The 72,089-nt window shown below is 40.1% G+C and overlaps 2 protein-coding genes and 1 long non-coding RNA gene across 5 annotated transcripts in view; all 3 read left to right on the top strand.

Annotated features, from left to right (window-relative positions):
- Window positions 1–21,484: 21,484 nt before the first annotated feature.
- Window positions 21,485–36,944, top strand: LOC146689323 (uncharacterized). Of its 3 annotated transcripts, XR_014916018.1 has the most exons (9): window positions 21,485–21,628; window positions 22,362–22,418; window positions 26,211–26,333; window positions 26,471–26,545; window positions 26,980–27,084; window positions 30,231–30,296; window positions 36,033–36,146; window positions 36,249–36,380; window positions 36,538–36,944. XR_014916018.1 is itself a non-coding variant. In XM_085436954.1 (7 exons), the coding sequence occupies exons 1-7, from the start codon at window positions 21,569–21,571 to the stop codon at window positions 31,145–31,147; spliced, it is 552 nt and encodes a 183-aa protein (XP_085293080.1). In that variant the 5' UTR covers window positions 21,485–21,568; the 3' UTR covers window positions 31,148–32,182. The 3 variants fall into 3 exon arrangements, 1 of the variants encoding a protein (XP_085293080.1); XR_014916017.1 differs by having other exon boundaries at window positions 36,033–36,380; XM_085436954.1 differs by lacking the exons at window positions 36,033–36,146; window positions 36,249–36,380; window positions 36,538–36,944 and adding an exon at window positions 31,082–32,182.
- A 17,657-nt stretch (window positions 36,945–54,601) lies between these two features.
- On the top strand, window positions 54,602–55,376 carry LOC146689322 (uncharacterized). The gene has a single exon (XM_085437434.1). The coding sequence runs from the start codon at window positions 54,623–54,625 to the stop codon at window positions 55,316–55,318; it is 696 nt and encodes a 231-aa protein (XP_085293560.1). The 5' UTR covers window positions 54,602–54,622; the 3' UTR covers window positions 55,319–55,376.
- Window positions 55,377–70,548: 15,172 nt separating this feature from the next.
- The window catches only part of LOC146689321 (uncharacterized), a 3,951-nt gene continuing 2,410 nt past the window's right edge, over window positions 70,549–72,089 (top strand). Inside the window, exons 1-3 of the long non-coding RNA XR_014916095.1 lie at window positions 70,549–70,919; window positions 71,659–71,734; window positions 71,836–71,991. This is a non-coding gene — a long non-coding RNA (uncharacterized LOC146689321). The remainder of the gene's footprint in view (window positions 70,920–71,658; window positions 71,735–71,835; window positions 71,992–72,089) is intronic.

The raw sequence follows: 72,089 nt of genomic DNA, 5'->3' as shown, positions 1-72,089 counted from the left end.
ATTTCCAACCCATTGAATAGCCTCCACAAACTTTTGGATATACTTATAATAATAATAATAATAATAATACATTTTATTTATAGACATCTTTAAGACCCTCAAGGTCACCTTAATGCATACTTGAGGAATTTGGGACAATTTCTGGATATAAAGAGAATTTTGGGGAGAGCCAGGCAATGCCTATCGGTATGACAACTGGGGAATTTATTGTCTATTTTAGCCCCATTTAAACCCAGCTATAACAACTTTAAGTACATCTGGGTGACACAAAAAGACTTGTATAAAACTATCTGCCTTTATAGTCGAAGCTTAAAGAGGATTTTGGAAAACTGGAGTTTTGCTTCTTTCGCTGGGTGGTAGAATAAATATCATCAAGATGAGCATATTTCCTAAATTTTAGTATTTTTTTTCAATGTTTTTAACAAAGTCTTTTTTTAACAATCTGAACAGTCACATTTCTTCCTTTATTTGGACCAAAAAGCCACCTAAGCTGAAACAGAGTTTATTAAAAAGACCGTGGAGGGCAGGAGGCAAGTTTTTTGTTGTATTACTCACTTATACTGGGTAAAAGATCATGATAATCTTTTTTCATGGGTAAAACTGGAACAGTGAATCGATGCTCCCTGTTTTGGTTACTGGCTGGGCCATGGTTGCATTGTTTTGGATGGGTTGGGGGGGCTGTTTACTAATACTGCTGTAATTGGTGTCAAATATAATTTTTTGTTCGACAAAAAAAAAGTAAAACCCTCATATTATCTTATAGGTGATGTGTCTAAACAGTTTGATAGGATCCAGAGGTGACTGCCATTGGAAAGAGTTATTTTTTAAACACAGGCTTGAAAAAGTCTTCAAATATTTTGTTTTCAGTTATTTAAAAGTTATTAAAAGTAAATTGAAATTGTTATAATTGCTATAAATTCAACAAAAAGTGATGTGTTACCCCAGAATGGTTCAGACAGCAACATTGTTTTCTTAGCCTTATAATCACACTGACAGTTTTTTTATTACTACAATTCAGGATTACTAGTAACAAAAAAGTATATCATTATCTTTATCTACATGTAAATTAAAAAAAATAAAAGTCTGTGTCCTGGTGGTGTCCAGTCAAACACGTCTCTGTGAAAGCTTCAATCCAACAGGCTCCAAAATCCTTCTGCTCATTTCCTCGCCGGGTTCTTGATGCTCTTGTACCATCTCTCCGTCATCCTCCTCGCTCCGTCTTTGCACTCACAGGCTTTTGTGCAACATTAACACTCACATGTGGAAAACCAAAGTTTTACTGAGCAGAAGATGATCATCAGTGACGCTGTCTTTAAAATACTCTTGTTAGAAATGTTCGACTTTAATGTGAAACATTGAGAGTTTTTTCTCTTGTTGTGTTTGTTTGAAGCTACTTGCTGTTGGCTTCAGCTGTTTGGAGTTTCCATTTTCCAAACTTCTACATTCTGAACCTTCTTCAGCTCGGAACAGATTATGAAACACTGAATGATTTCAAGCTCACACTTTGTCTAATAAACTTACATCTTTCCTTCTTTATACAGATTGAGTGTCTGTGGTTTGTCAAAGATCAGCTGTGATTATCTGGCAGAGGGGCTGAAGTCCAACCTCTCCCATCTGAGAGAGCTGGACCTGTATAACAACAACCTCCTGGATTCAGGAGTGAAGCATCTGTGTGGTTTTCTGGAGAGTCCAGGATGTAGACTTGAAACTGTGAGGTCAGTCAGCATGTTTTAGTTGTGCTGAGATGAATATATTATGTGAAAGTTGTGCTGACACTAAACCGCAGACATCAGGCTGATATTATACTGATCCACACTGAGGACCTTCATGGTAAAGTCTGTTTTCTTCTTCTCTGGTTTAGTCCATTGACTGTAGCAGAACAATGTTCACATTTTAAACAGTGATACTCAATGTATGGCCTGCGGCCCACACGTGGCCTGCCCACCTTTCCCAATTCAGAGAGAGGGGAACCTGATTAACTGTGTATCGTTCTTCCTCACAGTTCTAAGTATCAGACACAACAATGAATAATCCATAGCTGACTCTCTTTAGCAGGTCAAAGGTCACGGCACACAGCAGACAGTCAGAAATATTCTAATTCTGATCATTTATCAGTTCTGACACTGTGAGACTTGATCAGAGATGTGATCATCACAGCAGAGGCCTTTGTGTCAAAGTAACTGAGTATCAAACAGAAACAGATTTTCATGTTCTGGCTTTTTATAGTAGATAACCTTCAAAATATTCTGCAGTCAATCAAAAACTGAAGAAAACCACGAATCAACATGTGAACATGACCTGATGCTGCTGAAGTGAAGCAAAGTTACAGAGGGTTTGATTACAGACACAGCTGAGAGTTTGTAATCTGTGATCATTTTAAAAAGTTTACATTGAACAGCAGAAATGAGGCTTTACTGTCAGAGGCCGACAGCACTGAACACAACAGCAGACTGGTGGGTAATAAACAGTGAATGATGCAGAAACAGATTTTTGAAGGTAAACTGTTCTGGAGTACACTGAGAGAGAGAGAGATGTGCAGGCAGTAACAGCCAAAGTCAGAGAGAATGTCACGGTTCTGGGTCAGTGTTGACCCAGCATTTTCAGTTTTATGTTTTGGTTTATTTTTGCATCATGGATTATTTTCTGGAGCTTTGTTTATTATTTTTATAGATCTGTTTCAGTTATTCTTGGTGAGGAATTAGTTCTTAGGTTGGGTCTCGTGTTTAGTTTAGGTTTATTCTGCCCGTGTAAAGTCCGTGTTTCTTAGTCAAGTTTCTCATTGCAGGTTTTTGTTGTTATTTTGTAGTTATTCCTAGCTTAGGTTTTTGTTAGCATAGCTCCCTGCAGTGCTCCGCTTTGGTTTTTCTTTTGCCTTTCATTGTTAATAAATTTTCTCACAGCTACGCTATTGTCCGTGCTTGCGTTTGGGTCCAAATCCTCCTCCTCCAGACGCAGATCGTTACAGAGAATTAGTGAACATATTTATCAAACGTGAAGAAGAGTTTTGATCTTTTGCTGCTGGTTCAGTCAGTTTTGGTTGGAGAGAGATGAAACCTGCAGCTTCAGGATCTGTGAGCTGTTGACTTTCAGCCTCGACGGCGTGTCCGTGTATGTGGCGTCGAGTGAAAGTTCCACGCTCTGTGTTTCCATCTTTGTGTGTTTAGCTGCTCTCATTTACTGTTTTAGCTGTTTGCTGGTTGTTGAAATAGTTTGAACTTTAACCTGAGATTCTGGCAAAATACATCTATATTAAAAATCGATTAATTCAAATTAAAACAATTTAAATGGGAAAATTAATTTTTTACACCTGCCTCTGCTGCTGGGTAATGTCAGCTGGTCTATGTGCAGCTGGCTGTGAGGCTCAGGGAGCGTCTACAAAGTGTAACCCTGAAAGACCATCATCCATAAATATTAATAACTGGACTCTCATACAGCGAGACTAAAATGCCTTTAAATATCAGGTTATCCTGCTGATCCAAGTCCAACACTGAGTTTGTAAAAACATGTTTGTCAATCATTTTATTTGGTTTATGAGGAAAATGATTCAATAACTTTTGAATCATAATTCGCTGTGGAACTCTCAAACTCTTCATTCCACCTTAAAGTCTTTCTGACACTGAAATCCATACCAAAATGGCCGTTTGCTTTACAGACAGCAGTCCAACACAAACATACACACATCATCCAAAACACAGTCCAACATCCAAATCTCCTCCACTACCAGCATGAATGATGGGAAAGAGAAGGAGGAACACTCTGACATTCAGGGTTAGAATGAGTTTCATAAAGCAGACTGTGAAGATCAAAGCTGCATTAGAAAGCTTACATGAATGAATGAGTGGACAGAAGTGGACAGAGATCATCTGAAACACTTCAAAGGCTTTAAATCATCACATTTCTCTTTATTCTTTATCAACTCTGTTAGTTTCTATCATTTTCTGTGGAATGAACCTAAGCAGCATTTCATTGGACTGTGGGAAAACATCCAACCTCCACAGAAAGGCCCAGCTGACCAACAAGCTTCAACCTACAACCTTCTTGCTTTAAGGCACTAGTGCTAACCACTTTTCCCCATTTCAGCCCAAATCCTGCATTTTCCTGTTTCTGACTCCAGGCCAGCTCCACTAACACTTTCTCATCAGATACTGCCACCTAGTGGAAGATGTCTTAGTTCCATTTGAAGCTTCAGATTACAGTTAGTTCCTTTACAAAGCGGTGGAAGTGGTGGGCCCACAGCACCATCATCACTGAGTGCCATAGGACACTTAACCTTTGTTTCCATATGCTGGGAACTTCCTGTTGTTCCAAGGAGGACTGGAAAATGTGTGAAAATCTCCCAGTCAGTTCCTCACAGCACACTTCAATCATTTCCCTCCCAAAGCATCAGGACCAGGGCCTTTTCTCTCTTTGATCCCACTAAGAGATTTCCACACAAACACCTTATCAGTGGGACTCTCAGAGCTACCAGCCCTTTGCTAAAATCACAAAGCTCTTCATTGAAATCAATGATATCAAAGCTGGAATCAAATGAGTCCAAGTCTTCTGCTGATTTAGCATCACATTCATCTTTGGTCCTTGTTCTGCATCCCCACCATGGACTTCATTCCTTTCCAAGCCAGCCTTGAGTGTCCTTTATTCAGCTCATCCTCTGCTTTACTTTTAGACCTGATTTTAGCTGCTTTATCTCCCTTTCAACAAGTTTATGTGCCTCAGTCTTTTTCTTCTCTCCCTCATAACAAGACAGCTTCTTCTGCCTGAGAACATGTTTGAGTGATTTACTAATCCAAGGCTGCTTATTGGGGAAAATACTTCCTCTTTTCAAAGTAATCCCCATTTTTCCCAGGACTTCTACATTCTGAACCTTCTTCAGCTCGGAACAGATAATGAAACACTGAATGATTTCAAGCTCACACTTTGTCTAATAAACTTACATCTTTCATTCTTTATACAGATTGAGTGTCTGTGGTTTGTCAAAGATCAGCTGTGATTATCTGGCAGAGGGGCTGAAGTCCAACCCCTCCCATCTGAGAGCACTGTTCATTTATAATAACAACCTGAAGTATCCAGATATGAAGCAGCTGTCTGGTCTTAAGGAGAGTCCAGACTACAGACTGGAGTAGCTGGGGTCAGTAGAGTGATGGAGTGAGTGGGTGGTGCTGTCAGCAGTGTTGTACTAAACACAGTCAGTATGAAACAAAGATCCAGTGTTTCCTGTAAAGCTGCAGCTTCTCAGTGAAACTGTGAGAGGAGAATGGTGACAGGCTTCAGGATTGGACACAAACACTTCCTGTTTCTGCCTTTTTGTCACCTTTATGGTCACCATAGTAACGGCTGACATGCTCTGATCAAACGCTGTCAACAGCCAATCAGCTCTCTGAACAAAGCAGCATGCAGACCAATGACTACATTCATTTCCAAGTTTAAAGCAGTGAAGAACACAGTCTGTAGGTGAGGAAGAATTTAGTGAGAGTAGATGTTTGGATGGAATTGCTCCAGTTAACAGCTGGAACCGTCCATCATGATTGTTGTGGTTGTTGTTGGGGTTCCTACAGAGCTGAGAGTGGACAGACCAAGGTTATGTTAATGAATAAAAGTCCAAACTTAAACTAGGAGTGAAAAACATTTTCATCAAAAGTGAAGCAACAATGAGTCCTAGTACAGTCCCAGCACTGAAGTCCCTGCTGCTCTTTATACTGGATGTGCTGCATCACTGACTGACAGCTGATGAAGAGTCTCTGGAAACACTCTTTTATCTCCTCTGCTCTTCCTTCTTCTCTCTGCAGGTGGACGTTGACACATATAGGAGGGTGTATGTGATGAGAGAGGAGGAGCTGTGTCCTGATGATACAGAGAGGTTGAAGCAGCAGCAGCTTGTGTGTAGAGCCACTCTGACTGGGCCATGTTACTGGGAGGTGGAGTGGAGAGTCCAGCATCATCCAGCAGTGACTGACAGAGGAATGAGAAGAAGTGCAGATGACTGTCAGTGCTGCAGAGTGAACTGCTCTGAGAACAGCTCCACTGTCAGACACAATGTAAAGTCCAGCATCATCCCTGTGTGTCCCTCTGGATCTGACAGAGGATCATCAGTGTATCTGGACTGCTCTGCTGCTGCTCTGTCCTTCTACAGTCTCTGCACAGTCTGTCTGACTCTGTAAATATTTTACAACTTGTTGTAATTACAGAACATTAATATTATATTCAAACATGTGATCTTATCTTCTGAATCTTTACCAAATAAAGAAAAACCAAACTAACAAACAGAAACTGTCGTGTCCTTTTTCACCACATCTATGAATCTTTTCTGTGTTTTCCTCTTTTCCTCCTTCCTGGCAGCTCCATCTTCATCATTCTGTGTCCAGTATATGTGAACATGTCCAAAGCATATGAGCCTCATGTTACCCGTTTGTGTGAGTTACGCCTGTCAGTGCGTTGTGTTCTTGTGTATAAATAAGGGGCAGGAGACAGTGCTGGATCTCTGAGTTCTTTACTGTCAATTTATGACAGCACTGCTGAATCTACTGAACCAGGATCGGAGACATGGTTGGGGTGCCCCAATCGAGGCCCTTGTGTTCCTCTTCTGGCTGGCGAGTGGAGCAGCCTACAGGGTTGTGTCCAGGGTGTTCGCAATACCCCATTCCACTGTCCACCGCATCGTGCACAGGGTCACAGAGGAGGTGGTGGCCACGCGCCATCAGGTCATCCACCTCCCACGGACCCCAAAAGACCAAGATGCCATGTCCAATGGGTTTGCACAGCTGGCAGGCCACAGGGCCTTTGTGAAGGCTGCTGGTGCAATTGACTGCTGCCATGTCCGCATCAATCCCACCAGCGGTCCTGACGCTCAGTGCTACAGGAACAGGAAGTTGTTCCCGTCCATAATCCTGCAGGCGGTTTGTGACCATCAGGGCTATTTCATTGGTACATATGTGGGCTGGCCGGGGTCAGTGCATGACTCCAGGGTGCTCCGCAACAGCCCATTTACCCTCCTCCAGGGCACTTCATCCTTGCAGATGGAGGGCACCCATGTCTCCAGCATCCACTCCACCTCATCACTCCCTACAAGAGGCCAGTCGAAGGTGTTGGAGCCCTGCGCTTTAACTCCCATCATTCCAAAGGCACGCTCTATTATAGATCGTGCCTTTGGAATGATCAAGACAAGGTTCTTCTTCTTCCTCCAAGCGCAGGAGGTGCACCACACCTTTGTCCCACATGTAAGTCAGTAGGATACATAAGCAGTGTTTCAATAATAATCATCATGATATAATGGGGACTACAGTGTATGTTTGTGTATTAATACGTTATGTACAACTCAAAACATCTGTTTCAGGTCATAACAGCATGTGCCATCCTGCACAACATCTGCCTTGGTGTCGGGAATCTTGTGGCCCTGGAGGATGAGCCCGAGGATGACGCGCAAGAGGGGGAGGCTGGTTTGGAGGCAGGCAGTGGTGCTCTCTGGTGGGATTCGGCTATCTGCAGAGGTGTCTGCCCTGGAGGGGGTACCCCTGGACCACTATTATTGTTAGAAGGCAGGTATGCTGTTTATAGTGCATTGTTAGAGTGCTAGAATATTACATGTGACATCCATATTAACAGGATTGTGTGCACTTTGTCCTTGCATCTTTCTCCATACATTTCAGGAACATGGCAGCTGTCAGTTACACCAGCCCTGCAAACCCAAGTGATGAGATGATGTGGTGGACAGTGGAAACGAGCACACCTAAATGACTCCCGGCCACCAAGCTGGAGATGCTCCACTCAGTAGCTGAAAATGCAAACCAAGGGTCTCACTTGAGGCACCTCATTCCTTTCTGTGGTCCTGGTCCAGCAGATTGAGCAGTACTGCCTGAGACTCCCTGCTCAGCCACATAACAGGCCTAGTTAACAGTGCCTATGCATAATGGGACACTCAGGTTGATCCTGGACTGGAGTGATGAGTCCTAGTGAATGATTGTCATTTTGTGTTTGGGTGTCTTGTGTCATTTGTGTTGCACTGATGGTATTCCCTCAGTTCACACACTGACTATCCTTATTCAGTTACACATATATTGTGACGTTGTATGCAGTATGACTGACTGCTCCAAATACAGTTGGAGTGTAACAATTTTTTTTTATTCACAGGACTTTGTACATTCTGTTCATTTTTCACATTTGTTCAACAATTCAAATCAAAAGTGCAACTTGTATTAACAGAACTTAAATTATTTCGTCCACATTTCACATATCCTGCACAAACAAATATGAGAACTGTAAGTGTTTGTACAATGGGTCCTATTCACACTACCTTACTCATTTTGTTTTTCCACAACCTTCCAGTAGACGTATGATCCCGTCCATTTGCTCGGCACATCTTTCTTCAATCTCCTTCTGTAGCCTTATTTCCTCTTTGATCAATTCCAGGACTTCATCCTCCCTGTTCCTCTTCCTCTTTTCTGGTTTTGCCTCCAGCTGGGTCTCATTCTCCCGCCGTTCCACATCCTGCCCTTGGGTGCCCACTGCTTTGCTGGGCCTTGGAGTGTCCTCCTGGATGGAGGCAATTAGAACTGGACACCTGGTAGAAGGCCTCTGTCCTAGGACCTCATCCATTGGGACAAACCAGGGCCAAGTGGCAGCAATGATCTTCCCACTCACCCCCTCACCTGATGTGGGATACTTGCAATCCAACAGGCAGAGGGAATCAAACTGGCAGTTCACCGCAACAGCAACAGTACAGGTTTACATGACTAGGTTCATATGATTTATATTCCAATGGTACTGCACATACTTTGTATTTTTTCTTTAGGTTGTCCCATTTTTTCCCCCGCCTGCAACGGGGGGATTTGGCCCGCCAGGCCCATCTGCTCCAGGATTTCCCTGGTAGACGGAATATGATAGGACATGTCAATGATGTTAATCCTTGCACAGGATCCTCAGCAATATGTGCCAACTTCAAACTACAGAGCAGGACAGATTTATGCATGCATACTGTTGCTATACCTCCAACCCGCAGCGGCTGAGTTCCTGGCACCAGTGAACAGGTGTTCGTTTTCACTCCGGAGTTTGATGAGCTCAGCCGTCTCCTTCTTACTCCCTGGAATATGACAGGACATTGGAATACTTTTTCTACCATCTTACACTTCTGTGTCATCATTTTTCTGTTTGACGTGTCGTATAATACATTTGTCTTGATGCATTCTCAATCATCCAGGAAAGTAAATCTCCAAAAGTTGATTCTGTTCATCTGGACATAGCGTTTTGTGGGAGAAACATTTTGTAACTCATCCAAGTGACTTCTTCAGTCTCAGCTGACTGCAGGTTTCTCCAATCTTATAAACAGTACATTTGCATAATGACTGAAACCAGCCCACTGAAGGAGCAATGGGCTGGGAGGTCAGTTCCTTAATCATAACTATGCAAATTCTCATGACCATTGATCAACAACCACTGACCAAAACCCACTGATCAAAGACCACTGATCTATGGCCATGAGTACCATTCACAGAGAGTTGGGGAATGGCTGCAATCACAACATTGTAAGATGGCAAAAGATGTACCCTATAATACATTTGCACATTCAGCTGTGTGCAGACTCCCAACTTCACTCTCAGCTAAGCCGATTTTTGTCAGGAACAAATACAACACTGTCATAGGCCAAGCAATAACATTTGTAAGTTTCTTGGGTGACTTCTGTGACATGTTCAACCTGAGTGGTGACAGAGCGCGGGTGGAGGCGTTGGAATGGAGTATGCTGTTCTCGCCGGCTGGATAAGTTATCGGTAACAGATGTCTCCGTCAACGTAGGCACACTTGTGCAGATATGTGATGTGTTTCCACATTGCACAGATATTTGGAATTTACACGGCTACATTTTTGTATTTTGTTATCTTCAGGTTTTTGTTGGTGACCCTCACAGGGTAATATAAAAACGGACCAGTTACAAATCAGCGGGACTGTGTATTTACAGTTACCTACGTGTGATGGCAGTGGATAAATTCACCGTGACATGTACAATTACACTGCCATTATCTTTTGCGTTTTTGACAATTGTGTCGGTACTATTAAAATCGTCGACGACTAATTTAATAGCCGACGCGTCGTTTGAAGCTTTGTAAAATCACAAAAGACGCAGGAATAAGTAGTAGGATTTAAGAGTATAATAATGGACTGAAACAGAAGATGGCAGCACTGCATGTACAAGGATGCCAGCTGCCGTTAAACCCCGAAGAAGAAGAAGCTGTGTCCCAGAATTCATAGCGCGGCCCTGCTCAGTTTCCAACAATGGCGGTAACTAATTAGTTTTAATATTACTCTTATTATTCTTTCTGGGTCACAAAATAAATGTTTAACATATTTTCAGGCAAGAATGTAGCTGTGTAAACCTCAAATATCTGCTCAGTTTATCAAGACTCAACATATTTTCAAAAGCGCTCCGACGTTTTCGGAGAAGTCTGTTACCCACCAGCTCGATAGCTAGCTGGGGTTCAAGGCTCACTAGAGCCCGTGAGAACAGCGGACTCCCGGCAAATTGTTTTCAACCTCACCGCCGTCTTTCGCTACTCAGGTTAAACATATATAAGTCACTTAGATTACTTAAATATGTTATTGTTTGGCCTTTTTACAGTGTTTTATTTGATCCTGAATAAATCGGTTTGGCTGAGATTAAAGTTATAGTTTTTACACAGCTGAATAAACGTCAAGCAGACAACTGATTATCAGACGTGTGAGATGCTCGAGAATATACTCCGGTATCCCGGTATATTTTAGATAGCAAGGAGCAGACGGCTGAGTTTATTAAACTCCAACGAAACAATCTGCAAATTTCATAAAATATCATCTTGTCTTTATTTTTAGTTAGCACATACCTTAAACACTTAAAGCTGTAAGCTAATGATAATTATATAAGAGCAGATGCATGCTGGTGCAATAAGCTGTACGTTGTACGTCCAATGGATGCATGATCTGATTAGTCAACTAATCGGAAAAATAATCGGTGACTAGTTGACTATCAAAATAATCATTTGTGGCAGCCCTAGTCCACACACATATATATTAGGGGTGCAACGATATTCGTATCGATATTGAACCGTTCGATACAGTGCTTTCGGTTCGGTACGCATATGTATCGAACAATACAATTTTTTTCAATTTTTTTTTTTCAATTTTTTTCAAATTTTTTTTTTTTTTTTTGTGTCCCGTTTGGATCTATAGCCATCAGAATTGTTGTCTTGAGGCCAAGAAAGATGCCAAGAGGATTTATTTTAAGTGGATCATCATATTGGTCCATTTGATTGACCTTTATTATAATTATGAATTTATTTTATTTTCAGTTGCAAACGGGACAGACATGACTGTGGGATAGGACAGGGGGAAAGAATGAAAGAAAGAGGGGGAGAGAAAGAAAGAAAACCAAAGGGGAGAAAAAAAAAAGAACAATACAAAATTTGTAATTTATTTTATCAACTTTCCTTCTGACGATGCTGTCTGTGTTGAGCGCTCAGTGAATCTGCATTTGACTACTCCGCCTAGGCTCGAGAGTGCAGCCTAGGCAGAGTAGTCGAACGCAGATTCACTGAGCACTCAACACAGACAGGATGGTCAGAAGGAAGAGCGCAGGGCAAGCTAGCGAGACAGAAGTGGACCTCCCCACCCTCATTCAGATCTGGCGTTTGGAATTATTTTGGTTTTCATGTGACGTATGACCCTGAAGGTAAGCGAGTCATGGACTAAAGTAAAACAGTATGTTGGATGTGCCATGCAATGCTCAATTACATGGGTGGGAGCTAGTGTGTTAGCGCAGTTAGCTCGTTAACGTGTTGGCCGTCTAGCCCCTCTGTATAGGGTAGCTCGTTAACGGAGATTTGCCGTGTTGTGGCGTTAAGGTTATTTCAACGAGATTAACCTGAAAGCACTAGTGGGAACACAACGAATATGACTGCACATTTACACCGACATCATCCTAGTGCAAAGACAAAAACAACAAGCATGCATGCTACAAACTTTAGCCGAGTCATTTAGACAGCTGTTAGCACAGGATTCTCCTTATGGAGACCTGATATGTTTAATATGCTGCTGAGAATATAGCCCAGAAGAAGCGGATAGTATAGCTTTTATTTTGGAAAGAGACATTTCTCTGTAATAAACTCTCTTTTCCAAAGATGAGTGATTCCTCAATCAGATACAGGGCTCGCAATATCGCTAGCCCGACGTCCCGGGGCTATCTCTCCCCTGCCTGTCGGGCTATTGTAGGAAGGAAAAATATATGTCAATGCTTTTGCATTCTTTCAGAAATGTAGCTGGGTAATTATGTCATTGGGTGAGCCACTGTCAATATGTGACATATTGAAATCGTGTTTGAATTTGCGCTTGTTTTTTTGCTTTCACTTTGCAATCGCGCGAACTGTGTATAGAGAGCGACAGCACTGATCTGTGAGTGATGATAATTTGTGCACCAATTCCTCTGACATCGTCTTATTAATCGTTAGCTTACTATGCAAACATGACAAGTGAAATCTCCCGCAGCTTAAACATGTGAGAGGTTGATCGCGCAGAGAATCGCTGAGCTTATGTGAGTGCGGCAGGATATATATTTCACTACGATGACCTGGATGATTGAGAACCTTCACAGACAGATATATATTTTAGTTCTGCTGAGCCAAATAAGACAGGTCAGGGTGAAGAAGTGACAGCCAAAGAAAAGCTTACCACAAAACGGAGAAGTTATGACAAATCAGACTATAAGGCAAAAAGAAAGTGCAGCTTTATGGTTTCATGGACAAAAGAATTTCTGTGGCTGCAATATGACGAGCTAAAAAACAACACGCACAAGGGTTAGGGTTAAATTTAAAAACTGTACTTTTGTGTTAAAATATATATTTATAATTTTAATAAATGACAAATTAAAAAGGCATGAACATTTTTTTTTGTATCGAAAAAATATCGAACCGTGACACCAAAGTATCGAACCGAACCGAACCGTGAATTTTGTGTATCGTTGCACCCCTAATATATATATATATATATATATATGTATATATATATATATATATATATATATAAAGAATGTGATTTCCAGTGTGGTATTGTCTTTTCTATTTCTGTTTCAAATGTCTTTGTTTTTCTGTCACTGTTAGTGTCGTTCATTTCACCTAAATTTTCCTAATCTCCACATTACAATGATCAGATGGAGATGCCTATTCCTCTGGTTTAGCTAAGAAATTAGTTAAACTATACATTTCAATAGAATATAGAATGTGCTAATGTTGCAAAAATAATGGTAAACGCATCCAAAAATCCAAGAAACAACCATTAACTGCTGTATTAAATGTATGAAAGTTAATTTAAGAAAAAAAAGTGAACTTCCAAATGGTACATCCATGAATGCAGGAATAAGGTAATAAAATAACTTATACCTAAAAGGAAATCTAAAGGCCAAGTTTGAAATGCAAATTTATGTGAATAAAATGATTGACCGATTGAAAAATAATTTCCCATTCCAAGTTAGTGTCCCATGGAGTGCTGACACCCCCCCTAAAATCAGTGGTACTGCAATGAAAATTGTAACTGATGATATTTCATAACAGAACACAAAGTAATAAGAGAGAGCAAATAAGATGTTTTGTATAAAATATGATTTTTTTTTATTTGTTGGATTTTTTTTTTTCCAGATGAGTGATATTGTCACCTAACAATCCCTTAATAGGGTGCGCCAGGTCTGTCAAGCATCCTCCACTGCCACCTGACCCAACAGTTGACAGCTCAGCCCCTATGTTTACCCAAGTGCCTAGAACATGTGGCCACAGAGCTGATGATACAATTACAAAATAGATCATCATCCTGCGCCTAGAGTGTCATGGTGCCACGTGCACTCATGGACGCCCTTATGCTCGAATATGGTGTTTGTTATGGACAAACTGTGGTTTGCACAGAAGTCCAGTAACAGAACAACATTCTAGGGTTCAGATGTGGCAGGCAGTTCCTTCCAATCACGCCCCTCCAGGTCTCACTGTATTGCCCACGTGAGTGTTGAAGTCTCTCAAGCACCCCGCCCAGGGACTCCAAGAAGGCCATTTACTCTGAACCGTCATGTGGCACATAAACGCAGACAGGCACCAACAGAAAGTCTCATATTACTCCAGTATTGGACTCCCTTCACTAGTTGACTGTAAATTTTAGGTTTCATTTTAAAATTTTAGTACTAGCCTTAGGGTCCTACCTGGTCTAGCTCCCCAGTGTATATGTGACCTGCTGAAACCACATTCATCTTCCCAAGCTCTAACATCATCAGGTCAGAAGCTGCTGGTGGTCCCAAGCTCTCAATGGCCACTGCCCAACAAACGTTGCACATGACCGATGTGGGTGGTGGGCCTACAGGAGTGTGGGCCCATGTCCCTTTTTTGGGCTGTGCCTGTCTGGGCCCCTGGACTAAGGTCCGGCCACCAGATGCTCATCCTTGGTCATCCTCCCCAGGCCTGGCTCCAGGGCGAGGCCCTGGTAACCCTATTCCAGGTAGGGTGAACTAGTCTCTTGATCTTCTGCTCATTGGAGATTTGTTAATCGCTCTTTGTCTGGTCCCGGACCCAGGACCAATTTACCATGGGATACCCCATAAAGGGTAGAAGCCCCCGGACAACATCGTCACTGGGATCCCTTGGACACACAACCCCCCTTGAATCGCAAACCTTGTGGTGGAGGGGTTTGTGAGTACAATTCTGTTAAAAACAAACAAGCAAAGAAAAAAATCAGGCGCTCAACCACACATTTAAAATTTCCTTGGTTTTAGTAGTCACAGAAGTCACAGCTGAGGGTCGAAAGAGCTGCATGCGGCTTGCTAGGCATGGGTTGCAGACTCGGAGTTGTGCAGACACCATGACCTATTTCTAAGTAACCACTTGCAAAAAGACAAAGATTTACACAAATTTTCACTGACCTGCTTTTATCTTCTTCTCATCTCATCAGAAACTGATGTGAAAATAATTTCTGCCAGACATGTTGTTTACCAAAACCTCAACTCATGCTTGAGGTTAAAGACCAATGTTCACTGCTGACTTTCCTGCAGTCACAAAATGGCAACATGCTTCAAAGAAAAAAAAAATCAAATTCTTACAGATATAAATGTATTTATATAAAACATTATTTTAGAGTTTATAAATCATGTAAACTGTACTTAATGGGTTACCTGACATTATTAAAAGATGCTTTTTTAAAAGAGTATCAGTCCTCGATAAAGTAACTGGGCACTTCATCACTGGAGCTGCTGATCCATTTTCACATTTCACGTGACGGCTGCTCATCCAAGATACCAATCACCTGCTCAGCAAATCATAATCTGGTAAATGGAACACAAGTGTTGCTAAATAATGTTCGTGTAGCATTTTATTTCAGTTTGAGATGCTCCAGTGTGCAGTTTATGTGTGATTACTTATTTTTACTTTTGCTGCTGTTATAACCAAATTTCCCCTTGTGGGACAATTAAAGGGTTATTCTATTCTTATTGCAGTGTTTTAAGAGATCTGATGTTCTTCAAGATAGGGCATGGCATTCACATCATTAAGATGATATTAGATCAACCAAAGAAAACTTCACCACCACAGACTGATTCACTGATACAGGCACATCACCGCCTGATTCACTGATAAGGGGTACTGCCGAGGTGGGGGCAGTACCCCACCTCCACCTCGGCATCTCCGACCACATCTGCATTATGCTGGTCCCTGCCTACTGTCCCCCACTACGATGTTCCAAACCGACACAGAAAACCATCACTGTGTGGCCCAATGATGGTGACTCTGTACTGCAGGATTGTTTTGAATGCACAGACTGGCAGGTCTTCAGGATGCTGCTGTATATAAGGAGAAGCTGGATTTTGGAGGAGCAAACATCTGCTGTCCTCAGCTACATCAGTAAGTGTGTGGAGGATGTTACCACCACCAAGTCTGTGATGTGCTATTCAAACCAGAAACCTTGGTTGAATGCAGAAGTCCGTTCCCTGCAGAAAGCCAGGGATGCTGCATTCAGGTCTGGTGATGCACAGAAACTCAGGAGGGCTAGGAGAGAACTGACCGTAGACGTCAAGAGAGCCAAAGCCACGTATACGCAGAAGATTCAGGGTAGTTTTTTCTTCCCAGGATCCATGCAGTATGTGGAGGGGTATCATGCGCATCACTGACTACAAAACCAGGGATACACAATTCCCCAGGAACCCTTCTCTGCCTGAGGCTGTCAACCGGTTCTATGCCTGCTTTGAGGACCCTAACACACCCTCACCCAGCATCAGACTCTGCCGACCACCAGAAGAAGAAACCCTCAGTGTGACCGCAACTGAAGTGAAAAGGAGCCTCAAAAGGATTAACCCCCACAAAGCTGCCGGCCCAGACAACATCCCTGGGCGGGCGTTGAGGAACTGCACTGATCAGTTCTCTGAGGTTCTGTCAGACATCTTTAACTCCTCATTTATCCAGGCAGCTGTCCCCACCTGCATGAAGACTGCAACCATCATCCCAGTACCCAAGAGCTCTGTTGTGACAGGTCTAAATGACTATTGGTCTGTAGACCTCACGCAGATTGTCACGAAATGCTTTGAGAGGCTGATTATGGCCCACATCAAAGCCACCATCAGTGTCACTTCAGACCCACACCAGTACGCCTATCGGAGGAATCAATCCACAGAAGATGTCATCTCTTCTGTAGTTCATACCACCCTCACCCACCTGGAGCAGAAGAATTCTTATGTCCGTATGCTCTTCATGGACTTCTCATCTGCTTTCAATACTATGATCCTGCAAACACTAGTAGACAAACTACTGACTCTTGGACTGAGCTCTTCTCTTTGTAACTGGGTTCTGGACTTCCTGACCAACAGACTGCAGTTTGTGAGGATCCACAATGTCTCCTCATCTTCCATAGTCCTCAGCACTGGCTCCCCTCAGGGCTGTGCGCTCCTGTTCACGCTGCTTACATATGATTGCTCACCTAACCATCCAGGCTGTCATATTGTGAAGTTTGCGGACGACACAGCTGTGGTTGGATACATCACAAACAATGATGAGACCAGCTACAAGAAGGACTTGGAACACTTAGAGGACTGGTGCAGGAAAAATTATATCTGTTTAAATGAGAAGAAGACAAAGGAGATGATTGTCATTCCAGAAGCTGTGAGACTTCTTTGTGCATAATGGACAAAAACTGTTATTGTAGCACATAAGCACTACTGACACTTACTGACACCGTCACTTTATCAGAGTTGGACATCATGCCAGTTTGCTGCTATATCTATACTCCATACTGGTACTCAGGTTGTTTTGATTCTGTTTCTTCATTGTTCTTTCTTTCTCTCCAGGACCCTTTGCACATATTTTCATTCCACCTCATGTAAACATATGATGCAAATGACAATAAAGAAGCCTTGAATCCATGTTTTCATGTAATTCTCACCCTACTGTCTAAATATTGCAGCAGAAATTGGAACTCATCAGACAAGCCAATGTTTTGTGATCATTTATTCTTTAAGTTTAGTAAACTTGTGTGAACTGTAGCTCTAGTTTCCTTTTTTTAGTTGACAGCAATGGTACGCACTGTGTTTTTCTGCTGCTGTTGCCCATATGTTTCAATGCTGGATGTTTTTGTGCATTCAGAGGTGCTCTCCTGTGTACTAAATTTATAATGAGTGGTTCTATGAAGACATTGCTGTGTTTAGCCATGAAGCTTTTCTTTATAAATGCAGAGCAGCAGATACAGCTGTATCTTTCAGATTCTAAACTCTCACACAGTGTGCTCACAGTATGAAAAACCACATAAAAAAGTCCAACACACAAACATTGAAAGCTTGCACCCACCTGCAGCATGAGAATGCCACATCTTCTCTGTGGGTGACCCTGAACTGGCAGAAGGACCACCTTCTGTGTCATTAATTTATCCTGTTGACAGGATAGTTGGTAGTCACAGAACCAATTAGTTTTTAATGCCTAATCTAACAGAACCTCCAGAGACACAAAAACATGAGTTTGTGTCTGGAAACACCTTGATGGTTTCATAAGCTGATGTGGTAACGTGTTTGAAGGATAAAAAACAGACAAGAAAACTCATGTTCAGCTTTTTGTCTATTTTAATTTAAATGGCCCACAATTTCCAAAATAACCATTATATTGTATTTAGCTTTGCCAGGTTACTTGTGAACTGGAGCTGAGGAAGCATGTTTAACAAACTCTGAGTTTTTAAACTTAGAGTTTGTTGAATAGATGAGTAGAGAAAGCAGGTCATCATCAACAGAGCCATGATTCACCATGGCAACTGATAAATAAAAAGCTCCTTCTTGCTCATAGTGGTTAATAATACATATGTTGACACATGAGGTTAGGCAGGTGTCTCCATGTGCTATCATGTTTGCAGATGACTGGGAATTGTAGTGACAGTAGGAAGCAGATAGAAGGTAACTCGCAGAGGTAGAGGTATACATTAGAGAGAATTCAGTTAACTGCAATTTTATTTTATTTATATAACACCGAATCACAACAGTTGCCTCAAGGTGCTTGAAAAAGGAAAGTGGAATGAAAGTCAGTAGAAGCAAGACAGAATAATAATAATAATGGATTGCATTTATATAGCGCTTTTCGAGACCCTCAAAGCGCTTTACAATTCCACTATTCAGTCACTCTGACACACTGGTGGAGGCAAGCTACAGCAAGGCTGCTATATCGCACCATCAGCCCCTCTAGCCATCACCAGTAGGCAACCTTCTGATTGCAAGACGAACTGCCAACTTTTGAGCCACGATCACCCTACAATACTTGTGTGTGAATAACAGGGAGACAGGTGGAAAGGTCTACATGCAAGGAATAGAGATACTTTAGTGAAGATAGATAAGTTTAAATACCTGAGATCAATAAAAGTGATTTGATTTGATTTTGATCAACCATTCAAACCAATGACCAGTCAACAACAGAGATGAAGAAGAAAGTGCAGGCAGGGTGAAGTGCGTGGAGACATGTGTCAGAGATGATTTGTGACAAAGGGATAGCAGGAAGTGTGAAAGTGAAGTTTTCTTAAGAGCATAAAAAGAAGGTGACTTTTCTCATTCAAGAAGCTTCTTCAGTTCTAAGACCAAAAGATGGAGAGTCCCTGGTATTTAAACTGTAGTGGGAATTGTCCCTTGAGTGGGTCATTGACCTACCTATGTGCATCATCACATGAGTCAAGATGTGAAAAAAGGCATGGGTTGTTACCACCAGAGGTTTCGGGTGAAACTGATATGAGGCCTTGCCCCGCACTATCATGTGAACAATTGAGGGCTTTTCTCAGCAGTGCATCCACAGAGCAAATTTTGTGTAATTTCTTTTCGTTAATAGCTGTGTGTGTATTGATACTAAAATATTGATTCTTCTGATGCCAGATAGTTGTGTTCTAGATTCAGTTCTCATATTGATATTTTGTGCAAAGTTACTGTAACCCAGATCCCATGTAGCTATTGTGAAGCTAGTGTATAGTACAATGAGACTGGGCCTGGGTTTGTTGTACTACTATATGCATACCAATAAACTCTAATTAGATTAATAAGGACCACTATAACTGTATCTTGCACAAAATTTGTCCTTGATCAGGTATTTATTTAGGAAAGGTGAAGATAAAATAAAATTAAGATAAATAAAACAATAGCAATATGTGCATTTGTGCATGTGGCACACTGTGTTGCACTCTTGGTGTAAACCAGTGTGGCATTACTACAATATTTTGACAGATCTGAACAGGAAGTCTGTCACTTTGTATCATCTACACCAGAGGGAATCAAACTCATTTACCGTTATATGCCACACACAGCCTACTTTGATCTTGAGTGGGCTGTGTGTGAAACTGAAACTCCCCCTTTGTGTCTGTGTAAAGAAGTCACATGTTTAACAGTTGTTTTGCATTATAAAGAAAGAAATCTGTCAGCATGACATTTTGGACTTATTGTAAGAAATAAATGGGTAAAATTAAAGAAAAAGTTCTGGCAGCTCATTGCCCAGACTTTGTGACTACTTCGTGTAGTATGAATGGTCCCAAGAGAGGTTTTTTTTTTAAATCAGTAAAGCTGTAAAACTAATACAAATACAGTTAAAAGTCCAAAATGTCTGCTTATAGTTGTTTGTGGTGAGCAGCAGATCAAACAAGTTAAGAATTATAATTATAAATGGTTTCAAGTGAACATTCAGGCCTGTGAAAGTCATTTAAAAACTCAGACTCTGAGCCATTACTCTGTGCTAGATGCATACATTTCTGCTTCTCAGCATTTTAAGACACTTTGTAGAAGTTTATTTTATCAGTTAAGGTTCTTGTGTTTATGTTACTGTTCAGTCTCTATTGGACTGTTTTCGGGTTAAAAGAATATTCTAAGGATAGGTTCTCTGATGTTAGGTTGTTTAGTTCCTTGCTGTTAGTGATTATGTGTTCCCTCCCTCAGTGTTTTATCTCTGCTTGTCATCCCCTGTGTTACCTCTGCTTTCAGTCCCCTTAAGTTTCCAGGTTTGCTAGTTCTAATTTCTTGTTTCTAGTTTCATGTTTGTATTATTTTATTCCTAGTTTTCCCAATTTAGGTTTTGGGTTAGTTTTCACTATTCCACATGTTTGTAACTTTGTTCAGCCGTCAATAAAGGCTCGCCTTTTGTTATTATCCTCCTTTGGCTCCATTTGCCTGCATCTGGGTCCACTCCTCACTCTCTCTGGAAATCGTGACACAGATGCCCATTTTACGTTTTTGCACGTTTTTTTTTTTTTTTTTTTTACTTTTTCTGACACGCTAGCATTTAATCCAGCTCCTTCTCTCTCTTTCTATGTGGCCTGTACCACTACACTTCCTGTGGAACATTTGCCCCATTCCTTCTTTTACATTATTGGCTCGCATGGTGTGCCCACCCATGCCTGTATGGATTCTCAATGGGTCTGAAGCCTGAACAGAGGCTCCCACAAACTAACGAGCCATTAATAACTGACTCATGAAACAATCGCACGGGCCAGATAGAATTGAATTGGGCTTTAAGTCTGATGCCCCCGATATACATAGTATCTTAACTGTCCACAGACTTTATTTTGAACTCTGCATGTTTGTTTATCACATATCCTAGCTATGAACTTAAGAAATATTTCATCAGGATATTCACTTTTCATTTGATGTTTTCTCATTCTTTGTTTAATGTGGTTAGATCAGTTGTGTTGATTGTTAAACATGATTATTTTGGTGGTACTTGAATAAAAATTTAAATAACATTTGGTGTCATTTTGTTAAAAAAAAACAACTTTGTATTAAATGATGTCTTATAAAGAATGAATCTCTTAAAAAACAATTGAAGGTTTCTTCAAGCCACATCAGCATCAAGTAGTAACAAGAGAAAAGCAATCTACATATGAAACAAGAAAATGGTTTCTGGTTTTCAGGTTGTAGTTCATGAAGGGTAAAGTTCACATGTGAGGGTTTGTCTTCAGTTGTGCTTTACTTCTGGGTTTTCCTGCAGTTACTTTCACTCTCAGGCAAGTTTATCAGAGTGCACAAAGCTACACATCACCACACTCCACTACATTCAGTCTACTTCACCTCTCGTTAGTCACACTCTACAAAGTCAAAATGGGAAAAATTAATTCGCCGCTAAAGCGTGTTTTTATTGGCTTCAACTCATTTTTTGCGGTAAGTGGAAACTTTGGTGTTTCTGATTTTATTTCAGTGTGTGTTGTTTTTCTTACTTTGGGGGGGGGGGGTGAAAGAAAAAAAGATGGAAAAAAGATTTTCAGCTTTTACTCGCTTTGGTATGCTTAAAGAGGAACACCCCCCGCCCCCGAAATAAACCAAACAAAAAACAGACAGGCCAAGGTCACTTCAAAGAAAAGAAAACAGCATTTTTTTTTTCTATACTTGATGTAAATAAAAAAAAATCTTCATAAAGTGCAAATAGATTTTAAATGTATAAATAACACCCCGATCAAATTTAAAAAAAAAGTAATATAATAATGTAGTAATGTAATAACCAAAAGGCAATGGAGGTTGAAGCATTAAATGAGGTGTTTGATTAGCTTTTAATATATATTTCTCCAGTCAGGCAAAAAATCTTAATAAAAAAGTATGCAATCAAATCAATGACTATAGAAAATACATCTTTCATACAATAACTTAATTGAAAAGCTGATCTCAACCCCGAGGAATAAAAAGAAAAATCATGTGCTTTCTTAACTGATGGTATGACACGTAACTTAAAAAGTTATGAGCATTAGAAAATGTATGTTAAACTTTTTTTTTTCATACAAAATGTAAAGTTCAGTATGAAAATCAAATTTGATAGTTACCATTTTATTAATTTATAGTTTGAAAGATAAGCAAACGAGTTCATCACATATTCTAACATACTGTGATTCTGTTTCTTCAGATCCTGGGATGTACACTTATTCCCTTGGTAGTAAAGCGTACTGCCAACAGCACACAGGTAAGAAACAACAACATGTCCTTTGAATCCACCTGTACCAATTTAGACACAAGCTAGAGATTATTTGAATATATTAAAAAAAAAAAAACTGAAAAAGCCAAAAAATAGTTAATATATGATGGTGTCACGATCTGACTTGAGGTGAAGAGTGTGGACTCAAGAGCAGGCACTTACTGAGCGTAAGCTTTATTTTAGTGATGTGTCCTGTGTGTCGAAGCTTCGAATCGTGCGTCGGGTAATCGCGGGGGCGTTTTTCTGAAGCGCGTATCGAGGCTTGCTTTGATTAAGTATGCAGTGACGTTCGAGGCCTTGCGGGCAGTCCGTACCACGTGACTGATTCAGGGACTGGTTCATCGGTTCGCGCCAGATTCGAAATAACATGGGCAGGAAAACAGCTGATTCCCCATCACACCGTGTTGTGGAATTGGATTACGTACGTGCTACATAGTTACTTGTGCATTTCTTCTTCGATGGAACCAGCAAGGAAGAGATGTTTTTTTTTTTTTGTCTCTCCTAATAAAGTATGCACACAGTAATAAATATCACAAATGATAAACACCAAAATATAAATAAACAACACTACACATCCTATAATCTGATTTCTGTCTTTTAGTTTATTAAAAAGTGAAGCACCAAACACTAGTTTGTGTCATTATCCAGATGTACATAAGGTTTACACATCATTATAATCAAAGAGCCCGCTTCACTTGAATTGTCCACTTGATGGCGCAGTAGAGCAAATGAATCATCACAATGCTTCGAACCATGAGTCGACCAATTGGATGGAAAGCTTCAGTTCATCATGAGGCTTCATCTCACCATCACTACTTTATTTACAGTGGGAGGCAAGACACACAAAAAAGCAGAGAATGCTAGAGACTAAGATAAACCTAAACTGGGAAAGCTAACCAGAAACATGGAACTTGAGACACAGAACCAGGAAAAGGGGAAAAAACCTTGAAACACAGAGGAACCAGCAGCAGGAGAAACACAGATGAAACAGGATGACAAGCAGACGAATCAACAACAAACAAAGGTAGACACATGGCTTAAATACACAGGCAGGACAACAAGAGGATGGGGAATGGGTGGGAACACAGCTGGGACAAATCAGACATAACGACCCATATTTGACACACAGACGTGGAAACATGACAGACCTTGGAACAGAGGGAACAGGAAGCACAGAGATAAAAGTAACTACACGTAGAACACAGGGAAAAAATAAAGACAGAAAACTAAGACTAAGCATAGAACACACAGAGAACAGAAACCTAGAAACCAGGAACTATAAATATAATACAAACAGAAAACCATAGTTCAAAGAGTATAACTTAAGCCAAAAACACAAGCACTGGGTCACCAAACCCAGTGACGTGACAGATATAATACAATCATTTCTGAAAAAAATATTTTACACAATCTGAACTGAGCATTTAATCAAAATCAAAACACAAACTACGCTTTAAATCAGAGAGATTATATACTTTATTACTGTCCTGGGTCTTCAAATCAGCCTTTTGAGTTTTTGTTTTTGCCTCCTGATTCTTTATTTTTGACTTAAGAAATTATTTATGTTCAATTTTTGTATTATTTCATTTTATGTATTTGATTTTCCAGTGCCCCGGAGTCTGACTTACTACCTTTATTATTTTAATTCCATTTCATGTCCAGTCAGTCCAAGCCTAATCTTTAAATTCAGTGTGTCATTACGTATAGATGCTAAAAATGACAGCCTCAACGCAGCATTTAATCTGTTATTGAGGAGCATTTTTTTGAAATTGCTCCTCAGTTTGTAGACACAGTTTTAGCAGATTGGTGCACGTCTTTTCTTTATAGTACTTTTTAGATTTCTCAACTTCTTTGAGACATGTCTCTTGAAATTATACATTTTTCCAGTTTAATATGCTTTCTGTATTTTATAGTGAATAAGATTTGGGTTTACTAGGTCAGAAAATCATTTCATTCTATTTTTATTTAAGTTTTAGGAAGTTTCCCACCTTTTTGGAACTGGGGTTGGAGAAATGTTTATAAGCTCAGTTTTTTTGGGTGATGAACGATGGTTAGCAACGGCTACCATTCTTTACTTACTGCACACCGTAAGAGAAATGAAAGACTATAAAGCACATAGTTTATACTCATCAGAGGCTTGAACAATTTCTGTTTGGCTGTACATTTGTCTTTGGTGAAATGCGTACATGAAAGACAGATTAGGAGTGTAAACTTTAAAACATAATAAGACTTTTAAGCCAACGTTTTCTTTAGTAAAGTAATGTAAAAAAAAATATTAGGGGGCAGTTGGATGTTTTTTTGATTAAAAATTGCAGACATGCACAAATATTGCTCACATCATTGTCAGTGTCATGTATGACAGACTGCTTCTGAGGTCATCCATCAGTGTTTAAAGCTTGTACTTAGTGGAGAGCAATCTTTGCTCTTTGGCTGATAAACGCTGTGAACGTGTGCACACTTTAGCTAAATGTTAAAACAGCTCGTAGGCATTGTTATCATTCCAGGGGTTTCACTCATTGCTAAAGTGCAGTTACCACAGCGGCTGAGGACCAAATATGCAAATACTTGCTCAAGTGTGTATATTCTCCTCGTGTCTGTGCGGGGTCTCTACTCCCACAGTCCAAAGACATGCAGTTAGTGGGGTTAGGTTACTTGGTGATTTTAAATTATGATTGTGAGCAGGAATACTTGCCTTTCTCTCTGTGTTAGCCCAGGTACAGGCTGGCGACCTGTCCAGGATGTACATAGGAGGTGGCTGGAATAGGCTCCAGGAGTTGGACAAGAGGTAGAAGAGGAATGGATGAATGATAAAGTCGTGATGTCATGATGACTTGTTGTTGAAACTATATTGCGTTGTTGTTATAGTGTAAAAGAGTTCAGTAGTGCTCTGAAACAAATGCCCTGAAATGCATTCATGAGCACTGAGGACGATTTAGTCATGAACCATGTCTTATGTCATAATGGGGTGATGTTTTGGCTCATTTCAGCTAATTAAATATGCTTTCCGTTTCTATTGGACTCCAGTACCTACCACCTCAAATATTTTAAACAATTTTAAATGTAACTTAACCTACAAACCTGTTTTCTTGGGCAATTGTCTTTGGTGTTTGTACTGTTCTCTCTATGTGTTGAAGTCCCTGAGCATGAACATAGATAAACAACCAGCCAAACTCCTTTTCAAGAGCCAGGAAGGTGAGCATACTTGCTCCTTCAATGACTTCGAACATAGCAATCCTGTTGACCTGACATCATTGAACTGGAGTGAAAAACACATAAAACAAAACTCTTAATGGATTGTCATATAATCAGCAGGTAACTATAGTTAGGCAGTAACGTAGGAGACTACAAAATAAGTATCTTGTAGATATACATCTGAATAATAATACAACAAAAAATAAGCAGGTGAGCATACATTTGTATCATTAGCTCAGAAGCTACAAACTACAACTACTGTACTTCAAAGAAGGTAGAAAATAATGTCACAAAACACCATTGCTTTCTGAAGGACTCCTCTGAAGGATTATTTTGGATTCAACACAACAGATTTCAAAGGTGTAGCCATGCTTTTTTCAATGTTCTCTGCACTTCCTGCTTCCTGTCTATGCACATATCAAAATAAAAGCTTCACAGTTTTCTGATGTATAACAATAGAAATACAATATTCAGGGCTACTTATTTGTCCCATTAGCATATAAACACTCAAGACAGAACAATGTTGTTCATTCCAAGAAATGATGCTTTGTTAATTTTTGTTTGTGTTGTTTCCCTATTTTCCCGGAGGACATGTCAAATATGGTTATGCCAGGTTTGGGCTGGATATTTCTGTTTGCCATTGTCGCCCTAGGTGTCTCCATCCTGGGAATATATGCTGCATGTTCTGAGAAAGTCCTCATGCTCACAATAGTAAGTACAAGAGTCCACATTAAACAAGATAACAAAGAAAGTGATACCTGTTTATCTTTTTGTTGTTAATTTTACAACGAACAAAACTAGAACAAAATGATGATGTGGTAATGTTCTAAGTATTGTTCCATGTACAGTTCGCAGGCCTCATGGGGATTGGAATGATCATCATGATGATCTTTGGCATCATTGCAGCTGTTGAAAGAAACCAGGTCAGAAAAAATTTGATGCTGCCAGTCTTACACAAGTGCATTATTATAAAACAAACAACAAGCACACTCCTGGTCATGTTTTCTCACTCTGTCAGCTTTTCCAATGGAAACTGCTGTTTGGTTTCTGGGTCAGATTGAGGTCTCACGTTTGAATAGTCAAGTCTGTCCATACTTAGCAGTAGCACTGGAAGGCCCCAGAGATGCACATTGCTATCCAGCTTGGTATAAAATTTCAAATTTGAGTTAGATAATATTTTCACTGTTGCAGTCAAAGAAATGTTTGATTGCATCTAATACTGATATTCACTGTTTTCTGGATTTAATTGTTTTGCAGTGATAATGATTTTATAATCATCATGATGATAAAAACACAGTAGTGTAGAATTTTGTTGATTATTTTCATTTATGAATGTCCCTCCCTCATTTGCTGACAGTTCAAATGCTGCAGAATAGTGAGTGCTAAGGACTGGCACGACCAAAACCCTGACTCCTGTGAATGCAGGTCTTCAAGAGGATATGAATGCACATCAAAACCTCAGGTTGGTTTTATAAAATTGAACTGGAATGTCAAATATTCCTTGTAGTTAAAGTCACTTAGAATATCCACCTGGCTGGTCCTTAGCTGGTCTTCGACCATATGGATATCTGTTATCTGTGATGTAAACTATGCAACCACGAGTAGTAATGCCACTAAACAGCATTTAGTATTTCATTAAAAATGATGGCAATGTCTTTTGAATCCATCAGGGGCAATAATGTGGAGGCACATTCATTTAAAGCTTGTCACACTGTATACCTATACTTTTTACATTTTTTCAGAGATTCTATAATTATATCATAATCATAATAAGCAAGATAGAAGACTGTGGTTTTTATTTAGTTATGTTTCTGAGCATGAAAGTCCAAAATAAACCTATCATTGTAATCACATAAACATCCTGTAAGTAAACGAATCAGTGAAAATGTTGCGCTTCCAGCTGATTTCAAACTGAAGCGATATAACCTGTTCCCGACAGTTTGAACTTTTATTCTCTCACCTGCAGAATTGCTGATATTTAAGAGTTTGTGAATAAAGATTAGATAGTATAACACAATTCAAACAGTCTAGGTACAGTCTCAGTCTACGTACAAATTTGATATGAGGTCATCAATTATGGTTTAGGTATGTAATTTTACATATTATGATCATATATGTAAAATTGTTTGCAGTCAACATGAAAAAGGAATAAATTTGTCTATGATTATATTACTGATGTTCATCAGGAAAACAAAGACTGTCCCTGGAAATCTGGACTAAATAATTATTTAAACCTTTAATTACTTATTCAATGATGTATTTATTGAATTCATTTTGGCACCCATGGCTTTCTATAAAAATAGAGCTTGGGGGCCAATATTTGGTATTACCTTTACTTTTTAACACAGCCTGAACTCGTGAAAAGCTTTCAGATTTTGACTGTTATTGGTTCCAGTCAAGATGATCCCACACTGCTTCAAAATATTGGAGTCTGGGCTCAAGGGAGGGCACTCCATGAATAATTATGTTTCATGTATATTTTTTGTGTGTTTGGGATCACTCTCAAGCTGAAAAATGAAGTTGTTGCCTATAATACAATTTACACAGTCCTGAGCAAAGGTTTAAGACCACTTAAAAATGCCAAAAATCTTATTTTGCATGGTTGGATCTTAACAAGGTTCCAAGTAGAACTTTAACATGCAACAAGAAATGGGAGTGAAACAAAACATTTTTGAGCCTGCAGTTTATTGAAAACAATGCTTAAAATAAAACAGGCTGTTTTACAGCTGATCAAAACTTTAGGACCACAAAGCCTTTCCATGATGTGAGTGGGAACATTCCTCCAATTTCACTGCAGGTGTAAACTTTGCATGTGACAAATAAAAGGCTTGATTGATTGGTCTACTGTCTGGAACTGTTGTCCATTTTTGTAAACTTCCCTTGCCATCCATCCGCAAAGGTTCTCAATTGGATTTAGATCAGGAGGAGCATAAGGATGGCCAAAAAGAGTGATATTATTCCCTTGGAAGAAGTCCCTTGTCCTTTTGGCAAATGCCAAAAGGTGGTTCAGGGGGTTGGGAAGCTCATCTTGTAACCGGAAGGTTGCCGGTTCGTTCCCCGGCTCTGTCTGTCTTGGTCGTTGTGTCCTTGGGCAAGACACTTCACCTACCGGTGATGGCCAGAGGAGCCGAAGCCTCGCTTCTGTCAGTCTGCTACAGCTGTAGTTTGCCTCCACCAGTATGTGAGAGTGAATGAATAGTGGAATTGTAAAGTGCTTTGAGGGTCTCGGAAAGCGCTACATAAATGCAATCCATTATTATATACTGTAATGTTGTCCTGTTGAAAAACCCAATTGGGGATGCTCTCTGCAACATCTGGACATAACCAGCGGCGTTCGATGCCCCTCCACTTCCTGAAGCTGCAAGGTTCCACTAAAGGAAAAAGCACCTCAGACCATTATGGTGTCCCCTCCACTGTGCCGCCATACTTCTCATCAGAGAATAAAACTTTCTTCCACCTTTCAATCTCCCATGTTTGGTGCTGTCTTGCAAAGTCCAAACAGTTAGTTCTGTGGCATTCGAGGAGAAGAAGCTATTAAAGATGCTTATCGTTTTTGAAGCCCCTCAGTCTCAGATGCCGTCTGATGGTTACTGGTGCTGACTGCACCAGTTGGCACCGGTATCGGTCATAATTTGGGTCGAGGATTGTCCAGTGTTTTGACAGACAACCAATTGGATCCTCAGTACTCAGCTTAGTGCTGGTGAAATTTTTTTGGGTCTTCCACTTGACTTTTTTTGTTTTGTCTCACTCTCATTTCTATATGTTGCATGTTGAAGCACTACTTGGAACCTTGTTAAGACCCAACAGTGCAGTTAAACTTTTGGACTGTATAAATGTATGATGTTACATTCATAATTAACTTCATAATTTCATAAATTTGGAATAGATTCCTAACATAATTGGCTGAAAAGCAGGCCCAAACGATGGCAGAGTTTTCCATGTGTTTTACAGATGGCTGGAGAAAATGTAGACACCCATCGCTCTCTTCTCACCCCTCATACAAATTAATGACATTTTGAGCAAAAATTAGTGTCCATTAGGGCACTCCACAAACCAGTTGTTAGGTTCATTTAAGTGGCTTAACAAACAAACAAAACAACATGCCTCTTCTGGCACAAGGACTGAACAGAAAACTGCAGTCACAGCTTATGGCAATCTGCACTCATTTAAAAAACAAACAAACAAAAAACACCCACACTGGCGTAACTTTAACCAACTATTTATGGCGCTATATATTGTGCATAAATTACGTAGGTTAGCGTCTTTTACATCTTTGCATGTGATACCATACAACATAGTGACACACTAATAGGATTGTCTTCTAGTATATTACTTTTCAGGCTTATGTTTCAAGGCATGTCTTTTCTAAAAGTGTAAGGAGTAGAAAGTACAGATATTTGCTTTAAAATGTAGGGAGTAAAAGTAAAACGTCAGAAACATAAATAATCAAGTCAACTTCCTGAATATTCTACTTAAGTACAGCAACAAAATATTTGTACTTCGTTACTTCCCAGGTCTACATTTGACCTATTATTAGATGAAATTGGTGTTGCTGTCTGCTTGTCAGTTATATACCAAATAATGACCATTTTCCCTCCACTTTATCAGTCCTGTAGGGAGTTCGTCCAAACCGAGATCACTATGGGCTTCTGCTTTGGATTTGCTGTCATAGCAGTGAGTGCCACTGTTGTTTTCCTTTGTAACTAGTGCTTTTTATGAAGATTTCTATATTTAATAAAATAATATTTTGTAATATTTCACTGTATCTGCTTGTTCACCATTATCTATTAATAATACAGATATAAGTGTTTGCTGAGAATGCCTTTGCATGTTGATCCATATCCTAAAAATAAATACATGTGATAAAAGAGAAACTACACTGAGCTAGCGAAAATGAACAACTTTAAAACTGATCCTCCTGTTAATAGTCTTCCCAACTTCTTTTTATTTTTGGCTTTCTCTTTCCTGTTCATCAGGCTGGTCTATTCTGATTGTAATAATTTAAAAGTAAAATAAATAAATAAATAATAAAGATCAAATAAACTACGACAATGAAGTGGACCAATATAGCAAAAGTCGTAATGATTGACTTGGTAAAAGAAAAAAAAAAGTCTGTTGGGCATTTTTCTTGGCCTTCAGACAATAATTCTGATTGCTACAGTTTCGGAAAGGAGAAGCAACCCCCCCTCCCCTCCACTGTGATGCTTTGAACTGTGAATGTTGCTTGAATGTATAAACCTTACTTCTGTTTAAACCAAGTTGATATAGGAAGCATATCCTCCACAACTAGTAACAAGCTTCATTGGAAAGCTAGTCATTGTAATGTTGAAGGAGTCGCAGTTACAGCATTCTCTTCCTCTCACCACCACCATTATTGAGCGGCAACTTTTTTTCTTTTTTTTTAAATTTAACTGCCTCTTTTGTGAACTAACCACCTGTTCATCTGCCTGTCTTTATAGCTGCTGGGCCTGCTCATTACCTGCTTCATGATTTATCAGGTCAAACATAATGACACATTGTCGTGAGGAGCTACTGAAGTGAAGCCACACACTCTGACTTTAACCTTTGCACTGAGTTAGGCTGTAACAAATTGACTCAGAGGTCAGGACATGATGGTGATTTTTTTAAATTGTCCTTTATGAAAAAAAAGTAATATTTGCTTTTATAGAGTGGGAGAAGCAGGAGATATATGGCTGGGGGACTTTTTTCTTGCAGCTTTTTTATGTACAACATAAATAGCAAAACATTTTTTCAAAAGCCTAATATCTCTTTTATGTTATTTGATGTTATGTTGTATTGTAGTAATCCTGTGCAGAAACATTTGAAAAAATACACTGAAATCTTTTTTAATTTGTGGAGACTGAAGTTGTTGAGGATAGTAGATTTTACTGAAAAGAAAGAAAGAAAGAAAGAAAGAAAGAAAGAAAGAAAGAAAGAAAGAAAGAAAGAAAGAAAGAAAGAAGAAAACAACTAAGGTCAAAACTTGAATTTAATTCCAGAAACATCCAGTTAAATATCTGGATGGTGTCAAACTGGAAGAAAATAACAGTTTTGTCAAGTACGAAATTAAAGCATTTTCAGTGTGCTATAGCAAAGAATAACCATAGGCTCATGGACATGATTCACGCACCACATGACATTAAGTATTCTCTTACTTTAAATCTTATTGGAGGTAAATTTCTAGCAGTATGGTAGTATATGAAACAAAAAAAGTCTTAGTTACAAGCTAGCTAACTTCTTTATTAACTGTCAATTTTATTGTTTATTTAATAATCTTAATTTTTATTATGTTCAAATTAAAGCCAAAACCTCCTCACCTCAAAGTAATCAAGTCCTTTAACCTTTAACCTGACACCTGCCTGTACTTGTAAAGTCATGTAAAACAATGAATGCATTTTTAAAAAAATATCTTGTTGTTTTTTGTGTGCAGGAAGCACATCAGTCATAGTTTCGCTCGAAAAGTCTTTCTGTGGTTGTTCTGTGTTGTAAAAGCAAAACAAAATAAAGCAATGTCCAGTTAAGGTGCATTTGCGTAAACTGAGTATTTGTCAGGGCTCCTGGGTCATTGTTTTGAGTTATTTTGTTCTTTGCTCTTGCTTTCAGAGATTACCTACCCATTTTTCAGTTCATGTAATTATGTCTTGGGATTATTATATGCTGGAGCTTTAGGTTTTTGATGTTGATTCAGCTTTCAACTTAGTGGTTTTGGATTTGGTTACCTTCCCTGTGTCTTGTCTAGTCTCCGTCTCTGTTGTCACTTCCTTTAAAAAAATTGTTTTTGTCTTTATCTCATGTGCATTATGTTCAGTTTTGCTTCCTCAGATCGCTTTAGTATATTCTTTTTAGCTGTGTTCCCATGTGTCCTTTTTCTGCCTTACTATCTCATGTGCCTTTATGTCCTCCATTTACCTCCTCACATTGTTGTCAAACCTCCACACATTGCTGTGTTCCTTGGTGTATGATGACTAGTTAATTCCTGGCTTCAGCATTACCTGAATTTTGTATTGTAATGCAGCGGTCCCCAACCCCCCAGTACCGTCTGGTACCGGGCAGCGAGAGTTGATGCTCGGGTGTGAAATTTATGGCTTCCAGGGTTTGTATTGGTTTTTATTGTTAACTTGTGTGCTATGAGTGAATCTTCTTTTTTGGTACTGGTTTTATTTTGTTGTTTTTATCCACGACACCTTAAAGGCCGGTATGTGAAAATATTGCCAGACATAAACTGGTCCGTGGTGCAAAAAAGGTTGGGGACTGCTGTTGTAATCATCTGGCACTGGGAGTTTCATTCAAAGAAACGCAGTCTGCAGATAGCACAGTTGAGCATAGCAAAGCAGTTACACCTCATCATATTGACACACACATTTCGTCACCTAAGAAATAAAATGTTATACAAAACTCTACAGTGAAATCCTAAACACCTAAATCTAAATGTGAGAAGAAAATAGAATATTTTCCATTACATTTGATTTCTGTAAAATCTGTACTTACGTTGTTCACCCTTGTAACTTCTTGCAGGGATTCCCTTCTTGTTACATACTTTAAGCAAGCTGGTGCTAATGGGGTCTTGTCCAGGATATCTAAACCCACTTGTAAGATTAGAATTTGAGTCAGTGTTGATGGTCAACTTGTGGTTTGCTAAATCCTTAACTGCGTTAAATTGCTTTTTGAGTACAGTTGAAAGTACTTCTGGTACATTGTGACTAATATATTTGATTGTTCTGCTCAAAATGTTGTTTTCTTTTAAGTGATTATTGTTGTTATTTTCAGTTGATTTTAGAAGAGAACAGTATTAGTCCCCATTGTGTTTAGCATTCAAATCTGTGTAATTAAAATTTGATGTTCCTTTTGGGTAAGTACTGAAACATTTCAGTTTTAATGAGCCATGCATCCCTTTGGTAGGTTTAAGTGGTTGATTTCAACAGGAGGCGGCGACCTAAAAGGATAAATCTGCCTGATGACGTGGATATTAGTTACTTATTTATACCAGTTATATATTTAGCAAAAGCTTGTAGCAAACACCAGTTTGGCCATCCCATCACTGCTGTATGCAATAGAATGTAGTTATTAAATTTTAAGTAATTTTAAGTTTAATTCGATTTTAATTTATAAAGCGTCAAATCATAACAGCAGTAGCCTCAAGGTGTTTTGTATTGTAAGACAGAGATTGTAAAATAAATTATTAATAATTCATCATTAGTCTTTGTCAGGAATAAACCTTTATCCTAAATTTGTGAAGTTATGATTCAATGAAATGTTATGGAAAGTGATCACATGCTATCTGTTTTGGTGTGTGGTTCCTCCCATATTGGTGTGTGGGTATGTGTGTTTTTTTGTCTCCTCCCTCCAGGCTTTGTGTCTGGGTGTGTTCGGGTAATAGCTGGCGAAACAGCCATTACTGTTGATTGAGTGATTCAAACAAGCTCCTGAAGTCTGGATTGAATGATTGATAGACAGCACTCTTTTAAGCTCCAGCTGAAAGCCGTCTGCTGCTTCCTTTATCTCCTCTACACCAGGGGTCTCAAACTCCAGTCCTCGACGGCAGGTGTTGACAGCCGGTGAAACTTTTTCATGTGTCCCTGTTGTAACACACATGAATACAATTAGGAGGTCATTAGCAAGATTCTATAGAACTTGACTGCAATTCAGTCATTTGATTCATGTTACAGTAGCTCATGAGTGAATGAATGTGGTGCAATAAAAGTACTTTTGGAAGTAAACACTTAAATTTACTTGAGTAGGGTTAGGGGTTGCCACTTCAGCATGATTATTATCATTTATCAAAGTCCCTCCCTCATATGTTAACAGTTCAAACGCTGTGGAATGGTGAGTGCTAAGGATGGGGGTGACCAAATTCCCAACTCCTGAGAATGCAGGAGGGGCAATAATGTGGAGCCACATGCATTTAAGCTTGTCACATTGTATACCTATACTTTCTACATTTGTTCAGATATTCTATAATTATATCAGAATCGTAATAAGCAAAATAGAAATGCCACATAGAGTATGGCATTTCTCATACTGTCTGCTCCAAATGCAACAACCATTAGTTAGTTGTTTCTGGGAAAGCTCTGCTGCTTGTATCTACAATCTTGTTCATTCAGTCACTACCCAAAGCTTGTGACCCTAGGTAAAGGTAGGGACATAGATCGACTGGTACATCGAAAATCTGATCTCTGACCCAAAGGAGCAGTGTACAATCCTTTCATCCACTGGGAAAACCTCCAATGTAAAGGTAGCAAGACAGTCAAGATAATCACCCCAGCTTGTTGCCTCTCATCAAGGGGATTTTTCAGACTGGGTCATAGTCCAGCCCTTGAATGAAGGGCAACAATCTTTCACTCAGGCTCAAGGGTCGACAACCTTCAGCATCGTGCATGCATGGTGTGTAATGCGAGCTGGATAATACATATACAGGATGGTGCATGTCAGTTCAGTGCTGAGTTATGTTATAGTAGTTATATAGTAGTAGTTAGTGTAGAGGGATGTGGTGGTCTGGTTTCTATGATCAAGGACAAAAAAACCCAGTTGAACATACCCTTATATTAACCGTTAATATAACTGGCCTCCAATTCCTCCACTACAAACCTGCTAAGGAACTACGTCAATCTAATACCACCCCTTAAGAGCATTAGCATTTAGTATAACACTTCTCAATTGGGCCACAAGATGGCACTCCAACACAAGGGATGAAAATATTTATAGTAAGGCTGTTGGTAAGTAGTACACGGTACAGTGTTCAAAGTCAGTGAACTAGTAAAAAAAAAAAGGGAGGTGTATCTATCAGTCAGCTTAGAGCAAGACTTCTGGTCTCACAGGAGTGCACAGACACACACTATCTTTCTTGGCTGCTGCCTCAAAGAATATCATGGGTTGTTGGTCTTGTGTGCTGCTCAACACTCAATATTTATAATTTAATGTTACTTGTACTTACCTAGGCTGTGGTTTCCTTAATGCGTTGTTGTCTTTATGCTTGTTTTCTTCTCTTTTTTTCCCCAGCAGGTTCTCAAACTTTTCACAATGAGTCTGACCTCTTAAAATATATGGCTCTTAAAGTACCACCCTTATGACTGACATTAAAGGACAGTAGCAGTAACATGGTATATTATTTAATATTTAAATATTGAATCATACTTTTCTTTTTAAAAATAAATATCTAATATCTTTGACCATGTCCACTGCGACGCTTTGAACAGTGAATCTTGCATGCGTGTATAAACCTTACCAACTTGAAACAGGTAGCATATCCTCCACCACATAACTCGTAACAAGCTTCAGAGTAAAATCTAATCATTGCAGTGTTGAAGCAGTAGTTACATCACTCTCCTTCTCACTACCAGCATTATAGAGCTGCACATAATCTAATTGCCTCTTTAGTGAACTAACCACCTGTTCATCTACCTGTCTTTATAGGGCTTTGGAGCGTGATGTCACGGGGGGTGGGCGTGGAAAGGATTTTGGCCCGATCCGCCATTTTGGGGGTCTAGCGCAAGTGAAAAGGGAGCGAAGTCACACACAACAGCCATGGTTCGTATTTGCTGTGTGGTCGGCTGCAATGTTCGATCACACGACCGGCAAGAGAATAAGGTTGAAAATGGTTTATCTTTTCATTCTTTCCCAACCTGGAAGCAACATGAGCAGCTCGTGTATTGATGTTACCAAACGAAGGCGTCTAGCCTGGATAGCAGCTGTGAGACGAGCTGATATCCAGTTCTCTTCCATCTCCAAATATCTGTTGGTGCTCCAGACATTTTCATTCCGGTAAGTTCTAAATATGTTCATATCACTCTTTATAGCCTATTAGTTTTATTTTCGATGCGCTCTGAGCTCATAGCAAATTAGAACAAACATCCTACTGAGTGATTTTGCAGAACTACCTTCTATCTATAGAGATGCTAATTATTTGGCATTATTGCAGCAAACCAGCCTATGAAATGGATGAAACATCGTGACTGGGTTCCAGCGCTACACAAGGGACCTGCTGCAAACATACCACCATGCCAATCAGATTACTTCTTCCATGTGAGGGTGAAGAGTTGACCCTTCTGGATAAGATGGTGAAAGTTTGCTGCGTTTTGGTGAACAGTGTGATAATAAAACCAGGGAAGAATGAAACCTGCTCCTGTTAAATATTCTTAAGTCTTGTGCTGTTAAAATTGCTGTATTTTTTCAAAAGATACAGTAAATAAAGTAATGTTAGTAGTGGGTGATGTCATGTAAACACTCATGATTTTGTGTAAACATTTTGTCATTTGTAAACTATAAATGACATGGATTCTACATTGTAACTGATGTGATGTTCTATAAGGTGGTTTCAATAAAAAAAGAGGCAAAAATTAGTTTGTTTCTTTATTCAACTTTTGAACAGTGGTACTCAGTCAGTATATATTCAGTAAATGCAAATTATTTACACGGCAGTGCACTACAGGCATAAATGTAGACCCCTAGATAAAACATTATGGGTCATTCCCACAATCCACAGCTTTACTGTGTTCCAGCAAAGTATCCAATAGCAATGACAACTCCTCCAAAGTAGCAGGTGGGATTTTTCTGTTTTGAGGATGGCTCCTTTTACCTGTCACTACAGATGGTCTGTTTAGGTTTTGATCAAGAGCCTTTTTTTGGGCAGCTGAAGAGGAGAAGTCTATCTTATGGCCAACCACTGACTGTATCTTGGTCATATTACCCAGCAAAACCCAGTATGCAGGTTCATCTGTAACAGTCCTTGTGCCACGGATCAACACTGTTGCTTCTACATTAAACAGAAGAGCAGCGACATGGCTGCAGGTCTCTGCGACTCCGGCCTTACAGGTGCAGTGGGCAGCTTCAACCTTCCCTGTGATGCTCACGGTGACCCATGGCTGCAATGCTGGTTCATTCAGTCTTTGAGAGTGCAGGACCTGAAACACACACAGACATAGTTCTTGTCTTTAAATGAACTTTGAGCCAAGGCCGACGTAAATGTGTTTTATCTACTTTATCGTAAATGTAACAAAGTGTTTAGAAAGTTAGCACATACATGTAATTTTTCATTTCTTTATGTGTCCATCTATAGAACGCTGCATGTTATAGTGTAAATCTGCCTGCAGAAAATGAACCTAAAGTATGTACCGGTAATGCAAGGATGTCATCACTTTAGAGATGGAGAAAGCATAAAGTGACAATTATGAATCCCTTAATATGATAAGGAGATTCTGCAGGTCATTGATCAATATATAAAATTAAAATAAATTGTATTTTTAGTGACACAAGATACAAACATGGAAGCAAGATGTTTAATTAGGATTATTTATAATAAATATGAATAAATTAGTGCAATTTCTTTAACCATAAAGAATAACAATCCTTCAGGAGAATGTCACATCAATGCACTGAACTCGCTATGTTATCCACCTAACAGCCTCCACATGTTCTCACTGTAATTTCCCCTCATGAATGAATTTATGCTGCACTAATCTGAATGTTTGCAAGGAAATCAAACACATTTCACTCGCAGTACTCGAGCTGACTTACCTTTGCTTGAATGACGACTTGTACGCGCTGATTCCACAGATAAGGTACGAAAATATGTCAGGCTACGTCAGTAGCGGTTGGTCTTCAGGGTTTCTACTCCACGGCCGTATTTCATACTGGTCCACATTTCCAATGCACGCTATTTTCAGCAAGTACCGCTGCTTCGCCTCTGAATGAAATCGGTCTCTATACAGTTCATTCTCTTTTGAGCTGCTTTTAAGCATCTTTCTTTTAGTCGTCGTTCCAACACAGTGTGTTTGGTTTGATTCGTAGACCCCGAAAATGGCGCTGCGCTCCCATAATGCATTGCGGCGTGACGTCAACTCCAAAGCCCTATAGCTGCAGGGCCTGCTCATCACCATCTTCCTGATTTATCAGGTGAAACAGAATGACACCGATGGATCCATTGCCATGTGGAGCTACTGAAGCGAAGCACCACACACTTATGTCTTCTTATGTTCTTATGTTCTAATAATTTTTTCAAAAGCCTCATATCTCTTTTATGTTATTTGATGTTATGTAGCAGGGCCGTGCAGAGAGGTTTAAAGGGGCGGGTGCTCAAAGTTAAAAAGGGGCACATTGAGCCAGGCTGAATAACAACAACACACATTCATCAAGAATCTAATATGGGCAACAAGGCAAAGCAAATGTCGCCGATGTTTTACCTGATGGGTACATGGTAAATGGCCTGCATTTGTATAGCGCTTTTCTAGTCCTTACGGACCCCAAAGCGCTTTACACTACATTCAGTTATTCACCCATTCACACACAGACAATAGCAAGCTACATTGTAGCCACAGCCACCCTGGGGCGCACTGACAGAGGCAAGGCTGCCGGACACTGGCGCCACCATGCCCTCTGACCACCACCAGTAGGCAAACATGGGGTTAGTATCTTGCCCAAGGATATTTGGCATGCAGCCAGGAGGCAGCCTGGGATCGAACCACCGACCTTCTGATGAGTGGCTGACCTGCTCTGCCACCTGAGCTACAGTCACAGTACAATGTTGCTGTTGAGGGGTTTCTGCTGCTCCTGCTGCTGATAGTGCTGGAGGGCAGGGCTGTGCTGATCTGAGACTGTAGACATTAAAAAGTCCATAGGAGAGATGGTAGCTGATTAAACAAGTATCATGAGATAATAACAAAATGCAAAGATTGGTGACAGCGCTTGGAACCATAAGGACACAAAAAACTGTGAGAAATAATTTAGGCTCTGCCTGTGAATCACTCTTTGCTTCTCTTCTTCCTTCTATCCCATCATTTCATATATCACTCTCCACTTGCTGTCCATCTGAGAACAAGGCACAACTTGCTATTGCAATAAACTATAATTTAATTATCCACACCTAACAACTCTTGCACTTAATCTAAATGATGACAGAAAAATGTTATAGCACTGCCTTTAGTAGCCTCACACAGCTCCTACTGTTTCCTCCTCATGTCCTTACCAGGCATGTCTGGACAATGTTATATCATGAGTAATATTTTTTTTAAAAATCCATCTAAATAAAACACACACATGCACACACACACAATGACATTTTAGACCTTCTTCAGAATACTGTATATACTATGGGCATCACTGTGCTGATCCAGAATCCTTACATATTTATTACTAGAGCTACAATAATAAAGCAATGAGGAGGGGGAAGTAATAAATATGAAATAATGTATTTATGATGATTCCATTTGTTTTACTATCCACTCTTATTACATTTTTAAACTGTAGAGATGCAATCATTTTACTGCTGTAAAATTCAAATTTAGTCTTATTTAAAATATAAATCTAATATAATCTGCTTCTTAATGTATGTTTTTTAAAATACAGCGTGTGTTTTTTAAAATATTATAATAATGCATAATTATGTGGACATGCATATTAGATCGTTTTTTAGTGAAATATAATCCCTCCAGAAAGGCAGGAAAAGCCCTGTAACTTACTTTAAAACTAAATATGTTCCCTAAAACGGTGACAGAGCTACAGACCCATGACAGCCTTACACAGGTAGCCAGCAGCTATGACCAGCACTACTTGTGCAGTTAATACAAGGACAGGTAATGTTTGTCGCGCTGTTGCACACACAGCACGCTCGTTTGTTTCAGTTCGTCAGTTGCAACAAGACAGCTTACCAACGTGTACATAATAAGCTAATACTCCTGGGTGCTATACACTACAGTGTACGCTGTACACCTACTTACTGGTTTTGTCGCATCAGTCTGTGTTTCTGAGTTAACTTGTGTTTCTCCTACAGCTCCGGACCGCAACAAATGCGCGTGCTCTTTGTGAGCTCGTTCCCAGCTCGTAACCAGCGCGTTCTGCCGTCAAGGGCGATCATTGGTTAAATGTGATCATGTGACTGATGCAAGCCAGATCCTTTTATTTAGCAAAACTGTGATTAATAGTTAAATATTATTGTTGAGGGGCACAGACAGGACTCTGCACGCACACACACATTAAAAAAATAATAATAATAATTTTCTTTTGAAAAAGTTGCCTCAACAAAAGTGCACTTTGGGCACCCATCAGGAAAGGGGCGGGTGCTCAAGCCCCTCTAGCGCCCCCCCCCCCCCCCCTGCACGTGCCTGTTATGTAGTATTGTAGTAATCTTATGCAGAAACATAGAAAATATACTGAAACTCCAAATCATTTTTAATTTGTGGAAACTGAAGTTTTAGAGGATAGTAGATTTTACTGATTGAAGTCAAAAAAAGAAAACAGAAAAGTAAAAACTTTAACTAAATTTTATTTTAGAAGCATTCAGTTAATGGTCTGGTTGATGTCAAACTGAACCCCCCCCCCCTAAACAAATATGATATGCGGTTTTGTCCTCTAACCCAAGGCTCATGGACACGACTCATGCACCATGTGGCAAAATGTTTTTAAATCTTATTGAAGGTAATTTTCTGTGGTGGTATATGAAACAGTGAATTAAAAAATGTGAAGAAAAAATGTCCTCGTTACAAGCTAGCAAGCTTGGGCATGCTATCATAAACGCTATCATAAAAATATGTAAAACACATACATACACACACACATAAAAAAACACCCAGCACGCCCCTGCGGGCGGTTTATCCTTCAAGCTCGGGTCCTCTACCAGAGGCCTGGGAGCTTGAGGGTCCTGCGCAGTATCTTAGCTGTTCCCAGGACTGCGCTCTTCTGGACAGAGATCTCCGATGTTATTCCCGGGATCTGCTGGAGCCACTCGCCTAGCTTGGGAGTCACCACACCTAGTGCTCCGATTACCACGGGGACCACCGTTACCTTCACCTTCCACATCCTCTCGAGCTCTTCTCTGAGCCCTTGGTATTTCTCCAGCTTCTCGTGTTCCTTCTTCCTGATATTGCTGTCATTCGGAACCGCTACATCGATCACTACGGCCGTCTTCTTCTGTTTGTCTACCACCACTATGTCCGGTTGTTTAGCCACCACCATTTTGTCCGTCTGTATCTGGAAGTCCCACAGGATCTTAGCTCGGTCATTCTCCACCACCCTTGGGGGCATCTCCCATTTTGACCTCGGGACTTCCAGGTTATACTCGGCACAGATGTTCCTGTACACTATGTCGGCCACTTGGTTATGGCGTTCCATGTATGCCTTGCCTGCTAGCATCTTGCACCCTGCTGTTATGTGCTGGATTGTCTCTGGGGCATCTTTACACAGCCTGCACCTGGGGTCTTGCCTGGTGTGATAGACCCCAGCCTCTATGGATCTTGTGCTCAGAGCTTGTTCTTGTGCTGCCATGATTAGTGCCTCTGTGCTGTCTTTCAGTCCAGCTTTGTCCAGCCACTGGTAGGATTTCTGGATATCAGCCACCTCCTCCATCTGCCGGTGGTACATACCGTGCAGGGGCCTGTCCTTCCATGATGGTTTCTCATCTCCCTCCTCTTTCTTGGGTTTCTGCTGCCTGAGGTTTTCACTGAGCACTCGGTCAGTTGGGGCCGTCTTCCCAATGTATTCTTGGATGTTCGTTGTCTCATCCTGGACTGTGGTGCTGACACTCACCAGTCCCCGGCCCCCTTCCTTCCGCTTAGCGTACAGCCTCAGGGTGCTGGACTTGGGGTGAAACCCTCCAGCCATTGAGTCATAGGCCTTCTTGTAATCAATCCAGGCAGTGCACAGGTTGGTCAGTCTGGTCTTGCAGTCTCGGCTGACTGTTCTGTCTACCAGTAGCTGGTATTCTTGCCAATTCCTTTCTGTGTCCCGCTCATGTATTGACCCATGTGCCTGTTCATCTTAGCTGATATGATGCCTGACAGGAGCTTCCATGTAGTACTGAGGCAGGTTGTTATACTGATAATGCTAGAAGGGGTGGTATTGGGGGCTGTGTGGAGTAAATGTCATGGATGGTAGAAGACTTGTGTCATAGGAAGTAGACGGACCCTGTGTTGCTGTGAACATGTGACTGCAAAAGTTCAGTAAACAAGTAGCAACCATATTCCCTGTGTGTGGCTCAGTCATTCTATATTTTCATTGTGAAGATGCAACACAAGATTAAATTAAGTTTCTGACTCTCTGGACTCACAGTATGATTTTGTCAAACGATAATTAAATGACTTCTTGTCAAACAAAAAAAATAAAATCTTCATGCTGGCCCTTTGTTCGTTTGCAATCATTAGAACAGCTTTGGTGTGTGGAAAGATGCACTATGCAGCGCTTAGGTAGGATCAAAACTTTATAACGTATCACTGCCTCAGGGTTCAATTTACTCTTCAACTCATCATGTCAAGATGATCGCATATTTTACCAAACATTTTAAAAATGAAAATATCAGGATCAGCCTCGGAAAATCACACGTCACTGAGTTCCCTGGACTTTGTGATTGTCGTAAATATTTGTCAATCCAGTGAGCACTGTTAAAGAATTAATTTTTATCCTGAAAACAGCTGTAGTCAATCATCATATCTATTGAGAATTTGGGTCTGTCAAGTAAAGAAGACTTTGTACATTGAATGTATGTGCCATCATTTATCTTGGATCTTACAGAAGGTACATTCTGGACAGGTTAAAGTTGACATTTAGAGGCCATTAAGCCATTGAAGACAGTGTTTGGGTCCCTTAAAGGAAATGTAGTTTTTAGGACTAATACCACTTTGGTTTTATAGTTTAGATTAAAACAGTCTGACAAAGCAACCGGGGAAAAATCCCAAGCCCCAGAATAGAGATGAGAAGATCAATCCAAATATCAATCGTATTGATACCAATGCAGGTATTGGTATCACATCATTACTAGCATGCTAGGATCAATACTTTAGTTTGTTTCTGTGTGTGTGTGTGTGTGTGTGTGTGTGTGTGTGTGTGTGTGTGTGAGAGAGAGAGAGAGAGAGAGAGTCGAAGAGAATGTGACATGCTGTATTTGCTCTGGTACAACTTGGGAGCACGGGGCCAAAAATCTTTGAGTTGTTAATTCTGTGGTTTAGATTGACAATCTCTTGAAATTATATCAGTATTATTGTCTCACAGAGTTAATTTAATACATTCTTTACACAATTTGTGTGATAGTTGAGCGGAATTTCATTAGAGTAGTGTTTCGATGTATGTGGCGAAACCATGTTTGTGAGAGACAACAGAGATTTCGGTTTGTCACTTTCTGTCTGCATTTTGATTTGGAACACAGCAAACATCCTTTAGCATCACAACCTAAGTCACAACTATTTCTTTTGGTTTTCGGTTTCACATCTCTGACATCCTTTAATCTCACCCTGACCTGGTTGTGGCAGATGGCCGCCCCTCCCTGAATATATTTCTGGCTAACATTTCTTACTGTTAAAAAGAGATTTATTTTTTTTTATTCCCTCTGTTGCCAAGTGCTTGCTCATATTGGGTCATCTGATTGTTGGGGTTTCTCTGTTTTGGTGTTGGGTCTGTACCTTACAATATAAACCTCCTTGAGGTGACTAATGTTGTGATTTGGTGCTACATGTATAACACGGAAATTGAATTAACCGAATAAATGTACTACCCATTAGTTAGTGCCTATGGTTCTGGCCATTGTCAAGGTTCAAGGTTCAAGGTTCTTTATTATTTGTCACATGCATAGTTATACAAGTATAACACACAGTGAAATGTAGCCTGACACGCTCCTCGACATGTGCAAAAATTGGGGGGGGGGGGGGGGGGGGGGGGTGTAGAGGAAGAACATATATATATATATATATATATATATATATATATATATATATATATATACATATACACATATAGTATATACACTGGGTGAATGTGCAGTAGTAGCAGCAAGCAGGTGAATTCTGTACATTAATATGAGTAGATATCTGACTATTTTACAGGATAGACAATAGCGCAGGGCGATATGGCCAAAAATATTTATCACGATATATATTTGAAAATTTGCGATAACGATATAACCGACGATATAATTGATGCGAGACAAAATACAACTCCACAACATTACTAGCGCAAAAAGACAACCTTCCATTTATTTTCACTTAAACAAGAAGCTGGTTTTTATGTACATTAAAGCTTTATAAAAATGTAACAGTGCAAATGCAAATTCCTTGCTGAAAGTTTAACCAAAAGGCATTTCCAGTAGAAATGGGCTGACATATCCTGAGCATAACCATGTATAATATCCACTGAAGTTAAAAAGAGGTGCTTTGCAACATTAAACTGCAGTGTGCAGTATGTATTTTTCGGACCATAAGGTGCACGGGATTATAAGGCACATTAAGCGAAACAAAGCAGTCAGATAAATCAAACTTTATTAAACTCATTCTTCTTGCTTCCTCCACTTCTGTACCATTGATTCATTAATGTTGAATTCTCTGGCAGCTGCTCTATTCCCATGTTGTTGCAGTCTATTAATGACTAACCTCATATTGTGGATGGATTATCTCAGTTGTTCTCCTGACTGAAGTTTGGTCCGTTTACAACATCCTGCCATGCGATTGCATTTGTCTCTAACCATGAAGAACCTTCACGTTAACTTTTATAAGTGGAAAAGTGTTAGTGTTCGTCCTCCAGCTTCACTGTTTATGTTATGCTAACATAGCTGTGTCGCTAGCGATCACGTAGCACATCATTATATACCAGCTAGCCCAACTTCAGTAACCCTACAAACGTCACTGCTGTTTAGTTTCCTGTCTTCATTTATGTTGGAAGTGATAGCAGAACTGTACGTTTGATTTTTTTCAGAAATCTCTCAGTCAGAACATGCTATATCATGCTTAGGTAACTAGCGAAACTAGCGAGCTAACTTCCGCTAGCTTCCTGCTAACGTCTAACTCCGTTAAATGTAATAACTTTAGTTTTCATGGATGCCTGGAAGTTAAACTTCATAGTTACACCTGGTAAAGCAGCAATGCTGATCGTTTTATTAAAGATGAAAGAATTTAGACAGTTTTTAACTCTAAGTGATGCTGCAGTGTTGTTTGACCTGAAGTTTGTTGCCAGGATGGGACAGGTCCTTCAGTATCTGCGCTGCTCTAGTCCGGCATCTCCTGGTGTAGGTGTCCTGAAGCGGGGGGAAAGCAATCCTGCAGCACCGTTCTGCTGTACGGATCACTCTCTGGAGAGCTTTTTGGTCCTTCACACAGCTGTTCCCGAACCACGATGTCATGTTCTGTGTGAGGATGCTCTCCACAGCGCCTGTATAGAAAATCCTGAGGATCTTTGGAGAGACCCTGAACTTCTTCAGTTGTCGTAGGTGATACAGGCGCTGCCTAGCCTTTTTGGTCTGGACCTGAATGTGGGCAGCCCATGTCAGGTCTGAGGAGATGTGGACACCAAGATACTTGAAGGACTGCACCCTCTCCACTGGAGCTCCATTGATGATAATGGGCTTGTAGTCTCTGTGCTGACCCCTTCTGAAGTCCACCACCAGCTCCTTGGTCTTGCTGACGTTCAGCTGGAGGTGGTTGTCCTGGCACCACGATGCCAGATTCTTCACTTCATCCATGTAGGCCGCCTCATCGTTGTTGGAGATGGCACCCAACACCACTGTGTCGTCAGCAAACTTCACAATGGTGTTGGAGCCATGGGTGGCCACACAGTCTGAAGTGTAGAGGGAGTAGAGCAGTGGCGAGAGGACACATCCCTGAGGTGCTCCTGTGTTGATGGTGATGCTGTTGGAGAGACACATCTACCCACCCTCACCACCTGAGTTCTGCCAGTGAGGAAGTCCAACACCCATGCACACAGACGGCTGTTAAGTCCCAGATCCCTCAGCTTTGTGAACAGTCTGCAGGGCACCATTGTGTTAAACGCTGAACTGTAATCAACAAACAGCATTCGCACATAGTTACCCTGTTTCTTGTCCACGTGGCTGAGAGTGGTGTGTAGGACGTGGGCGATGGCATCCTCTGTGGATCTGTTGGATCTGTAGGCGAACTGCAGCGGATCTGTGGTGTCTGGGATGGAGGAGGAGATGATGTTCTTCAGCAGCCTCTCAAACACCTTCATTACTACCGAGGTCAGTGCAACTGGCCGGTAATCGTTCAGGGATGAGGGTTTGCTGTTCTTGGGCACAGGGATGATGGTGGATCTTTTGAAGCATGTGGGGACCACAGACTTCGCCAGGGACTCGTTGAAGATGTAAGTGAACACACCTGCTAGCTGGTCAGCGCAGCAGACGGCCGGTGATACCGTCTGGCCCCGCCGCTTTCCTTGTGTTCACTCTCCTCAGTGCCGCTCGGACGTCATGCTCCGCGATGCTGGTCACCGGTCTCTCGCTGATGACGTCACTGTCCTCGGTAGTCAGGCGGTAGATAGCATTAGCCGCCTGGCTAACCTCGAAACGGGCGTAGAACCGATTCAGCTCGTTGGTGAATGCAGAGTCGGCGTTGATCGGCGCAGTGTCCCTGGCTTTGTAGTCCGTAATGGTGCGTAGTCCGTGCCACATACTCCGTGTGTCGCCCTGGTGGAAGCGGGACTCCACACGTTCCCGGTACCTGCGTTTGGCATTTCTCACCGTGCGCCGCACGCCGTATGAGGCCGCTTTGTAGGCGCTCATATCGCCAGTGGCGAGACCCATGTTGTAGGAGGCGGTCCTGGCGTTTACTGCAGTGCGGATCGATCTGTCCATCCACGGTTTCTGGTTTGGGAATGTGGTGACTCTCGCAGTGGGGATAATCTCCTCCGCTAGCATATTGACGAAGCATACTGCTACTTCCGTAAATTCGTTGATGTCGACTGCGCATGCTCTGAACATGTCCCAGTCTACGTCGTTGAGTGCGTCCTGTAGCATAGCTTCTGATTGGGCAGTCCACCGTTTTACTTCCTTCGTGGTCACGTCTTCCCTCCGTATGCTTTGTTTATACTGGGGAATGAGGAAGATGGCGTTGTGGTCAGACTTCCCAAAAACCGGGTGTGAGACAGCTTTGTAGCCCTGCTTGTATGGCGTGTAGCAGTGATCCAAAATCCGATCCCCTCTCGTTGGACACGAGACATGCTGGTAAAAGTTTGGCATGACTTGTCTGAGGTTCGCTTTGTTAAAGTCTCCTGCTACAATGAGGGCTGCGCCCGGGTCCTTGTTTTGAAGCGAGCTCAGCACATCATGTAATTCGGACAAAGCCATACCTGTGTCCGCTTGGGGTGGGATGTAGACCGCCGTGGCGATGACTGAGGTGAACTCACGGGGCAGATAGAAAGGGCGGCACTTAATCCTCAGGAACTCCAGATGTGGCGAGCAGGCGCTGGAGAGAGTAGAAATGCTCCTGGCATCACACCACTTTCTGTTTACCATGAAACACACTCCCCCACCTTTGGTTTTGTTCGACTCTGCCGTTCTGTCCGCGCGGAGCACAAAGAATGAATCCGACGGAGTTACGGCCTGGTCCGGCACGGTGGGGGACAGCTATGTCTCCGTGAAGCACAGAATGTTGCAGTCCCTCATGTCACGTTGGAAGGTGACCCTTGCTCTTAGGTCATCGAGCTTGTTCTCCATGGATTGTACATTGGCCAGTAGGATACTGGGCAGTGGTGCGCGATGCGCCTGCTGTCTCAGTCTGTTCCTAATAACAGCGCGTTTTCCCCGGCGCTTCTTTGTTCTGCGCCTCGGATGAGCGGCCCGTCCTTTGTTGTTCTCCGCGCCGCGTAGAATCTCTGGCGGCCAGGAAGGGTCAGGTTTAAAAGTGTCCAAGATTAGATGTGCAACCTTGGCACCGATGTTTACAAGTGATCCGCTGTCGTATACTATAAGACTAGAGGATTTTGGGATGTAAACCAGAGCAAAAAATAAGTAAAAAACAAGAAAAGTGGATAGTCGGAGCGGAGCGGTCAGGAAGGCGTCTGGACGTGGCCGCGCCATCTTGGGTACTTGTCAAAACTGACCATTGACCATCTCTACATGCTCTATGTCTATCACATTCTAGATACATAAACACTTGCCAGAGCTGTGTTGCAGAATCATTAGTTCATGAGATTTTTACCCTTTGGCTTCATGATGCACAGACAAATCTGCAAGTTGAAATGTAGAAGGTGAAAGTAACACCAACCACCTCCTTGTTAAAGGAACTGTTGAACTTTGTGGGTTTTTGTTCTCATCACCAACTTTAATGCTGACACTCTCTCTTTCACTTCAGTTTTTTTCAGTGCCTCACAAACAGTTGCAGGTTCAGAAGTAGCATATTGTTTTTCCACACACATGGGGGAGAGGAGAGAGAGAGCGAGAGAAACACTTCATAGATATCAGGCGTCGTGTGGAGGCGAGGAAGAAGGAACCCAAACGCAGGACTCGCAGGTAGGTGCAGATTTATTGTGAGGAGTGGATGAACAGAACAAAGGGAGAAAATGGCTGGCTGGCTGGCTGGACAACTGACTGGAAGGCTGAATGGCTGGCTGAACGCAGGCGGAAACGACAACAGAACATCACATGAACATCAATGACACGACACCGATCGGATGGAACTGAGGACTTAAATACACGCTGGGTGATGAATGATTAGAAACCGGTGAGCACGCAGCTGAACTTAGTCTGACTAATGATACATGGAAATAACTGGAACACAATACGCAGGCGGTATGCTGACACGGAAAACATAGATGTGAAAATTCATTGATGATAAGCTGAGTTGGAAGTCTCATATAAACCACGTGAAAACAAAAATGTCAAAAACCATTGCTATTCTCTATAAAACAAAGCATGTCCTGAACAAAAAAACATTATACACACTTTATTGTACTCTGTTGCTTCCATATATGACTTACTGTCTGGAGATATGGGGTAATGCATATAAAACGAACACTCTTCCTATTTTCAAGTTACAAAAAAGAGCTATAAGAATTATAAACCAATCAAACTATATAGAACCAACTAACATTTTGTTTATTAATCTGAATACCCTGAAATTTTATGATTTAGTTGAATATAAAATGGCACAGATAATGTATAAAGCACAAAATAACTTGCTTTGCCCCAGTACTCAGAAGCTGTTCAAAGTCAGAGAGAGTCAATATGACTTAAGGGGAACAGATTTCTTTAAAAAAAAACAAGATAAGGACAAATATAAAGCAGAGATGTGTTTCTGTTAGAGGAGTTAACCTGTGGAATAGTTATGACAGTGATTTAAAAAGGTGTAGTTCATTTTCCTTGTTTAAAAATATGTTTAAAAATAGAGTATTAGAAAAATATATAAATCAAGAATGAAAAGAGCAAAAAGGAGAAAGAAAAAAAAAAAAAAAACAACCTCTTGATTCTTTTGCTTTGATGTAGTTACTTATCTAAGGTGGAAAGTTTTTTTTTTTCCTTTGTTTTTTTTTTGTTTGTTTGTTTGTTTGTTTGGTTTTTGCTTTGTTTTATTATTTTCTTCAAGCCCTGTGTACAGGAGCTGCATACAAAAAGATATTTTGTGAAAAGGGTTGGCGTAATAAGCAAATGCTTCAGCCAATACCTTTTGATTAGCCTTGTCTCATGCTTTCTTTCTTTATGGTAGATTTTTGTTCTGTTTTCACTGTTTGTTTGTTTGTTTTTTCACTGTTTTCACTGAGATTTGAATTTGAATGCTAATCAATAAAAAAATCAAATCAAAAAATCAAAAAAAAATAAACTGAACATGACAAAACAGAAATCACTGGGTCAACGACCCAGGAACCCTGACAATAGAACTAGAGCAGAAAAGAAAGAGACATTTGATATCACTGGTCAGAGGCGGAGCCAGACATTTGAAACACCCGGGGCTTAGCCCTAAAGGGTAGTATGCATGTGGGATTATTTCTTTTTCTTTTTTTTTTTTTTTTTGGGGGGGGGGGGGGTAGAAATGACTGAAAGATTAATTGGCTCTGTTCTGAGTTTTGTTCAAAAAAGAATGACTTCATATAGGGAAAAATATATATCACATATGCAGGACACCTTAAACTAGTTTTTTAATTAAGCAGCAAGGCAGAACAAGGTCGGGGCTGTATCAAGACACGAGGACTAAACCCCAATTCAACCAGACCCAGAACTGATCCAGAATTAAAACAGGACTACAACAGTTCAAAATCAGGAGTACTGAGGACTTAACCAAGACAGAACAAGAATCAGAACTAGATGATAGTAGCACTAAAAATCATCATAGACCTGCACTACACTTATTTTTTAATTCTACCAAAGTCCACTATTTAGATTGAGAAAAGCTTATATAATTATTTAGCCTTGAAATATAACAAACCTAAAAAGAAACACTAGGTACGAGATACATGAGGACCTATGATATGGTGATACTTTTGGTAAACAACCATTTGACTAACATGTGTGTCTCACCTGCTCTTGTTCCACCTCTGTTCTGTCCTCATTCTCCTCTCTCTCCCTCTCTGTTCCTCTCTCTCCCTCTTTGTGCTGACAGTCATCAAATATACAGTTGAAACCAGATATTTACTCTTCAGATCAAAACAAAAACACTTTTTTAATTGTAACATCAAATCAGACTAAATGTTTATTTTTTTTAGATTGATAAATATAAAAAAACATATTTGTTAACTTTAAGAGAGAGAAACTATCTGTATTTCTTAATTGCAAATGGCACCAAATTGTATTCATACTGAGCCACACTTATGGAGCTCCACAATTCTTTTCCTGGCGTTTTGGTTGATATCTCTTGATGTTCCCATTTCAAAGAAACAGGCTCTGTGTTTTGCCTTACATGCATCCACAGCTGTGCCACCAATTTACTCACATGGACTCTACGAACCTATCAGAAGCTTCAGCTCAGAATGGAATCGTCTGGAGTTTTCTTATTAATTAACAATAAACTTAGTGTATATGTACTCCTACATGAAAGTGATAATAAATAGACAGATCTCTCTCTCTTTATTCTGACATTTAACTAATTCAAAAGATATTTCAATATTTATCTAAAACAAAAGTTTACTCTAAATTGATGTTGTACAGTAAAAATGTTTTATGTTTTCTCCCTAAAGTGTATGTAAATATCTGGTTACAAATGTGAATATCCTGCTGTGTACTCAAATCCCTCTTGTTTTGCATAGAAATATACTGAACAACATACAAAGCATAATATATAAAATAACATTTACCTGAGTTTTTTCTTTGAAAGAAGCCTCTAATGTCCATTCTTATATTTCAGTACATAACTTAAACCGATTTAGTCGGGGAGGGTAAGAACTGAAAATATGAAATAAACACACGTAAGCTAAGACTCTCTAAAAAAAATAGCATTTGTTCGGCTTTTCATTTCACCATTTGTTGATTCACTTGAAGAGCAAGTAACGTAATATTGGTCAAGTGATCAATTTGATATCAATCTTTCGTGATGCACCGTCATATTTACATTATTTGTACAGTACAAATGATTTGCTTTGGTACCTGGTCAAACTTAAGCTCTCCTTAGTATGGCTGGCTCCGTTTCTCCAACAGCGCACTCACAGGCAGCAGCTGCCCCGCCCCCTCGCTCAGTCGCTTAGTGCCTGAGCTCGGATCATACCAATATCAGGGGGGATTCATGCACAGTCATAAATTCCCACAGTGTGCACTATGTGCTTCGAATATTGTGTGTACTTTTTGTTTTATACAGTTGTCAGCCAGGCATCTAACTATGAAAAAATTGCACTCCAAAATACCCCGGGCTTCTGACAAAACAACCCGGGCTTAAGCCCAGTAAGCCACCCCCACGCTCCGCCCCTGTCACTGGTATAATCTTCTTCTATTTCTCTTTTTAAGTGATGCTGTATTCTCTGTTCATTAACTGTTAGGAACTGAACACAAACGTTTTCTAATCATTCTTCATCATTTCAGCTTTTGTGACCAGGCTACATTTAAAGCAGAACTTTTTTATTCCTGGTCTCTTTCAGGGTCACCACAGCAGACTATCTGCCTCCATCACACCCTACCATCCTTCTCTGTCACACCAACTCACTGCAAGGGTTCACTACATCCATGAATATACTTTCTCCTTACCCTTTCTGCACTTCTTTTCCTGCATGCCTCTCATTAGCGCCATCCCTAATCACCACTTCTTCACTCCACTCCCTTCACTTACATGTCCACTGCAGCCAACTATGGTTTTGGGTTTCTTCTAGCCAATTAATCCAAAGAAATTTTGGATGTGTTGAACTTTGTTCAATCCCTTTGGTCTTGATCTGGGAATTTTTCACGTGTAAGGAAAACGTGTTAATCACTACACCATGGAACCGCAATTTTTAATCTAAAAGCCACAGTTAACGTTTGCTAACAAACAAACTGCCAGGCCATCGATGTAGCTACTAACATTGTAAAGTAATTCAATAGATTTCAATACATATTGAGTGGAAAAAACTAGGGCTGGGTATCTTTACTGATTTCTAGAATCAATTTGATTTGATCCACGATTCTATTAAATTCTATTCATTTGAATCGGGGAAATTTTGCACCAGACAGTCAGAAATATTATAATTCTGATCACGTATCAGTACATATCCATATTTTTATATCTATAAAAAGAAAGCTGATGCTTATGAGACTTTATCAAAGGTGTAAGCATCACAGCAGATTCCTTTGTGTCAAAGTAACTGAGGATAAAACAGAAAAACATGATGGAGATTTTCCTGGCCTGGGTTATTGTAGCAGATAGCCTTAAAAATATTCAGCAATAGAACAAAAACGGAAGAAAACCATTAATCAACATATGAACATTACCTGATGCTGCTTAAGTAAAGCAGAGCAAAGTGACAGAGGTTTTATTAGAGACACAGCTAAGCATTTTGTAATTTTGCCTAATTTAAAAAGTTTAGTATTGAACATCAGAAATGCGACTGTCTTGTTGGAAGTCTGTTAAAGAAAAAAGAAAAAGAAAAACACCGCCCGACAGCACTGTACTTAACAGTCGACTGTTGGGTAATAAGCAAGTGAATAATGCAGAAAACAGGGATTTTTAGATGGGAAACTGTTCTTGAAGTACACTGAGAGAGAGGGAGAGAGAGCTGTGCATGAAGTGTGATTTTACCGTGGTGGAGGCAAAACAGCAAAAGTAAGAGCGAATTTATGACAATGTTTATGTGAAGAGAAATGTGAAGCGTAGTTTGGATCTTCTTCTGCTTCTGGTTCAAGTCAGTTTTGGTTGGAAAGAGACAAAACCTGCAGCTTCAGAATCTAGCACAAAAAAAGACGTAAACACAAAGAGTGTTCAGCCCCGACGGCGTGTCCGTGTACGTGCCTTTGGGTGAGAAAGCCGACATCTCACTGATTCTGATGCGTCGGTGGGTCCGCTCTTTGTGTTTACGTCTTTGGTGGTTGTTGAAATTTTGCAAGATATAACCTGAGATTCTGGCAAAATAAATTTATATTTAAAAATCGATTCAGGATTTGAATGAATCGATTTCGTGCTATTCAACCAAGAATCGATTTTAATCACTAGAGGAGGTACGCGTACCACAGTTCGAGAACCACTGCTCTAGATAAAGCTAATAAAAACTAGAGTCATTTTAGACTATATGTATTGAGATTGTCTCTCAGTCAGAATATTACATTGGTTCACATCACATCTGGCTTCTTTTAACCATAACCCCAACTGATTTCTCTGATTTCAGCTGGGTTGGCTCAATGTAACAAACTTTATTGAAAGGAAAAGGAAAAAAAATCTGATTTCAGATTGATTAAAGTCAATTTGCTGATCGTAGTCAAGCAAGAAATGTTATTAATTCCTGAATTCCAACAAAAAATCCCTCCTTCATAGATGCTGAAGCCCTCGAGCTTCAGGTTCTTGCAGCATCCTGCACATATTTACAACAAACAACTCAGATTCACATATTTTGATAGACTTCCTCTTCCTGTCTGTCACCTCAACCAGACTGTTTCCAGACTGGGTCATGTTAGATTATCTAGACAGATGTTTAGTAACCACACAGTATTTCTACCTCTGCAATTTTGTGTTCCACAAATTCATTTAACACAAAAGTCTTAATCAGGGTATTCACTTTTCATTTCAGTTTTTCTCTTTTTTTCTGTCATTGTTTATTAAATTTAGTTTATTTCAATTGTGTTTCTCCTTGTAAATGATTAGGACGCTAGCATCAACTAGCTAGCCGGTCGTCACGGCAAAGCTACAAGAGCGTCTCTCAGCATGGGCCCGAAAAAAGTTCTGTCAGCCGAGGAAGGAGACGATATTAAGAAGTCGCTGGAGTTTATGACAGAGGAGATTTCTACTGTCAAACTGCAGCAGAAAGCCATCCTGGACCTGGTCGAGGAAGTTAAGGCTCTCCGCATCCAGAACGCCGAGAAGGATCGGCGGCTGGCGTACCTGGAGAACAGAGTGGCGGATTTGGAGCAGTACACCCGGATGAACGATGTTATCATCACGGGGCTTCGCATCAAACCCCGGTCATACGCCCGGGCGGTCGCCACTGACAATGTAGGAGGGCCAGGAGAGGAAGATGTCAACTCCACGGAGCATCAAGTGGTTACCTTTCTACGGTCCAAAGGTGTGGAAGTGGATTATAACAACATTGAGGCTTGCCACCCTCTACCCCGAAAAAATGACAGTGACAAACCAGCCATCATTGTGAGATTTGCAAACAGAAAACAGAAAACAGCACTGTTAAAACAAGGAAAGAAACTGAAAGGATCCGATGTCTTCATGAACGAACATCTGATAAAAAGAAATGCGGACATTGCCAGGAAAGCACGTTACTTGAAGAAACAGGGAAAAATTCAAAATACATGGACCACCAACTGCAAAGTATTCATTAAACTCAATGGAACACCGGAACAAGCCAAAGTGTTGGTCATCAGAAATATGGAAGAGCTGGACAAATACTGAGGTCAACTTACTCTGGAGGTATGAATACACATGTGACGTGACACACAACACAACACATGGCACAGTCCAAAAGAACTTCATCTGCATCCGGCAACAATATCAACATAACTCATTGGAATTCTCTTTATGATAATCTGGAACTGAGAACATTTCGATACACAGACCATAATGTTCTAGACTTAGAAAAGGATATAGACCCGGAAAATAATTTCTTCTACAACATCAGCTGTAACTGCTGCTACTTCACTGATGAACAGTTTAAGCACACCATCAACACGGAAAATAAATTATCAATAATCCATTTTAATAGCAGAAGTCTGTATGCCAACTTCAACAATATAAAGGAATATCTAAATGAGCTGACAAATCCATTTGGAATTATTGCCATTTCTGAAACATGGATCAATGCGGAGAAAGGAATGGACTTTGGACTGGAGGGATATGAAGTGAATTTTGTAAATAGAAGGAACAAGAGTGGAGGGGGAGTAGCTGTGTATGTGGATAAAAACCTAAACTACAAGGTGGTAGAAAGTATGACAACTGTAATTGATAATTTACTAGAATGTATAACAATTGAAATTTATAAGGAAAAAGAAAAAAATGTAATAATTAGCTGTATATATAGAACACCTGGCTCTAGTATTCAAGTATTTAATGACTTCATAGAGGAAATATTCTCTAAAACAAATCAAAAAGTTATGTTTATCTGTGGTGATTTTAATATTGACCTGTTGAATCCAAAAAAGCATAAAATGAGCGACGAATTCCTAAACACTATGTACAGTTTGAGTTTACATCCTAAAATAACCAGGCCTAGCAGAATTACACCACATTGTGCCACCTTACTTGACAATATTTTCACTAACAATATGGAAAACAACATTGTGAGCGGATTATTAATTAATGACATCAGTGATCACCTACCAGTTTTTGCAGTTTATGACACTAATTATAAGAAAAATCAGCATGAAGAACAACTGAGATACAGACGTGTAAGGACGGAAGAAACGGTGACTGCATTTAAGAACGATCTATTAAATCAGGACTGGGACAATGTGTACAAAGAAGCTGATATTGATATTGCATATGGCATATTTTTAAGAATATTCATGGAGTTGTACGATAAAAACTGTCCAACAATAAAATACAACAGAAAGCACAAATATTCAGATAGACCATGGCTCACTAAGGGTTTACAAAATGCATGTAAAAAGAAAAATACACTCTATAGGGAATACCTAAAACAAAGAACAAAAGATGCTGAAAATAAATATAAAAAATACAAAAATAAGTTGACCAATATTATACGTGTATGTAGAAAGGAGTATTATAGTAAAATATTGAACAACAATAAACATAATATGAAAGGAATATGGGACGTTTTAAATGGTATCATTAAAAATAATTCTGGACAACAAAGTTATCCACAATACTTTATCGATAATGGCAATATTATGGAAAACACTGCTGATAAGGTCAACAGCTTTAATCATTATTTTGTAAATATTGGACCAAAACTGGCAGAACAAATTCCTGAGTCACTGCCATCAGTAGACTGTAGTGAAAACCTGATTGATAGGAACCCTAACTCAATGTTCCTCACATCAGTGGAGGAAAAAGAAATAATTGACATTGTACACATGTGTAAATATAAAACATCTACTGATTGTAATGATATTGACATGAAAATCGTCAAGAAGGTCATTGAAGGAATTGTAGGACCTCTAACATATATTTGCAACTTATCATTTCAGACGGGAAAAGTGCCAAACAAAATGAAAATAGCTAAAGTTGTGCCGCTGTATAAAACCGGGGATAGACGCCACTTCACAAATTACAGGCCTGTTTCTTTACTACCACAATTCTCCAAAATCCTAGAAAACCTGTTTAATAAACGATTAGACAAATTCTTAGATAAATATAAATTACTCTCTGACAGTCAATATGGATTCAGATCAAAAAGATCAACATCTCTGGCATTAATCGAATCAATTGAGGAGATTACGAATGCTATAGATCAGAAACAGTATGCAGCTGGAGTATTTCTGGATCTCAAGAAAGCATTCGACACAATCAATCATGACATATTAATTAATAAACTGGAACGGTATGGGATTAGGGGGGTTGTACTGCAATGGGTGAAAAATTATTTAAGTGACCGGAAACAATTTGTGAAGCTGGGTGTCCATTCCTCATCATGCTTGGACATTGCTTGTGGTGTTCCACAAGGCTCTGTACTGGGTCCAAAATTATTTATTATTTATATAAATGATATTTGTAAGGCATCTGATATATTAAAATTAGTATTATTTGCAGATAATATTTTTTGTTCTGGGGGGAATCTAAAGGAGCTGCTGGATACAATTACTTCAGAAATGTGCAAAATTAAAAAATGGTTTAACAGGAACAAACTATCGCTAAATCTAAGTAAAACTAAAATTATCTTATTTGGGAATTCCCTTAGAAATGCACAAGTGCAGATTCATGTAGATGGTGTGGAAATTGAAAGAGTACTTGAACATAAGTTTCTTGGTGTGATTATAGATGATAAATTAAACTGGAAGTCTCATATAAATCATATACATAACAAAATTTCAAGAAGTGTCTCAATCTTGAGTAAAGTAAAACACATTCTGGACCACAAATCACTCCACATTCTCTATTGTTCCCTGATTGCACCGTATTTGAATTACTGTGCAGAGGTTTGGGGCAATACTTACAAATGTTCGCTATCATCAATCTTTATATTACAAAAAAGGGCCATAAGGATAATCCATAAAACTGGTTACAGAGATCATACAAATCCACTATTCTTAAAATCAAAAATTCTAAAATTCACAGATCTGGTTCATTTTCTCACAGCACAAATTATATATAAAGCAATAAATAACCTGCTTCCTGACAATATTCTAAAAATGTTTTCTAAAAGGGAACGGGGATACAATTTGAGGGGGGAATTAAATTTAAAACATCCTCGTATCCGTACAACATTAAAAAGTTTTTGCATCTCTGTGTGTGGAGTGAAGCTGTGGAACAGACTAAGTAAAGATATGAAGCAATGTCCAAGCATGGCGCAGTTTAAAAAGCGGTTTAAGGATATGGTTTTTACAGGGTACAGGGAAAAGGTAGAGATTTGATAGGGTGTTCTTGTCTAATATTTTCATGTGTGTGCGCATGCACGGGTTTGTTGGTATGGATATATATATATAATTGTAGGCTGTGTATCCTTGAGGTGTTAATGGGGTTATGGAAAATGTGTATATGTGCGTATGTGTGTATATACGTATGTATGGATAGATAGAAACATATATGTGTATATATTTAAAAAAAAAAAAAAATTACACATCAAATCAAATCAAATCACTTTTTATTGTCACATCACATGTGCAGGCACACTGGCACAGCACATGCGAGTGAAATTCTTGTGTGCGAGCCCCACAAGCAACAGAGATGTGCAAACACAACAACACAAACGAGCAAAATACAAGAATGGCCAACCTGAAACTAATAAATATATGTACAATATATAATAGTGTATGCATTTCTGGATGTGTATACATAACATATAATGTAATTGCAAGGAGGTATTTCTGTAGTCTATTGATACTAGATAGTGGAAAAGGGGTGGGATTAAATAAGCTTATGCTTCTTCCTGCTCCTTTTTGAACATGGACGTTATTTGGAGTTATGGTTGCTCGTTTTCCTTTTGTTTGCTTTGTTCATTTGTCTCTTTTAATTCTATTTTTTTTATACTTTTTCAACATGTTCAAAATAAAGATTCAATCAATCAATCAATCAATTATTTTGGTGATATTAAAATTAAATAATAAAGGATTTCTGGTGTGATTGTAAAAACAAAAATAGTTAGCAACTTTTCAGCATATTAGCACTGTCCTTAAGGTGGGGGCTGTGGAAGGCAATAGGCTTTTCTGGTTTTTAGTTTTTACTTTCTGCTCACTGCAGTTTCAATCAGCCCTTTTTTCTGTTTCCTTTCCAAATTTCAAGCTGCAGTTCATGAGGGTTTTTTTTCCCCAGCTCATCTCTTATGAGGTTTTCCTGTACATCGTTGGCTACCGAGCAGCTCTGTATGTTTCACTTCTGTGTGTTCCTTATTTCACATTCACTGTCTGGGCAGTTTATCAGAGCACATAAAGCTGCACATCATCACACTCTGAGCTTCACTGCTTCATCTCCTGTGAGTCTAAAAAGTGAAGATGGGGAAAGTTAATGGATGCCTAAAGTGTTATTTTGTACAATGTGCTGTTTGTGGTAAGTGGAAACTTAAAAAAACAAACAAAAAAACGTGTCTGTGAAGGTTCTCAGTCATCCAGGTCATCGTAGTCAAAGGAGCTTGCAAAGAAAAGCGTCTGGACTTCTTTAAGTTGCTTGAAGACGTTTCACCTCTCATCCGAGAAGCTTCTTCAGTTCTAAGGTCAAATGGTGGAGAGTCCCAGATATAAACCTAGTGGGAGTTTCCCCCCACAGAGGGACAAAAGGACCCCCTGATGATCCTCTAATTGCCTGAGCCAAGGTGTGAAACTGGGTGTGGGTCCCAATCAGCCAGAGTTTCGGGTGTGTTCATTGTGAAACCTGGCCCCACCTTATCATGCGACTTCCTGAGGTCAGATGGCCCAGGATGTGAGTGGGCGTTAAGGCGTCTGGGAAGGGATCTCAAAACTGGATTATAGATGGCAGAGAGTTGGTGTCGTAAACCCCCGCCTCTGTTCAAAGATGGTCGCTCACAGTGGACATAGATGGCTTCTTTCACTCCTCTTTCAAACCATCTGTCCTCTCTGTCCAAAATGTGAACATTGGCATCCTCGAAAGAGTGTCCTTTATCCTTAAGATGCAGATGGACTGCTGAGTCTTGTCCTGTGGAGGTGGCTCTTCTGTGTTGTGCCATGCGCTTGTGAAGTGGCTATTTGGTCTCTCCAATGTAGAGGTCTGAGCATTCCTTGCTGCACTGTACAGCATACACCACGTTGTTAAGTTTGTGTTTTGGAGTTTTGTCTTTCGGGTGAACCAGTTTTTGTCTGAGCGTGTTGCTGGGTCTGAAATACACTGGGATGTCATGCTTGGAGAAAACTCTCCTGAGTTTTTCTGATACACCGGCTACATAGGGGATGACAATGTTGTTGTGTCTGTCTTTCTTATCCTCCCTCGCTGGTGTCTGGTCTTCTTTTCTGTGCCTCTTTGCTGACTTTAAGAACGCCCATTTAGGATAGCCGCACGTTTTGAGTGCTTCCTTAATGATAGGTTTGTAGCTTGAACCCATCCGCTGGAACGTTAAGGACAATCTGCTACGCAGCAAAAAGCAAGACACAAGGCACCAAAGTTCTCTGGTTTACTCATGCATGAGGGAGACCTGGCTGGAGCCAAGCGTCGTTCCACCACTTGACCACCATCAGACTCTCAGCCAGGCTCCCCATAGCACTCCTTTTATTGTGGTTACATGAATATGCATAGGGTCATTAACATATAGCATCTCACATAGGTATACATGTGAACAAAGAATACTGTGTGTGTGTGTGTGTGTGTGTGTGTGTGTGTGTGTGTGTAGGTGTGTGTGTGTGCGCGTGTGTGTGTGTGTGTGCGCGTGTGTGTGTGTGTGTGTGTGGGGTACTGCTGATCAAAGGGTCATAAAAGCACACAAGCAAACATCCTTGGTCAGGAAGAGGGTAGACCCCCCCAGTGAGGAGGTCCAGCAGTTCATCTAAACAAAAAGCACTTAGACTAGAACAGACGTAGCTACGTTAATCCTACCATAAAACAATAAGACAAGGTACGACCTCTTCCCATGCTCCCAGGATGTAGCCTGTTAAAGATCACACAACCTATCACTACACAATTGATTATACACCTCTAAGAATATATGGTTAAATATTTCCTAATACAAATGACAATAATAAAATCTAAACCCATCACTTTACATGTGTGTGTTCCTTCTTTTTTCCTTCAGGCTTAGAGGGAACATGTTCTGCACGGTGGTGTAGGGTCCTAATTACTCCAAGTTTGTGTTCCAGAGGGTGATGGGAGTCAAAGAGGAGGTACTGGTCCGTGTGTGTGGGCTTCCGGTAAACTTCGATGTTGAGTTTGCCGTACTCTTCAATGTGCACAGCGCACCTCGTAGACTTTTTCTCCCAGCTGTACAAAGCATAGCGTAAAAAGCAAAACACTTTTTTGTGTGTGTTATTTGATACTATGCAGTATTCTAGTCCTCTTATATGGGGCATATTATATATAAAAGAAGCAGCTTCGTAAGCTTTAGGAGTGTGCAGTAGTTGAAAATAAATGAAAAATACTAAAACTATTAAAGTTCAAGAACAACTCAGTTGTCTGGTTTTAAGAACATCAAATACTGATCATAACATAATTATTGGACTATAAAATGTTTATTGGCCCAAGATGATGAACAAGAATAAGAGTAACAAAATATAATGGTGATTCTAAAAAAAGGCATAACTGAGACACTGGGTAGAGAATGGATAGAGAGAGTAAATTGTGATTGGCTGGTTTAAAAGGGATTGTGCCTAAATCAATGTTCTTCTTCAGAATGGGCTAAAGGCAAATCTACTTGAGGTAAAAAAGCAAAAAAAAAAAAAAGGAAGACGTGAAACGAAATAACCTTAGTAACCTTATTTAAAAGTGAGTGAAAGATTGATGATAGAGAGCATGATAGGGAGTGGCTATGTATCAGTGGATCTTATGCAAACACAGTGACTGGATATCTAAGGTTGGAAGATGGAGACGAGTGGACACATGACAGAACATAAATTGGAAAACGTGTAGATGTTCTGGGTTAGTTCCTGGAAGTTCTTCAGGATGAACAGACGAGAAGATCAGATCTCAGAAGTCAATGATTGGAAATTCCAGCAGAGAGACGTTAAGAGGGATCAAACCACCACTCAAATTAACACAAAGCAATGGGAGAAGATACATCTTCAGGCATGGATTTGCCCGTTTCTCCTCTAACCCCCCTCCTCCTAAAGATGAGAACAAAATCATTGTTAGCTCAGAGCAGGCTAATTAGACACATAAGATTCAGGTGAAATGACGATTATTATTTTGTGATTGTTATAAGCATAAATTTTTCCTTTGCTTTGCTCTTAACCAAATTGATTTAATAAAACTTTCTGCCAAATCTAAATTGTGCACTTTCATTTTTTAACCCTTCGTGAAACAGTAAAAGAAAAATTTCAGTATTAAAGTTACTCTACCCCTTAAAATACAACACACCCTTGGGGACACTATCCAGGCTTCTAATTATTGACGACTGGTTACTAAGAAGCGCCTAATCGAGAGGGCCACTGCTGTTAACAAGTGAGGCTGATAATACCAATTCTGGAAGTGTAGCAGTTGTGTTGAAGCACCTGGTTTTTCTTAAATAATTTATTTTGGGTTGTAACCTCCTGCCTACATGTTCTGAGTCTGTGTGTGTTTGTGTATATGGTTGTATGCTGTGTGATGACGTGGGAGCATGCATGTGTGCTCCAGTCGCAGTACTGTAGCATGTCACGTTGCTCTTAACTGAATAAAAGTTTCTTAAGGCCATTAGTTTTGATATGAATATGACCGAACTGCTGTATTTTATTCTGTAATTTTTGATTCATCCAGTGTGAGTATTGATCTGAGTTCGCTAACTGAAGTTTTTAACAATTTATCTCCAGGGTATAACTCAGGGGTGGGCAATTCCAGGCCTCGAGGGCCGGTGTCCTGCAGGTTTCAGATCTCACCTTGGATCAACACACCTGAATCACATGATTAGTTCATTACCAGGCCTCTGGAGAACTTCAGGACATGTTGAGGAGCTAATTTAGCCATTTAAATCAGCTGTGTTGGTTCAAGGACACATCTAAAACCTGCAGGGACACCGGCCCTCGGGGCCTGGAGTTGCCCACCCCTGGTATAACTGTAACGCTAGCATGGTAAGTTAGCCTGGTCCCTAGCAGCGGGTGAAAGGAATTTCTGGTGTGCATTCTGCTCATGTGTCAGGGAAGCCATGGGCCAGCAGCTCGTGGTTTTCTGTATTTCTCTGTCATAGGATAGAGATGTTTGTTCAGTAAAAATGTGACTTTCATAATCATAGGTGTTTGTTAATATTATTTTAGTGGATTTAAGCTTAAAGGTTGAATTGTGAATTTTTGTCATATTTCAAAGCACCATAATCTGGGATCCTGGTTATTTATTTGTATTTTGGTTATCTTATGGTTACACCTTTGTATTATTTTTCTAAGTTGTGTTTTCAGTGATACCTAAAAAAACTCACACATTGCATACTCATTTTTGTAACGTCAAGTTGCTTTTTAGAAGAAGTGCAGTTTTTTAAGAGGTTGATGCTTGTTTGTCTCTGGCACACCACACCACCCAGCAATGTATTAAAACAAAGATTAAAGCTTTTTTATTAAAAAACAAAACAAAACAAACAAGCAAAACCAAAAATCCAAAAAAACAAACAGCAGTTTGACCCAAAACAGGTGTGCAAAAAGATCCAAAAAACCTGGCAACTGGAGGAATGGGTTGAAAGTCCCAGGGCTGGCAATTTGACAACGAAGAGAGAAAATGATGGTGGTTCATATGTTCAGGGACTAATTAGAAGACTGGAAACAGGTGTGCACAGAGAGGTCAGGTGATAGCTGAAGGCAAGAAACACTGAGGATTGTAAGACAGCAGAAACGTGTCTGCAATGATAGTGATGGAATATGACTGGAGGACTAATGTGGTTAAAGTGGAGAAGGGAATTTTAATCCAAAGATAATTTAATAACGTTCTAAAAGGGATCTGTCACAGAGTACAAGCACAGAGTCTGGATGTTACGGTTGTTTAACACCAATCAAATCAGCACAACTGCCTCTTTTTATCTAACTAACCAGTGCTCATCTCCATCTGTCTCTTTCCTTGTCTGCTGCTGCAACTAATAACTGCTTTTATCACATCCAGAGTTTAAAACTGTTTAAAACTCAGAATTTTTTGTGTCATGAAAGTGTCTCTTTCTTTTTCCCTGGTTAAATCACCATGGTAATGGCAGGTTTTGTTCAGAGTTTTGGTTTAAAATGATCTGAAACCACCAAAGTCTCAGAGCTCTAATGTGCAGCCATCACCTTAGAGATAAACAGCAGCACTGAGAGTGCACTCGTTGATAAAATAATGACTTAAATTCAAATGTTTATTTTACTGCTCGTTGCAATAAATAAATTGCTGCCGAAAAAGTTTTTCGGCAGCATTTATTCCTTGTCTTATTAAAAGCAGTGTTTCATTTTACTTTATCACCATTTTATGTTATTAAGATTATCTCTTGGTGTTTTACTGGAACAGGTGACACTCATAGGGATCATTTTGTGTCCGAAAACCACATGACTTAACCTAAAGCAGAAAGCAATGATTAATAGAGAAAGTAGATAAATACTGTCATGATAACATACCATCAGCTGACTTTCACCAGATAGCAAAATGAGTGTGAAAGTGGTGACCCCCTTGTCTGGGGCTCTCCTCAGCTCTTTCCGGGAGGGTGGCATGGTTGCCCCTCCGTTGGCCTTCCTTGGACTCTTGCGCTCTGGGGCTCTCTGGACGTCTGGAGCCTGGATCTCCTCCATGCCTGCTTCATGCCCTGGGGGACGGGGCTATGGCTTCCCACACCCTCTAGCAGATCGTTACATGAAGAAACCTTTTGAATACAAGTGCACTCATGCTCACAAGTGTACACAGACACAAACTACGCCTTTCTTGGCTGCTACCTCAAAGCACACTGTGCCCTGGTGATCAATAATATTCAATATTTAATACTTACTGTTATATACACATAGATTATCAAGATGGTGTTGTTTATTATATTGCCCTCTTTTTTGCTTGTTTGCTTGCTTTGCCTGTTTCTCAACAGGTGATCCAGGTGGTGTGTGTGTGTGTGTGTGTGTGTGTGTGTGTGTGTGTGTGTGTGTGTGTGTGTATACATACAAACATGTATTTTTTGCCCCATCTTTTTTTGTGCCCTTTATCACCCCTTTTCTTTCCCTCCCTCTCTTTCTTTCTCCCTTTTCTTTCCCCCAGTCATGTCTGTCCCATATTTAACAACTGAAAATAAAATAAAATACATAAGCAATAAAAACAAAGGTAAATCACATGGACCAATACGGCAAGGCCTGGATGATCCACTTGGTATAGTAAATCCATTGGGCATCTTTCTTGGCCTTCAGACAATAATTTGGCAAAAGACCCAAACGGGACAGGCAAAAAAAAAAAGTGTGAGAAACAGGGTATCTAATAGCGCTGGGTGTCATCACTCATTTCTAGAATCGATTCGATTCCCATTCACAAGGTCCCGAATCAATTTGATCCACGATTCGATTCGATTCGAATTGGGGAAATTTTGCCTCAGACAGTCAGAAATATTATAATTCAGATCATGCTTCAGTACATTTCCATATTATTATATCTATAAAAAGAAAACTGACACTTGTGAGACTTTATCAAAGGTGAAAGCATCACAGCAGATGCCTTTGTGTCAAAGTAACTGAGGATAAAACAGAAAAACATGAAGGTGATTTTCCTGGCCTGGCTTTTTATACAAATATTCTGCAGTAGATCAAAACCAAAGGAAAACCATTAATCAACACATGAACATTTCCTGATGCTGCTGACATGAAGCAGAGCAAAGTTACAGAGGTTTGATTAGAGACGCAGCTAAGCGTTTTGCAATGTTGCATAATTTAAAGTTTAAATTTGTTCAGTATTGAACAGCAGAAATGAGACTTTCTTTTTGGAAGTAACTAAAAGGAAAACAAAAAACAGCAGCCGACAGCACTCTAAACAACGGTAGACTTGTGCGTAACAAGCAAGCGAATAATGCAGAAAACAGATTTTTAGATGGGAAACTGTTCTTGAAGTATACTGAGAGAGAGAGAGAGAGCTGTGCATGAAGTTTGATTTTATTGGGGTGGAAGCAAAGCAGCAAAAGTCGGAGGGAATTCATGACGATGTTTATGTGAAGCATAGTTTGGATCTTCTTTTGCTGCTGGTTCAGTCAATATTGTTTGGAGAGAGATAAAAACCTGCAGCTTCAGAATTTTACGCAAAAAGGAGGTAAACACAAAGACACCAAAATCAGCGAGCTGTCGGCTTTCAGCCTCAACCGTGTCCGTGCCGTCGGGTGAGAAAGGCGACATCTCGCTGATTCTGATCCGTCGGCGGGTCCGTGCTTTGTGTTTACATCTTTGTGCAGAATCCGTGTACCTGCTCTCATTTACTGTTTTAGCTGTTTGGTGGTTGTTGAAAATTTGTGAGGTTTACCCTGAGATTCTGGTATTTCGGGCAAAAAACATTTATATTTAAAAAAATCGATTCAGGATTTAATGAATCGATATCACGTTAACTAAGCTAGAATCGATTTTAATCGATAAATCGATTATCAAAACCCAGCCCTAGTATCTAATGTGCATTAGACTCATGTTACATTGCGGGCCACATAAAGCCCACTTTGATCTTATGTGGGCCACACCAGTGAAAGTCCCAGTTCTCCCAGTATACAGAAATTTAACTACACATTTAATGAATGAGGTATATTAATAAGAAAAAGAAGCGAAATTTCAATTGTATGTCTCATATTTTCTATATCGTAAAGAAAAGCTGCTGTAGAAAATGAAAGAAATCTGCCAACACAACTCTTTTGGCTTACAGTGTAAGTAAAATCACATTTAATGTTAATCAGAGTGCTTAACATCGAATTTTTTGCAACCGAGATGCAGATATTTATATTGTACTTTAGGCACTGTGCTGACTGCTGAGATTCAAGAAAAACAAAAACAAAACAACAACTATGATTATATTATAAAGTACAAAATAAATAAAAATCCTGCACAAACACTCAACGAATTAAAGCCAGTATAATGGCATAAAAACCATTTTAAGCATCTTGAAAGTTCATTCAGGCACGGTGGTTAGCACTGTTGCCGCACAGCAAGAAGGTCCTGAGTTCAATTCCACCATCAGGCCGGGGTCTTTCTGTGTGGAGTTTGCATGCTCTCCCCGTGTCTGCGTGGGTTCCCTCCGGGTACTCCGGCTTCTTCCCACTGTCCAAACACATGCAGCTTGTGGGGATAGGTTAATTGGATAATCCAAATTGCCACTAGGTGTGAATGTGCGAGTGAATGTGAGTGTGAATGGTTGTCTGTCCCTGTGTGTTAGCCCTGCGACAGACCGGCGACCTGTCCAGGGTGTACCCCGCCTCTTGCCCTATGACAGCTGGGATTGGCTCCAGCGCCCCCCGCGACCCTGAAAAGGATAAGCAGTAGCGAATAGATGGATGGATGGAAAGCTCATTCAGACATTAACTTTCTGCTGTTTTAATGGAAGGTTGTATAGTTTAAAAAACAACAACAAAACACACTTACCTCATCAAAAATCTATTGTTTTTCTATCATAAACTCAACAAAAATATAAACGCAACACCTTTGTTACTGCTCCCATTCCCCATGGGATGGACGTAGAGACCTAAAATTCATTCCAGATACACAATATAACCATCCCTCCCAAACAGTGGTCACAAATCAGTCCAAATGTGTGGTAGTGGGCACATCTGCTATATTGAGATAATCCATCCCACCTCACAGGTGTGCCACATCAGGATGCTGATCTGACATCATGAGTAGTGCACAGGTGTACCTCAGACTGCCCACAACAAAAGGCCACCCTGGAATGTACAGTTTTTTGCGCTATTGGGGGTCTGGGGACCCAGAACCGGTCAGTATCTGGTGTGACCACCATTTGCCTCATGCAGTGCAACACATCGTCGCATGGAGTCTATCAGATTGTCAATTGTGGCCTGTGGAATGTTGGTCCACTCCACTTCAATGGCTGTGCGAGGTTGTTGGATATTCGTGGGAACTGGTACACGCTGTCGTATACGCCGGTCAAGCACATCCCGAACATGCTCAATGGGTGACATGTCCGGTGAGTATGCTGGCCATGCAAGAACTGGGACATTCTCAGCTGCCATCTGCCCTGAACAATGTGAACCATGATTCATCCGTGAAGCGCACACCTCTCCAACGTGCCAGACGCCATCGAATGTGAGCATTTGCCCACACAAGTCTGTTACGGCGACGAGCTGGAGTCAGGTCAAGACCCCGATGAGAACGACGGGCATGCAGTTGAGCGTCCCTGAGACGGTTTCTGACAGTTTGTGCAGAAATTGTTTGGTTGTGCAAACCAATTGTTCCAGCAGCTGTCTGGGTGGCTGGTCTCAGACGATCTTGGAGGTGAACCTGCTGGATGTGGAGGTCCTGGGCTGGTGTGGTTACACGAGGTCTGTGAGGCCGGTTGGATGTGCTGCCATATTCTCTGAAACGCCTGTGGAGACGGCTTATGGTTGAGAAATGAACATTCAATGCACGGGCGACAGATCTGGTTGACATTCCTGCTGTCAGCATGCCAATTGCACGCTCCCTCATTGCTTGTGGCATCTGTGGCATTTTGCTGTGAGACAAAACTGCACATTCCAGGGTGGCCTTTTGTTGTGGGCAGTCTGAGGTACACCTGTGCACTACTCATGATGTCAGATCAGCATCCTGATAGCAGATGTGCCCACTACCACACATTTGGACTGATTTGTGACCACTGTTTGGGAGGGATGGTTATATTGTGTATCTGGAATGAATTTTAGGTCTCTACGTCCATCCCATGGGGAATGGGAGCAGTAACAAAGGTGTTGCGTTTATATTTTTGTTGAGTGTATAAAAGCTTTCCCTTATTTATTATCTTATTTTATTATTATATAATTCTAAATAAAATAATGGAATTTTAAATAAATTAAAATTAAATGTTGCTGTAGAAAGAAAAATGAAAAATAAAAAAATAAATCATGTACTTTTGATCATATTTTGTACTTTAGAATAAAACAGCTGCTGCCACTAGATGGCAGCACAGTCAAACTAAATGCTGCATGTCTGCAGTGCAGCCCTGTTTATGGCTGATGTGAATTAGATCAGTTCTAATGTTGAGGCCACTCAATTGTCTATCCTTATTAATTGTGATAGTCATCCCAGAACATAGAAAGACATAAAAAAACATTGTTCTTATCTTTTTCAGTCACAGTAAGATGTCAAATTCAGCTGCATTGATAGGACATCTATTTAGTTTACTCCTACACATGTCATGATTGTTGATGACCCTCACCCACTGTCATCACAATCTTTGTCTGTTTTTGCTCTTTTAAAAAATACTGTCTACTCTTTGCAATCAGAGGACAAAAGAAATAATAAATCTGTAACATACATAAATATCTACGTTTTTCAGTGTAAAAAATATCATCTTGTCACATCTTGTCACATTATTATGCCAACTCAAAGTTCACAGCTAAGCTTGCCTACCTCTGTGACATTTTTTCACTGCCGAACCAGCTGAACATCTCACTTCAAGTTAGAAACAGCAACATGTTTTTTGTTGCAGGCAGAGTTGAAGCCTTCAAGAGGAACTTGCTTTGTGGGCTAAGAGGACCCAGGAAAAGTCTCACTTCTTTGAAAACTCCCTTCAGGTGTCTGTCAACACCTTTCACAACTGGCAGAAAAATTTGATGAATATTTCCCCGAGGAGCCATGAGAAGGACACACATGGATTTTGGACCCATTTTTTTTGTGGATCCCACTAAAAATGATGTTGCTTTGCTCTCACATCTGGAATCCCAGCTTCTGGAAGTTTCCACCGATAGCGCTTTAAATTTGCAGCAGGCCAAACTGGAACTAGGTTCCTTATGGATTCCTGTTTCAAAGGAGTACCCATGTCTGGCACTGAGAGCTGTGAAACTCCTCCCATTTACAACTACATATCTGTGTGAATCAGGATTTTCCATTGTGGCCACAACCAAGACCAGAGAACAGACTCAGAGCAACACTGGAAGCTACTATGAGAGGGAGCCGTTCCCCCATTCTACCCAGACTGGATTTGATGGTGTTTGCTGTTGTTCATTTGCTGAAGTAACTTTTAGATTAACTCACAGATTATACGGCTATGTTTTCATTTGCACTTTATTTAAATTTTATAACAGTTTATTCCTTTATTTATGCAATTTCTATTTTTCCCTTTTTTCTTGTCTTTCTTGCTGTTGTAACATTGAATTATCAGTTATTTTTGTGGTATTAAGTCTGACTTGAGCCTTTCAATTTCTACATGCAGTTTGATTTGTTCCATGAATTGTTCACCTGTTTTGTTTTATGTGCTTGTTCACATACACTCTAAAAAATGATTCATGGGGTTAGTAAGTAAAGCTTAAAATTAATAGCTTTTTCTGCATAAAAAATTAAGTTTGTTGCATGTACACATTGTAATCAGTTGATAACTTAATTTAATGAGTTGGTCGAAATGAAAATAAAGAAAACAGTCTTAGCTCAGTAATATATCGATTTTGAACAGACATTTCTGTGTTAACTTAACATGAAAGTGTATTCAGTTAATACAACTTAAAAATCTCGTAAGCGTCCTTTAAAAGCTGAGTACAAGGCTGACTTGCCCGGACATGTTGTGCTCTCAGACCACTGATCGAAAGAAACGGAGGCAAAGAGAGAAAGCAGAGAAGCGGCATTTTGTACGGAACATTATCAAACGTTAAAGCTTTGTGGTGAGTACAATTTTTTGCCTTGTTTTATTCACAGCAGCTAATAACTCTAACTTTAACTCTATCAACACGCACTGCAAGAAATCCTTTTTACACAACACTAAACTCTTCCTCGGCGAGTGGTGGTGATAAGCTAGTAACGTTACACTTCTGGCTAACTTGTGAAGTAATTCGACCGTAACATTAGTCTTTGTTAAGTTTTGTTTTACGGTGGCAGCCAAATGGTGTTAATTGACACTGAGCTTCTGTAGCAGTAGTTTTAACTCTGCAAAGACAGGGTAATACATGTTTTTCTTCTTTCTACTTTGAAATCGTTGCAGCGTTGATGAAGGTTTGACCAGCAAAAGGCTGGGCCATTTTACATTCATGACTAAACAAATGTAGGTTACTGAGTATACATTCGGTTTAACATCGATGCATTTTGATGTTTAAGTCCTAGAGTTATTTTTATGTGAGATTGAAGTTTGTTAATTGAGCCCTAGCTGAAGAACAGCCTGTGTCAAAGTTCAGTCAAAAAACGCGGGCGAGGAAGCGAACGCCATGTTGTAGAAACGCCACAGGAAAGATCTTAAGTAACATTCATAAACTAGTTGTTTTAATGACATTACATTGAGTGTGCATTAGCACATAAAATATAATTTTGCTCTTTTGGGTGTTAACTGCAGATACATAAGCGCAGTTGTATCACTTAAGAAAAAATATCTTTGATTTGGAAACATAACATAACATTCTCCATTCGCAGGCAGGAAGTTGTCAATCAAGCACCAAAAATCAATGACCTGAAAGAAAGATGGCCTGCTCTTTTTGATGCAGTTCAGGTAAATATTTTTCCATAAGATAATTTGCAGTATGTATTCTTTTAAAGTAAATTGTATACATTAACATGTTGTGCCTATTTGTGCCTTTTTTTTTTATACAGATAAACCAAGAATTCAGAAGGATCACCACTGTTAACCTGGAGACAACATTCATGGCAAAGCTAGACCAGTACTCTCAGAAAATAATGTCCTTGCTGTCCTCAAGAGGAGGGGCTGCAAAAATGCGCATTCGGCGCATCCAGAACATGCTGCTAGAGGTATGAATGAATGAAATGCAGTTTATTTCAAATAGGATAATCCACTTTTTTTTCCAATAGGTGATATTGAGTCTTAAAAGGTAGCTGTTTACAACTCA

This window comes from Copadichromis virginalis, linkage group LG17 (assembly GCF_057382275.1).
Source record: "Copadichromis virginalis isolate Kocher_CV1m ecotype Utaka linkage group LG17, C_Virginalis_male_GT1.1, whole genome shotgun sequence".
Lineage (NCBI taxonomy): Eukaryota > Metazoa > Chordata > Actinopteri > Cichliformes > Cichlidae > Copadichromis > Copadichromis virginalis.
This window is presented reverse-complemented; position numbering and strand designations above follow the sequence as displayed.

Coding starts and splice junctions, on each gene's coding strand:
- LOC146689323 (XM_085436954.1), top strand. CDS start 21,569: ATGGGAAAAATTAATTCGCCGCTAAAGCGTGTTTTTATTGGCTTCAAC. Junction 26,334..26,470: donor AAGTCCTCATGCTCACAATA/GTAAGTACAAGA, acceptor TTCCATGTACAG/TTCGCAGGCCTCATGGGGAT. Junction 27,085..30,230: donor AATGCACATCAAAACCTCAG/GTTGGTTTTATA, acceptor CCACTTTATCAG/TCCTGTAGGGAGTTCGTCCA.
- LOC146689322 (XM_085437434.1), top strand. CDS start 54,623: ATGGGCCCGAAAAAAGTTCTGTCAGCCGAGGAAGGAGACGATATTAAG.